We start from the raw sequence: 72089 nt of genomic DNA, 5'->3' as shown, positions 1-72089 counted from the left end.
TTTCCGTGGCCCCTAATATTTTGTCTTTAGGCAAATAAAAAAAATAGTGGTTTAGCATTTAAAATACAGTTAAAGTATATTAAATTACATGGCCTAAATATTAATAACTTGAATTACTATTTTGAGTCCAAGTGTACGTGAGATGGTTTTTGGAAAAGCTGTGATGAATAATGTTTCCGAAAAAAAAAGAGACGAGGACGCATCAATTTGTTTTCAAATGTCTGTATCAAACCATCTTTTCCATAAAACTCCATCTGAAATACAAAGGCAGCTGCGTAAATATGGTACTATTGAAAAAGACCACCGAGACAACAAACCCAGCATAGAGTTGTCTTGATTAAACTTTAAAATTTGAGTGTGTAACGCAGCCACGAAGGCTATCAAAATAAAATATTTCTTCTGTTATGCATGCGTTTGTCGCCAAATGGTTGACGTGAAGAACGATGGTCCCTCACTGACTGCTTTAAACTCAGATCGTGTCTCAACGAGAAATGATCAATTGACTTTTCTAGTTGAGACACGACCTGAGTTTTCATTACCAAGATGCTTTGAAACATTCAACCTTGCATCTGAAATCAGGATATGTTTTTATTACCAAGATGCTTTGAATCATTCAACCATGCATCTGAAATCAGGATATGTTTATTCCCAATCCTTACATTATCTGTAAATGTAAAATCTGTAAGTTGCAAACGATGGAGCTAAATGTTCAATATCGCAAAGTTTCGTTTGCGTATTTTGTGGCACTATGATGTACTTTTTAGCTCAGTCTCTTTTTTCGCCAATTTCTTTTCCCTTTCGTAAAATTCGCCATTCTCAACTTTTGTTCGGCTTTGAATCTAATGTGCAAAACGAATAAATATAATATAGTTTGTAACTATTGTATTTCAAGATGTTTAATAATGTCCCTATTTTTAAAATTCTTTTTAAAATTTTTAAAAAATGAAAAAAAGAATAACCATAAATCAACTTTCCATCAGCCCAATAGTCTCGGGATGATAATCGGATGTTTTGCAAGGCTCCATATGTCTAACTTCAACAAAAAATTTTCCACGAGTTACAAAACTTGTATCCTTGGTTACAAATCCTTGGTTAAGAAGTAGAATGTGGCAAGCCTAAAATACCGGACAAAAAATCTGAATACCGGACAAAAAACAAAACGTTGAATTCAATCTGCAATTGAATTAACCTCAGCTCTTTAGCCATGTATTTGATTGCTACTACAAAATATTTCTTTCCGTTCTAAGAAGGCGATGGTTTGTTGCTAGGATTATCACGTTGACATTCAGGGCAGAATCCAACAATTTGTCTATGCATTTTGAAATCGATTTCCATCAATACTTCTCAGTTGCATTTCTGATGGTCACTGTTTGCCCAAAGTAGCAAACTTAATAAAGAAAAATTTAAAAAGCCCGTCCATTTTTTTTTGTTATTATTAGAAGTTATGTTTTATTATTAAAAGTCATTTTTGATTTATTTATTTTTTTGCTATAAATATATACGGCCAGATTGAAAAAACTTAAAATGCATTAAGTTAAGAGGTGGATTTAAACACTCGCAAAACTACTCCGATGACAGTACATTAAACTCTGAGCTATCAAAGTTTTGCATGTGTTAAAAAAACAAACCATTTTATAAATCTATTATACCAATTGAAATTAATCAACACTTTTCAAGCGGGTTCTTTAAGTAGACTCAGCTTTATACAAACAATGGCCCTGGGCCAGTCATAAATTAGAAGCCCCAAGAGGACAATTTGCGCAAAGTTTGCTCGACGCAAGTTGGTGTAAAGCCATTAAAGTCTTCAGATATATTGGGACCACGAAAATTTGTAACTTTTAGAATAAATGCAATTAATTAGACAGACCATCACTCACAGATGTGGCGCTTTTTTTGCGTTTTTGCAACCCAACTAGCCAAAAAATATGCTATTCTGCTAATTACACATTTCTTAGGGAAGCCTGGCAATTGTGAGGGTACGACCGTGCGAGTGGCGTGTTACACTGTTACTTTATCGTAAATTCACAATAAAGTAACAGTGTAACACTGTTAAATCTGAGTAACAGTGTAACACTGTGAAATCTGAATTGTAACATTAATTTTACAATTGTAAATTTTGAAATCTGAATTGTAACATGATTTCACAATTGTATGATTTTTACATAATTAAATATACATTGATTTTTATTTATTGTTTTTTTTCAATAGTTAATTGTTTGCAAATTACTATAAATGATAAATTAAATTATGGTCACATTTTGAAAATGAAATTTAAAGAAATGCACTAAATGTATATAAAACAGAAAGTGATGCAATTGTAATGTTTGGAAGGACACCTAAAAACCAACTCCAAGAATTTCTTCGAGCAACGTTTTTGGTGTGCAATCTAGTTTAAAGTTAACACCATAGATTCTTTTAAGAAATAAAATCTCATTTTCAAGTTCTTGTGAAATTTTTTTGTCATATTTGTGCAAAAAATGTTGAGCAGCCAACACAAGATCTTCGTCATTCAAGTATTTAAACTGTAATAGAAATCCAAAAAGTTAGCAAATTTCTTCTAAAGACTGAAGACGTGGCGTGAGACTAGATTGAATTGAGTCAATGATAACAAAATAAACATTGATTTTAAAATACAGCTCGGCATCATCTCGACTTGGAAAATGACGGTAAGTTAAAAACTCACATGAAACACCAATGTTTGCAACAAATTTTGGCTCGGTTAAAATCTTATCAAATTCTTCACGCTGCCTTTTAAATAGATTTTCTTTGATAGATTTTCAATGTTATCCTTTTCAACATTAAGAGTAGCAAGGCGTGCTTCAATAATTAGATTTTTCCGATGAATCATTGTGAGTAGCTTTATCCAGATAGACGACATCAAAATACATTCAAACTTGGAAATACACTTTTGAATAGCAATAAGTTCCATTTTAGCCTGGGCTGTTAAATGTAGCACCCCATGTTTATTTTAAGCCTTTCTCTTTCAAATTCAAATGTTGTGCAACTAGTTTAAGACCATCAATTCGTACTGACCATCTTGTTTTGGACATTCCATGCAACGAAACAGGAAGATTTTGTTTTAGATTTTTCCACCTTTGAGGACTGCTACTGAATAAATTGCACATTTGCTGAATTGTTCCAAAATACGTTCTGCTTCTTTGCATTATTCAGCGCATCAACAATAACAGAATTTAATGTGTTAATTCTGCAGCTAGAAAATATAGTTTGGATTTTGTTCTAACAAAACCGCAATTTCTCTTCCAGTTTTTTTTTGAGAAATTTTCAAATAAAATAAACCTTTCTTTAACTGAAAAATTTGAATCTAAAATTTTAACATAACGAATAATCAGAGTAGTTTGCTCCTTATACGAGCAATCTAGAATAGCATCAACTATTATTGAAAAATATTTTGCTTTCACAATTTCATGGAGGGTCGCTGTTTGAACATGTAAACCACAAATATCAATAAATTCGAAGAATTTATTGATATTTGTGGTTCACATGTTCAAATTGATATTTGCAAAATATCAATTTAATATTTTGCAAAATCAATTTGAACATGTGAACATGTGCTCTGGTTCTGCAAATATCAAAAATTGATATTTGCAGAACCAGAGAAAAATGATTCATTTGCAGCATTTTTGTTCAAAAGAAAACAAGGTGCACAATACAAAGATTGTTTTCAATACTTCAGCACATCCGGTCTCTTTTGCATGTTTCTTCATTTGCGAAAGTTTCATTTACTAAACGATAGGAAAATGCATGATGATTAGAGTCTTGAATAATATTATTTGGAATTTCAATGCAAGTAATCTCAAGAAAAGAGTTCTCTAAACTAGAACTGTTCTTTTTGATAATCCAAATGTCAATAAAATTAACCGAATTACTTTGATGAGTCTGATCTCTTGTCTCTTGTTCCATATCTCGAATTTTATTTGCACTTGCATCTTCCTGATGTGAGATTTCGCGTTCATCTTGTTCCTAGTTTACAATATTTAAATTTCCTGCTGGTTTTTGTTCCAAAATTGGGTCTTCTGCAATTGGAACAACTTCATTTTTAATGTAACAACTGGCACTCACACTTTGAGATTGGTTTGCTAGTTCAATTTGAACTGCATTTTATGATTTTTTTAAAAGCGAATATATTTTCTTCGAGTTGGAGTATGCTTTGTCGGCCAACTCTTTTCTCCGCCTTTTACTTGCACCACTATCAAAATTTCTCTTCATTTCAATGGTATCTGAAAATAATATTGAAATTTGAAAACATAATAAATCAATTCATCAATCAAATTTATACAAATTTATATATTGAATTATGTTTAAAAACTTTAAAAATTGTTTACCATAACAAACAAATATTACTATTCTCGAAGTTACAAAACGTAAAAAGGTTAACGTACAACACGTAACGTACAAAGGCGCAATGTATCAAGTTGAACAAAGTGATAAGAAACAGTTCAAAACAAAGTGATTTAATCCTGTTTGATGAAGTTCAACTAAAAAAGAAGAAAAAAAATGAAGCTACTATAAAGCAGAACATTAAGTCATAACTCAATAGTTTGTACGAGATAAAAATGATTGACTTGTATTAATTTGATCACGCGCCCGACGGAGGGTTAACTGCGTAATTAAATGGCGTTATCTTTATAATGTCGGATTTAGGTTTGGAAATTTGTAATTATGATAAATAATTCAATTAACTTAAGTCAACTTTAACTTCAATTATTTTTCAAATTGAGTCAACTTATTTTGAGTTAAATTATTTAGAGTAATTAGAAATATAGAATTATTATTTTGATGTTTATTTTGGTGTTTAAAAAATGTATTTTGAAAATGTGAGGCCTTAACAAAATTGGAGGCCCTGGCCATACGGCCCTTTTGGCTCCCCCTCTGATAGGGCTTCTCTCTCTTTATATATATATATATATATATATATATATATATATATATATATATATATATATATATATATATATATATATATATATCAAAAGTTCATCTGATCTACACCTTTTCAAGATGTAATTGAGAACTTGAAAGTTGTAATTAAGAAACGTAAGATGTAATTTAGAACATGAAAGATTTAATTGAGAAACGTAAGATGTAATTTAGAAGATGAAAGTTGTAATTGAAAAACTTAAGATGTAATTTAGAACATAAAAGTTGTAAATAAGAAATCGTAAGATGTAATTGAGAAGATAAAAGTTGTAATTGAGAAAAGTATAAAGAATACAAAGTTCTTTGTATTTTTAATTTTTTTGTCCTAATATACTTTGTAATTTAAGACTGGAAATAATAATATAATATCAATAAAATATAAAATGTCATAAAAAAGGCATTTGAGGTTTAGACGGTAACTGGAAAAATCCTATCGGGTGTCAATTAAAACTTTCTTTTATTTTTGTTTGTGAAAAATTCAATTGAGATTTCAGATGATTAATAAAACACAAATAATTTATTTACATAAAAATTTAAAATTTGAATTTAAACAACGTCATTAAAAATCGTTGCAATATTCAGTTAAACACCAACTTGGACGTCTTCCATATTCAAAATTGTTGCGTAATCCGTGGTCGTATGTTGTACAGCGCGTGTATCACCTCCCATTATTGTATTTTTTGCTGCAGTAACAATTCTTTCTAAATACTGCATTTGTTGTTCCATAATCCCAGCACAGAATACAGGTGGAATGCGAAAAACATTTTTAACGTTTATTTTTATTTTGGACCAGATAGTTTCCACTGGGTTTAACATTGGGCTGTAGGATCCTAATCGTACCGGTGAATTTTTAAACGCCCTTTCCAAACGAGCGTGACATGAAGCATTGTCTTTTACGACGACCAAATCCTCTAAACGATTCCCGGATGTATCCCACTGGTTAAACAAAGCCAACATCCACTCGTTACAAAAATCTGCTTTAAATAATCCTCTGCGAGTTTCCATTATGACGACATTTGTTGTTGATATAGCTGCAATCAAATGTATGTTTGCATCTTTTGAAAAAGGTATTTTCATTATTGCTCTTTTCTTCTGTTTGGCACGTCCTTGCGTATTTCTACAAAAAAGATAATAATTTGTTTCATCCGACCAAACTATCTGATGACCATTTGTGATGTGTTCATTAACGTTCCTAACATATTCAGCTCTTTTTGTTTGTTTTCATTACTATTCATTGTAGTAGGCTTCTTGTGCACTTTTTTAAATGAAAATAGTCTGCCTTCGAGGTAATTGGCAATTATGGTTGTGCTGACGCTTAAATTGTCCTAATATCCTTGTTTTAATAGCCACCAATGTCAACTATCAGTCACTTTCAATCCATGTTAGTGTTACTTTGGTTTGATCCTCGGGTAATTTTTTTGGTTTAAAACCACCTCTTCCAATAAAATTTAAATTTCCGCTACGGACCCAATAGTATGCTGTCTAATATTTGACACCTAAAGTTTGCACTAGAGTCACCCAATCGTCGCTCAGTGACTCAAAACAACAAAAAAATGGTAATAAACCCCTCACAACTTTTCTATAAATTAAGTGCCCTTTTTTAAATAATATTAAATTGCAATAATTTTTTATTTCAAAAGTATAAATCACTTTTTAATAAAACTTTTATTTTGTATTTTATAGTAAAAAGAATGGAAAAAATTTGTTATTATTTTTAAAGAAATCTGAAAAATGTGAGATTTTTATTTAACTAAAACAGAGTACTTTTAATTTAAATAAAAGTGTATTTATTTTGAAGATAATCTTTTGGCTCTATATATTTCAAATCTACTAAAAAGGAAAAAAAAAGTTTGATTTTTTTGTTTAAGTTTAAAGACTTTTTTAAAAAAAAAGGCTGCAAGTTATTGTGTTTTTTTGGTTTATATATCAGTTAAAAAAACAATCCACCGAGTTCCAAAAAAATATATATATTTTCTAGTTAATTAACATTTCTACTTTTAAAATATAAAGGGGTTACTGCGGTCTCCTGCGGTATTGGAAGTTATTAAAGAAATACAAATGTTGTTAAACACTTAAAAACCTTGTTTTCCGCCATTTTTGAAAGTATTTTGTTATAATCAAAACAAATGAAAATGGCGGGAAACTTAAGTATTTTACATGTATTACTTGCTCTAATATAGTTTTTAAGTCATATATATTAAACATAGTTTTAAAAAACGTGCTTTTGTCATTATATACTATTTAAAAGTTTGTTAAAATATTTATTGACAATTTTAAAGAACGATTTATTATTCGATAAGTAAAACATGTTTGAAAAAGCTTAACTGAACAACTTTATTATTTCCTGTAATATAAAGTTAACTTAGTGATATAGTGTATTTACAGGATGTAACAATGTGACAATTGTTAATGCCATAACAAAATAAAACTTTAAACAGTGTAAAGTACAAAAGTAGATAATGTAATTTAAAATGTTTCTGATATATTAGTTTTATTATATCAATGGTTCTTAAAAATAATAACAATGAAAAGGTTAGATCTTATACGTGAATTAGGAGTTGATAAATTAAGATTATGGAAGGATTTACTTATTGAAATAAAAAATACTGAAGAAATTCGCAAAGAAAACTTAAATAAAGTAAAGGTTGCTTTAGTTATATTTATTTCAAAAGTGAAGAAAAAACTAAAACAATGTGGACGAAATTATGATTCATTTATTCAAAAAGAAAATCGTTGGCTTTAAAAAAATCTTATGAACAATAGAAATAGCCATTTTGGTTCTGGAAGGCCCCATAAACAATGGAGTGTTCTTGGAGAGCGCAGCAAAAGAAAAAAAAAAATGAAAAAACAAGCCACTGAACATCATGAAGCTCTATTTTTAGCTTCTGCAAAAAGTGCAAATGCTGCTGGAGAAAAAAAAAAGCCTCTATTTTAAAAAACAATATTTCTAATGTTTTAGAAATAGAAAAAGTTGATGAAACTTTGAATAAAACCTTTCCCATTAATATGAGTGTAGAGGAAGCTCTTGCGTTAAAAATGAACACTGATCTCAGCGATAAACAGTATCAAATGATCAAAAACTCAGCTCTAGTACACAATGTGCATATTTATCCTACTTTGCACGATATTTTGAGGAAAAATTTAAATGCTATCCTGAGAATATACACTTTTCTGAAATTTCTGCAAAATGTATATTCTCAGTGTAAATAATCTTCAAAGCATGTTAGATCACACTGTGAGTAGAATAACTGAAATGATTGATATGCCTAATTGTGGTCAAGATAACGAAATATTTGGAGTTTTAGATGGAAAGATTGGTTTTGATGGAGCATCAAGCCAAAGTATTTATAAACAGAAATACGAGATAAGCAACACAAGTATAGAACTTAAAAGTGAAGAAAATCTTTTTAGTACAGCTTTTGTGCCTCTATTGTTCAAAGTAGAAGATGGAGAAATTTGGAAAAATGGAAATCCTTCAAGTTGTCACTTTTGTAGACCTCTTCATCTGCAATATAAAAAAGAGAGTCCAATTTTATTCAGAGAAGAAGAATCAGATCTAAAAAATCATATAAATACCTTAAAGACGTTTTGCAAAGTTTTTGATATTGCAGGAAGAAAGTTGGCCTTTAATATCAGCTATAGAGTTGATCTTACAATATTTGATAATAAAGTAGTTAACGCACTTACAGAGACAAAATCCACTCAATCCTGCAATGTGTGCAATGCTTAACCCAACAAAATGAACAATATTGATTTATTAAAAGCAAAAACTGAGAATGAGTCAGCCTTAGAGTTCGGAATTTCAGCTTTGGATTGCTGGATAAAATGCTTGGAATTTATTCTTCATTTGAGTTATAAAATTGAAATTAGAAAGTATAAGCCAAAAACAATCCAGGAAAAATTATCTGTAGACTTAAAAAAAAAAAGAGATTCCGGTATTCTTCAGAGAATTTTAAGCTTATATGTTGACATGCCTAAAACTGGGTCTGGAAATACCAATGACGGCAATACTGCCAGAAGAGCATTTAAAAATAGTAAAGTTTTTTCTGAAATTACTAAAATTGATTGTAATATAATGGAAAGATTGCATAATATTCTCATAACCATATCTTGTGGATATCCTATAAATATCAATTAGATTTATACTGCACTGAAACAGCTAAATGTTTAGTGAGTTTGTACGACTGGTATGATATGTCTTCTACTGTTCATAAACTGCTACTGCATAGTTCTTCTATATCACATAAATTAACTTTGCCAATCGGGGTATATTCGGAAGATGCATTGGAGAGTTTAAATAATCAGATAAGAAATTCTAGACTTAAGCACACGGCAAAAATATTAAGATTAAACACAATGATGAATCAGATACACTACCTTCTAGTAAGATCAGATCCAAAAGTATCAAGCCTATTATTTAGAAAACATAAAAGCTATCGAGGAAAACCGGACGAAGTTATTAAATTAACTATAATGTCAATAAGAAAATAAATGTAACAAAACGTAGTTTTTTTTCTCTATGTATCAACATCCTTTAAAACCATTTTTATAAAAATATCAAGTAGAGTAATATACTAAGATGTATTTGTCTTGAAGATTCTAAAACTTAAAGAAAAATTTTTTTGTACGCGTATAGTCACCTTTAACACGCGCATACGCGCATTATACGCGTTGAAGCTGGGCGTAAAACAAAAATTTATCAACAAATTTAAAATCTTTGACCCAAAAAATATTAATTTGATATATAACAAATTGTGTCAAATTTGATTTAATTTTTGCCGTTTTTTGATTGTACTGAGTCACTGTGCGTCGTTTCGCTCAGCACATTCAATTACTCTTCTTCTATCATTCGATAAAGATAAAACATAATATTTTCTTTCAACTTGTTCAGCTGGTTGTATTTTATGTCTACAAATTGGACAAGGTTGTTCTGGTTGTTCCAAAAGTGGATGTAAACAATTTTAGTGAAATAAATGCACGGATTCAATTTAATAACAGACTTTCTATTCATAGTGTATTGACAAATAACACAACGATCTTTCAATTCCAATACTGTATTACTGTATTGCTAGTGCATACAAATGCTAAATTTAATATTATTAACTTTTTAATATGCATGTCCAAGATGATCTTTTATAATGACCTTTAAGCTTACATTGAATTCGCAATTATAAATAATGTTTTCTCATTTACATATTACGATTTCTTTATTACAACTTTTGTTTTTTAAATTACATATTGCGATTTCTTATTTACATGTTGGGTTTCTTAATTATATTTTAAAATTTCTTAACTACATGTTGTATTTCTCAATTACATCTTACTTTTCTTAATTACAACTTTCAAGTTCTCAATTACATCTTGAAAAGGTGTAGTACTAATCCAAAAAGATATCGATCTCTTACTACATTGGTCTAAACTATAAACTGGGGCATGGAATTTAATATAAATAAATGCAAAGTAATAAGCTTTTATGGTGGTTTCAATGATTTAGACTACTCTTTTGGTATGCTTAACTCATCAAAAACTCTTATTCCTTTTGAATTTGTTGATATTGATAAGTCACTAGGAATTTATTTCATCAATAAACTTAAGTGGTCTGATCAAATAAGTAACGCAGCATTAAAAGCTAACCAGAATCTTGGTATTCTTAAAAGAACTTTTATTAACTGGAATCCTATTATGCTTTTAAACACTATATACTACCTATGTTCGTCCGCTGCTTAAATTTTGCGCTCCAGTATAGAACCCCTATTTAAAAAAAAGATATTGAAAGACTCATTCCTCAATTAAGAAACATGAACAACAAATCTCGATTGGCAAATTTGGGATTAACAACACTCTCAGAAAGACGAATGAAAGGCGATTTGATTAAGTTTCAAAATCTACAAAAATTTTAATAAAGTCAAGTTCCTAAATCCAAATACAACACTTACTTGTTTTTCAAATTATCCTGCAGGAAACTTACGAAACAAAATCCACAACCATGCCATTTTCAGAGAAATTTCAAATAATTCGCATCGACATAACTTCTAACATAATAGAAATGCATCCCAATGGAATGCCTTCCCTTCTTCCGTTGTTTCCTCACATTCTGTCAAAGAATTTAAAAACAAATACAATAACTTTTGTTGCTCCACTAGAATAAAGTCTACTATAGCAGGGCGTTAGATACCCAGTTCATAGAAGCTAACTACGTCTATTGTAGATTATTTATAATAATAATATCCGTAATAATGAGCAACAGCATTAACAAAAAAAGACAATTTTAAGATGTTAAGAAACAAAAAAAGTAATAACGTAATTCGATATATATATTATATATATATATATATATATATATATATATATATATATATATATATATATATATATATATATATATATATATATATATATATATATATATATATATATATATATATATATATATATATATATATATATATATATATATATATATATATACATACATACATATAAATATATATTTTTTTGTTGTTGATATAATTCGAAATTAAAATGATAAAATTTTTGTCGCAATATCATAACATATATTAAGGAAAATTGTAGTTAACTTCAAAAGTAAATATTTTCAATGAAAGTCTGATAAAGACATTGAAATTCTTGATGTTGACTTTGCTCTTTAGTTAAATAATCTAGATTTTTCAATTTATGGTGCTAATTTAGTTTAATAACTTTTAAAAATGACAGAGAAAATCTACTATATTAAGAGTGAGAGAGAAAATCTTCTATATTAAAATCCGTAAGTACTAAATAACGTCTTAATCTAAATTGGAATTGCGGAAATGTTTTTTCTTTAATATTAACAATATGCTGAAAGTTTTTCCACAAAATTGGTCCCCGGTACTGAATAGAATAAGAACATAACTTTAGATTATATTTTTGAGTTACAAAGTTGTTTTCTAAAAACTTGGTGAGGTAATTATGGCTTACTTTTCTAAAATGAGGATAGAATATCGTTAGAGACTGCCCATGCTTTGTTTTATACCTGAACTATATGACTAAGACTATATGTTGATTTTATACACATTTAATGCATTGAGTTTACGTAGAAGTGACTCACAAGGCACAGCTCTTCTTGCTCCAAATACAATTCTACATGCATGTTTTTGTTTAGTATAAATATTTTTTTAACTTAGCGTAGCTGGTGCTTGCCAATACAATATTTCCTTAAGTTAAATAGCTATGTATAAAGGAAAAATATAAACTTTTTAAAGATCTTATATCTAAGAATGGTTTTGTTTTATACATCATTGAAATGTTTATTGAAATATTTCTTTCAAGAATGCTTTTATGTTTCCTCCATGATAAATTTTTATCTAAAATAAAACCTAAGAAAAACACTTATCTATTTTTTTCTTTCTTCTACACAGTGTTTCTCCATCAGTAGGGTCATCAGGAAGAATTTCTTCCTGATGAACCTACCGATGAAGAAACACTGTGTAGAAGAAAGAAAAAATTAGATAAGTGCTTTTACTAATTTATATATATATATATATATATATATATATATATATATATATATATATATATATATATATATATATATATATATATATATATAGGGGAGAGTGGTGTACCTTGAAGGTGAGTGTACCTTGGAGGCACGTAAATTGTGCTGCCATCTTGAGTGATAAATTCAAACTGAAATTTTAGTTGTATGTATTGGCCTCTAAAAGCTCGTAATAACTTGTTTTACCACAGCTTAACAAAATTGTTGTTGCAATAAAAATAAAAGTATGTTTCCTGTACCAAAAGTAATTTTTTTTAAAGCACTATTTTTTTCTACAACTGTAGGTATAAACTTTGTTTTAAAACTGATTATCAAAAATTGTAAAACTTGTTTTCAGCTGCATTTATGCATGCTTAAATTGCTTAACTCCTAACCTAAAAACATATGGTAGCGGTTTTGTAAAATCTGTGGTAGCGGTGTACCTTGGAGGTAGCTAATGTTGTGTACCTTGCTGATACCATCAAGGTACAAACTTGCATGATTTTGTAAATACTATTACAAGTAATATCTTTCATAAAAGTATTTTTTTAATGTCAATATATCAATATATTATCTGGTCTGCTTTTTTGAAAGCTAAAAAACCTCATTTTGAGCCATACTATCTTCTGCTTACCAATTATCCAATAAGTAAACATTAAATCAAACTTCTACCATGTTGAGTACTTAATCTATTCAAACAATAATACCTCCAAGATACAAAATACATTCCTCCAAGGTACATCACCGGTGGTGTACCACTCTCTCTCTATATATATGTATATATGTATATATGTACATATATATATATATACATATATATATATATATATATATATATATATATATATATATATATATATATATATATATATATATATATATATATATATATAAATTAGTAAAAACACTTGTCTGATTTATAGTTGTCTTTAACAGCATGTTTCACCATCAATAGGTTCATTAGGATGCTTCATGATAAACCTACTGATGGCGAAACATGCTGTTGAAGACAACTAAAAATTAGACAAGTGTTTTTACTAATTTATTATTGCTCTGTTTTTTAAGAAAATTGAGCACTCTATTTGTAGAATACACTTTATACTTAATTTGTACACTTTATATTTAATTTGTAGAATATAATTTATACATATATATATTTATATATATATATATATATATATATATATATATATATATATATATATATATATATATATATATATATATATATAAATGAGTAAAAACACAAATATTTCTTTTCTTCCTGATGATCATAATGATGTAGATACAAAGTGTTGAACAAAAAAATTAGAAAAGTGTTTTTACTTGTTAAATAAATAAATTAAACTAGTAAAAACACTTATCTAATTTCTGTCTTCAACAACTTGTTTCATATGAAAATGGTAAAACAAGCTGTTAAAGAAAAAAATTAGATTTAGACAGAAAGTATTTTTACTAGTATGTATATATATATATATATATATATATATATATATATATATATATATATATATATATATATATATATATATATATATATATATATATATATATATATATATATATATATATATATATATATATATATATATATATATATATATATATATATATATATATATATATATATATATACAGTATCGGACAAAACGAGTGCAACCAAATAATGCTAATTTAGTTTCTTTATATAAAAGTGCTGCATTTTTTCAATTTAGAGAAATAACTATGTAACTGTTTAAAAACAAAGTTCTTCAAGTTTTATTCATCACAAAGTTCATTATTTGTACACGAAAATTAATAAATTAATCAAAAGTATTAAAAAAAGTTGATTTCCTTCTGGAAAAAACAAGTGCAACTCGACAAAATGTTGACCAAGCTGTATTTCGCTATCAATATTTCGTGGCGAATCCTTGTCGATCACAGCCTTGCATCTTCGAGGCATAGATTCGATCAGGTGATCAATGAAACTTTGTGGAATCGCTGCCCAAGCCTTTTGGATTTGTTCAAACAGTTGATCCTTATTACGAACACCTTCACGATTAATTCTGCGGTTGACGATCTCCCACAGGTTCTCGATAGGGTTGAGATCCGGAGATTGAGGCGGCCAATCCATCACCGATAGATGGTTGTCTTGAAACCACTGCTTGACTACTTTTGCAATGTGTTTCGATTCGTTGTCTTGCTGAAAAACCCATTTTATTGGCATAATCCATTCAGCATGAGGTAACATAATATCTTTCAGGATATTTTTATACATGAAACGGTCCATTATTCCCATCGTTTTGATGTATTGGACCTAGACCGTTAGCAGAAAAACACCCCCAGACCATTACATTGCCTCCACCATGCTTCACGGTCTTATGGCAGTAACGTAAATCGAGGCGTTTTCCGGCCGGTCGACGTACACGGCAAATGCCATCGCTCCCAATGATGTTGAACTTCGATTCATCACTGAACAGGAAAGTTCGCCATTTCTGCACATTACAGTCAATATGAGATGTAGCATACAGGAGTCTTTTTTTTCTGGTTTTTAGTGAAATCAGCGGTTTCTTTGCAGGGCGTCGAGAAAACAATCCGGCTTCAACAACACGTCGTCTGATTGTTCGGTCCGATACAGGCAGCTCTAATTGCTTTTGTCTCTCGACTGATGATATCCAGGGATCCTTTTTGAAGGATCTGACGATCATGGAATCCTCTCTAGAAATGGTGGAACGCGGCCTTCCACCTTTGTTATTTGCTGCCAACTTCCCTGTAGAACGATATTTGGAACATAGTCTTGATGCGGTCCATTTTTTCACGCGATATTTATCACAAACACTTTTTTTTGACATTCCACTTACGTAATCGCCAATAGTTTTCTTTCTTAGTTCCAATCCAAGACCGTCGGGAGCCATTTTTGCACTTGAAGTCATAAAAATAATAAAAATAAATAATCCCGCTTCTCAAGGCTTACCGTGTTACATTTACCTTGTGATGATACAATAATGCTCTGTGGAACACAACGTCTTGGTTGGATGTGGACTGTATTGATGTAATGAAACACTTGTTGTATTTCACTTCTTGTATTGATGTTCTTCGATAAAACACTTTGATAAAACTCATTTCGATAAACTGTCTTGATAATACTGACTGATTGACTTCCATATACTGACTGAATTATATGTCGATTTACATGTCTCTTTTATAGTAAAATGAACCTGTGTGAACCTGATCTGGAAGATTCTAGATGCTTCTTTTCGATGCTTCTGGAAGCTTCTGGATGCGTCTGGATGCTTCTGAATGTTTCTGGATATTTCTGGATGCTACTAGATGCTTCTAGATGCTTCTTCTGGAAACTTCTGGAAGCTTCTGCATGCTTCTGGAAACTTCTGGAAACTTCTGGATACTTCCTTTAATTATTAAAAAACTTCCGTGACCAGAGTTAAGAAAATGAAACAAACCAAAAAAGTTGCACTTGTTTTTTCCTCTGCAAAATGGCACTTGTCAACGAAATTCTGCCTGTGTGCTATCACTTGTCAGCTTATCGCCTGTGCTGTCACCTGTCATGGCATGCTATGACTCTAAACTCCTGAACTGTTTGCTGTGGTAGTATAGTTCGTTTCGTTTTTAAGACATGTAAAATTAGAAACACTTTTTAGCATTGTTCGATGTTGGTTGCAAATGTTTTGTCCAATACTGTATATATATATATATATATATATATATATATATATATATATATATATGCAAAATATAGTTAACACATCGATTTAAATACGGAAAGTTTAAATAAAGAACACAAGCTGCTTCTTTAAAAATTTAATTCAAATTGCTCATATCTTAAATTATTTTGACAAACCAGCAAAATTTTGGTACTTTATAAGCTTTATTTTCTTTCATTTTATTTTGAGTGCATGAAAAAACCTGTTATTTAGATAATTTCAAATGGTATTTCTAAATTTACATAGTAGCGGAGTAGCGCTTTAATTTTGGTAGCAATCTTAGTCCTTCATCAAGTTTTCTTAGTGAGTACGCTTTGGAGAACTCCTCTACCCAACGGAGAGTCTGAACAATATTCAAATAATTAAAACAAAATTGCTTTCTAAATTAGTAATAAACATTAAGAATTAGGGTTTTACATAAAGAATGAGTGTTTTAAAATAGTGTTTAAGAATAAGTGTTTATAATATTAATTGTTTCTATTTTATTTAGTTTTTGATTTATCGGTGTTTTTTTCCTTTTATTGGAAGTGAACACATTATCAATCTGATACCAATGCTCCAATATCCCAATAGTATATATCTTCAGCTCAACAGCTTTCTTAAAAGTGACGATTCAAGATTATGGTTTATATATATATGGGTATCTGGGCCAGATGAGTATAGTCATACCTAACAAGTCGATAAAAAATTATAAATAAAAAATGCTGTAAAAGCATATTTAGATCGTGTCCTCTTAACAATTTTTTAAATAAATTTACATTTTTTTTAAAAATAAATTTATTCTTTTTAATATAATTTTCTTCCATGCTTCCATGTATAGGGTCGTTGCCGCCCGGTATTTTTAGATTACCACCGCATTAGACCCTCCTATTTTTACAGCCCCGGGCCTATGAAATGACTTTATCCGGCCTAAAATTAATCTTAATTTAAAAAAATTCTGAATTATTTAAAAATGCTTGCATCAATTAAAATTGTTACAACAGAATTATCATTTAACTTCCTTTCGGTATTACCTTTATCAAGACTACTAAATCTTTTTCCTACAAATTTTCTGACTTATTGTTCTTGGTTTCATTCTTCTTGCTTTAGTTATTTTTTTAAATCTCAAGAAAACTGGATAAGTGAAGAAATCATACCAAGTATTATACTGCAGTTACTTAAATATTATCTTTAATTTTATTGTTTTTTAACAAGGTGCTACATCTTTGCTAAGTACATTTTAAGAAAATACAAAAATTTATTGATTCGATTATAAAAGTTAATTAAAATTAATAAATTTTACTCATTTATGAGGGGGTTTCCGCGTAAAGACTCATGTCAAATTATGGAAATATAAAACTGTTTCCATGGTTAAATATATCAAAACATTAAAAACAGATTTTTCTGCCCTCGCGTAGTTAATCAAAGTCATTACATCGTATGAACACACTTACATCGTTAAAACACTTTTTTTATCATCTTAATAAAAACTTTACAAGCAATTTTAAACACAACTAAAAATAAAAAAAGTTAATAAATATTGTGCAACAAATAATTAAAATTAATACTATTTCCTATTTTCAAAAAAATGTTCGCTAAAAGAACATGTTTCATTTACAATTTTTTTTGATTTTGGATTAAAATATTGGTGTAGGATTTGACGAAGGTTTTAGATGAATGTTGTCATCTTTACGTTTTACGTTAAGTTTTGCTTTGAGTTTCTTGGCAAATTTTGGAAGAATGTCGTCACCTTGAGGTTTCGCTGTACGTGGTCCCATTGTTGTTATTGCAGGATTTCGCGGACCTTAGATACAAAAACAAATTTAAAAATTAAAATCGCAAATAAATTTATATTTGATTTAGATATGGAATTGTCCGTAAGCCTCGCTAGAGTTTTTACACAGAAAAAACGGTAAAAAAAATTGTGGACGTGTGTTCTTGTGTTACACGATTACGGGTGTATGCAAAATAAATTTGAGATGAATTGTGTTGCAAATGTGATGGTCTTTATTTTAACTTTCTTTTTTATATTATAGCATTTTTAAATGTGTACACACAAACACACGCAAACATCTAAAGTGTAAACACCTAAGTCACTATTCCCTCATCCTAAAAAAAAAAAATTTTTTTTTAGACTAGTTTTTTCAGTACTTTTTACCTTAGAGTAGGATATGCGATATAGCTTTAATAAGGTACAATTTCCTACCTTCTTAGGTAGAATATTATACTTTTAGGGTAGAAAAACCTCCAGGTGGAGGAAGGATTAATATTTGTTACTTTTACCTTTTCAATTCTCAATCTCAATCATATTTGATGTCGGTTTTGTACAATATATAAAAATATACAAATAAAAATTAATAGTTTTAACAAAAAATCAGTATTTTTTTGACAATATATAATTTTTTTAAAAATGTTGTTGTAGTAGCCCTCAATGGAAATTAATACACACTTTATATATATATTTTTAAAGACATTCATAAGACATTTTTTTGATACCAACTTGTAAGCATTAAGACATTTTAAAGACTTTTAAAGAATTTTATGTTTAGAAAAATTTTAACAAATCCATGTATCAAAAACTTGCTACTTAAAACGTCATAACTTTTTAAAGAACTGTATAGTATTGAAGCTCTTTCTAACTACGTATAACAATCTAGTATTGAACCCTTTTAAAAATTTCATGTCACAAACCTATATATAATACTTTTAAACCAAAATTCACCTATTTATTATACAGGAAACATATAATATACATATATTTTATTGAAATTTTAAACATACTTCCAAAACAAAGATGACAAGGAACTTTGACTGTTACAAAAATTAAATCTACTAAATAATGACCCTGCGAACTAGAATGAATAACCCAGCCAACATAAATTAAAAACTCTAGTTTGCTATATGGCTCAAGTTAAATGCCTTTAAAAATTTTGTGATTTTGTGAGAGGAATAAGTGCTACAAATAATTGCGCAAAATCGTGCAACTAATTGCACATCAATGAAAAACTTGATTTAAAAAATCAGTTCCTTAGCCTCATTGAAGAACTTTATTAGAATAATTAAATCAGCAGCATTATTAAAGAATTTCTTAATATATACCACAAAAATTGTCAAAAAAAAACAACAAAATGTCAAAAACAAATTAAAAATAATAACTAATTTAAATTAATTATTTTATTTTCACGTTTCTTAACTTGTTTATAAAGTATACAACTCAAAAAAAATTTAATTTTTATCTGTAATTTAAGAGATAAAAAGTGTTATTATAATTATATTAAAATATTAGTAATTACTAATTATTTTCAGAACCAAAAAAACTTATTTTTAGCTTAGAAGAAACAAACATAATACTACCATCAACATTCAACATGTAATTTACCTGTGCATTTTTCAACGCCATCACAACCAACAGTGCATGAAGAAACTAAAATACAGGAAAAAATTATTGGAAAAATTTTATAAAAACAACCACAAATAATAATTGAAGTTTTTTTTTAAAAGATAATCTAGTTGAACAGAATTGGTAATTTGTTGAAGGAAAAGAAGATGAAGTTTGAACCTAACAAATAATAATTAACAAAATGTACAAAAAAATAAAAGAATTGAGTCTCTCAAAAAAAATATATATATAAAGAATGCATTACTGGTGACTCCATAAATGCAAGTTATAGTGCAGTAGGCAGAAAAAATATTTTTTTATATTAAATATTCAATATTTTTTAAATCTGAATTCTAAATTTAAGCATGCAATTTTTGGAAAGGGTATTTTTCATATATTAATGGTAGCATACCGGGGGAAGTCCAAATAAATGAAACCTCTTGAATAAAAAAAACAACAACTGACAATTCTTAGATTTGATAACACTGAAGATCACTTTGAAAATAACCAATATTGTAGGAAAAGAGAAGCTAACCTTAAGAAAGGAAATGATTAAATGGAAACAATCAGAAAGTTTAAAAGATTTAAAAAAGCAGATAACACCCCTTATAGTTGTTTGTAGAGGTCGTTACTGAAAAATGTTGTAAAAGAGAGTAATGAAGTCAAATAAAGCCAATAACTTAGCTGTAAATAGTGACAATAATAAAGCCAACAAGCAAGATTTTCCACCAATTGACAAGCATGCAGTTCATGAAAAGCCTATCTCAATAATCAAGATTTGTTAATGAACTTTCGCAGGTCTGAAAATATTTTTGGTAGGGTGTTGGGTGTGGGAATTGTTAGAATGGCAAGTAACTAATTGAAATCAAGAAGAAAATTTGCAACAGTATTTTAAAATGGATAGTTTTTATGAGATAAATATAATCAAGATTTGTTAATGAACTTTTGCAGGTCTGAAAATATTTTTGGTAGGGTGTTGGGTGTGGGAATTGTTAGAATGGCAAGTAACTAATTGAAATCAAGAAGAAAATTTGCAACAGTATTTTAAAATGGATAGTTTTTATTATTCTTTTTTTTATTATTTATAATTTTTATATATGTAACTATAACAATAACACGTCAGAAAAAAAACAAACAATAACACGTCAGAAAAAAAAACAACAATAACATGTCAAGAAAAAAAAATAAAAATAACACGTCAGCAAAAAAAAAAAACAATAGCACGTCAGAAAAAAACAAAACAATAGCACGTCAGAAAATTTTTTTGGATTGTAATCTAAGAGGAGAAAAAAATCTTTTTCAAACACAAAAAAGCTCACAAAAAAAAATATATTAAAAATAAAAACACATAAAATATAACATATGTCAAAAATACACACCTAAGCATCCATACATGATATTAAGCTCATTTTTATCTGTATCACTTAAGTCTTCCCCATTCCCAACGTTCCACTCCTGCGCTTGTGTCAGAGATAAGAAAGTTGATTTTACTTTAATAGTTTTTCTTGACTCTGTAAAATCAGAATAATATCGGAATGGATAATTACCAAAAGACCACAAGTGGTATTGCATGATTGAATATATATCATATTTCTAAATAAACAAAAATTTTGAATAAATACAATAGAACCTTTGCACAATTTTTTAAAAAATATTTGTATTTCATTATTGCTATTATTATAATATATAATTTTGTTAAATAAATAATTTATATTAATATAATATTATTTTTTAAACCAATATGCTGGAGAAATTAAATTCTAAGAATAAAATATTGATTATTTTATTTTTTACTTCAAAAACTTCAGAAGCCTAGTAACTAGTAAAATATTTTTGAACTTATTTTTTCCTCATTATTTTTGTAATTATTTTTAACTGTAGATTTTGTTTTAAATAAATCCCGATGTATTTGATTATTATTTATGTCTACAATTATTAGTTTGTCTTATTAAATATGTAATTAAATTGATTTTGTTCTTTGCTTGATTATACAATTTATTATTCATTAACTTAATTTTACAATGAGTAGTTTTAATGTATGTTGGTTTTTTTTTCTTTTCTTGTAAAATTCTAGTACTTCATTGAATTTTTTTTTTCCTTCAAATTCTTTACTAAAGCTTTCATAAAACACAATTATTTGAAAAACTTTTTTTTAATTTTTAAACAAAGATTTCATTTACAATCATTTTTTTATCTTTATTGCTAAAACCACAGAGAATTTGGCAAAACCGATTTTTTATTTTAAAACTTAAGCATTTTTATTGTAGGTACAAGTATATTAATTGTAAACTTAACGCATTTCCAAAACTGTTAGACTTGAAATAAAACCGTTTTAAGTTATTTTAATAACTTGTACCAAGATAGTCTTTAGAAAAAAGCAACTTATCAATATTTCCATTGCCGCATAATGATGAAAACAATATTTTCTAAACTTATTTTTGACTGCATACAACTTAAATTTCTAGGTTATTTATTGTTTATATTTGCATTATAAGGTTGCTTTTTATTTTAATGTTTATTTTAGAAAATAAAAAGATGCTAGCTTTAAATTAAACAGTTAGTACACTAGGTAAGCACCCTAGTTTACCATTCTATTATATATAGCTATACTTTATTATTTTATATTATTGCAAAGTCAAAATACTTTAGTGTTTAGCAGTGTGGATGGAAGAGTTATTAGAAGATCTGACCTACATCGTTGGTATAAGAAGCTGCAAAAGAAAAACAACTTGCATAATGGCCTAATGGTAATAATATTTTATATGCATATAAACACCGGTTAATACAAAAGGATTAATTTTGCATTTGCAAGATTTCTTTATTGGTAAGTTAAAATTTAATGGAAGTATAGCAGATTTATAGAGAGATGATTCTAAGAACAGAATGTAGAGTCGTTCAGTAAGAATCTGAAAGGATAGAAGAGAAGCGAGACTCAAACTATTTTAAAAAAATCTCAATGGGAAAAATATAATAAGCACTATAAGCATTCTATGCAAGTCATGATAATATAGTGTAATTGTCCAGCTGGTGTAATGATAGCTAACCTAAAAAAAAAATATAAAAATGAGATAAAAAAATCGAATCTAAAGACAATGTGAACCTTGAATCACTTGCCTGAGACACAGCGCACTAAACCACTAAAAAGTTCACTTGTGTAACTGAATTTTTCCAATCACACTACTCTTTTAGATGCCTCTTTATATAAAATGTTACAATAAAAAATACAATAAAAAGTTACCTAGGTTAAGGTCAAATACGAATTTGTATTTGTACTTGGTAGTTATGGGCTAAACTGGCGTAATTGTATTTGCATAGTATTTGATAAAAAAGTTTATGAAAAATTTGATTTTGATTGAAATGTATTTGTAATTAACCAAATAATTTGTAACTTTTAACCTTTTAATCAACTTTTAAACTTTGTTTAAAATTAAAGTAAAAGGTATTTCCCAAAAAAACACCTGTTTGAAGCACCATAGAACCATTTAATTAGATTTGTTTTTCATTTTTGTATTTAACACTAAAATAATTTCAAAATTTGCTTATAAAAGGATATTTGTTAAGAGACCTTTTTTCATTCTTTTGCTTAGTATACCATATTATCAATATCGTATTGAAAAAATCTTTGCATTTTTTCCAGCAGCGTAGGAAGGGTGAAGCTGTGGGGGTGGGCTGCCCCGAACAACACTATTTTTGACACAGAATAAATTAACACAGTACTTGACATTTGCAAAAGCAGCAAACTATTAAAATGCATAATAAAATCATTAATTTATATTTTCAACTGCTACAACTTTGCGAATTGCACATGTCTTTTGTCTCTAAGGAAATTAGTCTATAAGAGGTCACCCAAAAGATTCTGGCAATAAAGATCAAGACAAAAAAAAGGAAATTGAGGAAACTTATTAAAACTAGTTCAGTTTTAATAAGTTTTCCTCTATTTTATTACTTCTCTTAATTTCTCAGCATAGATTAATTACTTCTCTTGCTAATTTTGTATAGATAGCCACCATTATGAGCATCCATATAACATAAACATTTACATAAATATATTTATTTGAATAACTAGAAGTATTTACTAGTTTGTTGTCAAAATATTACACCGTGCTACATGAACTTATTCTAAAAACCAAACAAGGAAAATTTTTTTTATCTTACTTATCACCTACGATTCAAAACGTGTTTGTTGAAATTTATGGAAAAAAAGTCAAAAGAAAAGTCATTATTGTAGAGGACAATGAGATGTCTGGTCAGCTAACAGCTGTTCAGATACGCATTAAGAGAATCAATGGCAAAGAATTTGTTGCATGTACAAACCATTTACTAAATAAAACATGCTGCTGTGTGAAAAGTAAAGATATTTTTGATTATATCGATTATCACAAATTGGATGAAATATAAATGAGCTGAAAAGGATATAAATGAACTAAAAAAGGGAAATGTTTTTGCCTCTTGACAGAGTGATCCAAGAAATGGTTAGATGATTTGAACAGCTTCATTTTCTTAATAAAAAATATGCTATACTTACTCCATTTAATCTTTTAAATGATAAATACGAATTCTAATGTCTGGGTCATGACCATGACCACATTAATAAAGAGGAGTTCTTTGTCGAAAGAAAAAGACTTAAATGTATTTAAACTGTACTTAAATGTACTTGAATGCCACATCACAAGATAAAACAAAAACATGTATAGATGTTGGTCCACTTTGACTTTTGCAGTTCATTCTAAATTACAGTTTTGAAAACTTTTGAAAACTAGTTCTTAATATCCTTATACTGCTACAAGTTTTTCTTACAATTGGTGTAAGTGTAAAAAAAAAAAAAAAAAGGAAAGATAAAGAAAATAGAATAAAATAAGAAAAATAAATGAAATAAAAATAAAGAGATTGAAGAAAAGAAAAAAAAGGAAATAAAAAAGCTGAAACTAAAAAAAAATTAAAAGCCAAATCAAACAAATTAACAAAAGAAAAAAATGAGATAAAAAAAAGGAAAGACAAAAAACCAAAGTTAAAAGAAAAAAAACATTCGAAAATGGAAAGTAATTAAAAAGAATTAAAAAGTATATATAAAAATTGTTCCATTTTTGAAGAAAGAAAAAAGAATATTTTTTAAATTTTATTATTTTTTAAAGACTATATTGTGTTTGCTTGATACGATTTACTTTTTAATTTTAATATTGTCATTTATTATGAAAACTCTATACTTTTTGTGACTAAATGTTTGTGTGTAAGTGGGTGACACGTTTTTATTTGTGAGTATTATTAAAAAATTTTTGTTCGTTTATTTCATGTTATTTTTTAATGAAATATTTATATTACTATTATTTATATGATTATTGATATTAAGATTATTATATTTGTTAAATCATTGTTACTTTTTTTTTGCAGTAATTGTTTTAGTTACATGGTAGGTTGTTACGTTTTGTCAGTACATAACTTTTTGTAACTTTTCTGTCTGTGCATTATATTCAATTGTTGTTTTAAAATTGATATTGATTTATTATCATATAATTTTCTTATTATTCTTATAATTTATCATCATTATTATTATCATTATTATTTGTATTATTAATGCTCTTTTATGGTATTTACTCAAGATTAGTTTTTAACTATTTGTAAATAACCTTGATTGTAAGATCTTTTATCGAAAAAAAAAAATATATATATATATATATATATATATATATATATATATATATATATATATATATATATATATATATATATATATATATATATATATTGATGTGGGTAATTGTGAAAGAAGTTTTTCAAAGCTAATTTATAAAAAGTTACCTTAAATCTACAATGAGTAGCTGCATTGATGACTTAGTTAACAGAAAAGTAACAAAGTTGATTTTTTGTAATTGTTAATGAAATTATAAATAATTCTGTATCTAGATAAGCTTTTTGATAAATGCAATTGTATTTCTTTTTATGAGGACAGTGCAAATCAAAGCCTATTCGCTTCGCGAAACTCCTGTTAATTGATAGAAATTGCATTCTGGGATGTCCTGCTGGACCTTTACCACAACTAACACAAATAGTTTTTTTTTTTAAATAAATAAAGTTTTTTGCTTAATATCTCAATTTTGTATTCAAGATATCTCAATTTTGTTAATATTAACATTAGAATGTTTCAATAAGAATGAAATAATGGGAAAAAACGTTTTGTAGAACAAAAAAAGTTTTGTAGAACATAAAGGTAGTGTAATTTTTTTAGAGCATAAAAGTATTTTATTGTACATAAAAGTTATTAACATTATACATTAATAAAAGTTATTAATTAAACATTATAACATAACAAAGTCTCATTACAAAGAATTAAATTGAAAAAATAATATCATAATATATCAAAGGGCAATACGTAGATTATTTTTGAAATTGCAATTTGACTTATTAGGTGGCATTATGTTCCTGTTTAAAAATTTTATGAAATAAAAAATTCTAGTAATAACAAAAAACATAACAACTTTTTTTAAAGTTATTAGCACATCTTATTACAAAAAAAAAATTGAAAAAAAGTATCATAATATATTATAAAGAATTTTTTTTGCATTTGACTTATTGTGTGGGTTTGTCTCTGTTTAAAAATTTTATGAAATAAAAAATTCTTATATTAACAAAAAACAGAACAATGTTTTTTTCCAAATAAAGCGCATGTTCTTCATGTTGATTGTGCAAAAACTCAAAATGACATTTTTTAAAATTTTTATTGATGAGAATCAGTTTTCGCCTCTTTTAAGATATTTATTAATAAATCTCATAAAAGTTGTTTCCATTTCACTAGTAACATAAAAGCTGATGAATTGTCAGCTGAACTAAGAAAGAGTACATCTGCACACCTTTGACATAACTTAACCTTTTGAATAAGCCATCCAGCCATGTGTAAAAGGGCTTGATCCTTTGGTTGCATTAAAATTTTTCCAGTAAACATATAAAATGATCCTGGACATAAATAAGATGTTCCTTTAGGTATGTTATTTTCTGTTTCATAAATTCCACAATTAGTGGTTGCTTGATTACTACACTTCATAAAATCATTTAGATTGAAAGCTGTCTCAAAATTTGAATCCTTTATACAGTTGCTATTGAATTTGCTTTTTTCTACAGATAAAAGTAATAAAGCGTTTCTATAGGCAGCTCGAAATTGTTTAACATTTGGATGGTTATTCTAACCACCTTAGCTTCAAATAATGGAAAAAAATTTCTCAATGCAGTCCTGATTAAAACGAGAAGTACAAACAAGCTGAAAACCTTCAGAAATAGCTCTCTACTTAAGGTTAGAACACTATTAATTGTGACACTTAAACCCCAATGATATGATATACTTGCTTGACTTCTAACATTACAAAATTTCCATTCCTCAATCCAGTACTTTAACTCTTCCAACTGAGAAATACTGGCTCCTTTTAAAGTTAGAGCACAACGAGCTGGTTCATCTGTTTCATGAATGAAGCAGATAAACCAACTCGTAATGAATTCAATATATCGAATAAAGTATCCATGCGTTCAACAAATCTTGCTGTTGGTAATACACTTAAAGGTAGTAAATTTGTATTAGAGCAGCAATATAATGCAGAAGCAACCTGATAACTAAAAACTTGCATGGCAAGTTTGATCTTCCTAGATAAAAGAGGACCAGGTTCTAAGTGTCTATCTGTTAGTTTTAGCACTAGACTCACAGAGTTTATTTTGTCAAAATTGTACAGAGACTGGATGTGTTGCAAAGAAATAATTTTACCATTAATGTCAATGTTATGTCTTCGTAAATTGTTTCTGATACTTTTTACTAAATGCGGAGGATCAAATAACATGAATATTTTTATCATTGAAAAGATTAGGAAAGTATGGTAAATTTTTGGAAAAACCAAGCAAACATAAGGCAGCTATATTAGTTGATCCTTGATCACAAACTACACATCTAATGTGTAAACCAGTTTCTTGAACCTTAGAAATGGTTTCACATAGTAAAGAAGCCAAGCCAGCTGTTGATACTGTTGAATTACAAAAATAAGCTACTGGTTGTTTCCATTTATTTGCCAAGCCTCTAACCATAATTACAAGAGCCTAATTTAAAAGTTTTCCATTTTTCATACAATAAACCCTGTCAGAATTTCTATCATACTCTAAAAGCTGCTTTAATGACATTTCATCCATAACAAGACTGACATTACGATCAAGCGGATTCATTGCATTAGCACATAACTTTAACAAAGAAAACAATCAAGTAGGAAACTCTTCTTGAAGATCTGAAAAAACATGGGACAAAAATATTAATAATCAGGTTTGACTTAGTAAACAGAACATTGTTCACAGGACATTAAAAGTTTGAGGACTATGAAACAGAATTTGCAAAGTCAAAACTTTGTCACAAACTGCCCAGCATTTTCCTTTTTGTGACTTGTTTACTCATCTCTAATTGACTTTAAAAAAAAACTAACTTGTATAGATAAGTATTTCCAGGATAAATTTAAAATATATTTTATAGACCCATCACAGTTTTTTTGGGTTTTTTGTTTGGATTTTAAATGTCGAACTTGTTTACGCAGTCTAGAATTTTTGACTTGCAATGTTAATAGTAACCTTTGAAGTTTGTTGAAATTTATCTTATTAGTAGACATTTTGTTTTCTAAATTACTATCTGAATTAACAGGTAAACAAACAACTTGCTTTTTCCATGGAACTGAATGACGTTGAACTGGTAGTTTCCTTTTGTAACCAAGAAGTGTAGGAGGATTTGGGATGTTAAAAATAGTAGGAATTGCTAATTTTAACAAACATTTTCCACCATTATTTGTAGAATAATATATTGTATTTTCAAAATGATTACTGCACAAATAAAAGTTTTTGTTTAAAAATACAAAACCTTTTTTGTCTAAATCTTTCCTACGACAGTTGATGACCCACTGTTTACGTTTACATTACAAAATTAAATAATAGAAGAATATGTTTTAAAATACTATAATAATAATTTTATAAACTTTTAATGAAAATAAAAGGTATTATAAATAATATATGAATTAGCTCGCCTTTTTTCGTCTTTAGGAAAATGAAAAAATGAAATATCTTTACAGTTTTTTCCACTCTTATTTCCACAGTTTATAGCAGCACAAAATGATGGCATTGTTACAACTAAGATCAAAATTCTTTTAGGTACATACAAAAATAACTTAATATCATAAAATTCTGAGGTCTGGCAGCATATCCCAGAGTGCTTTGCATAAAAATTACAAAGAGATTTATGAAATTATGCCTGACTGGATAGGCTTTGGTGCAAATCAGATTCTGCCCCAGGTGGCATAAACCCTTGCTACACTTCTGGTTTTTTCTAAACTTAAAATACAAATATTTGTATTTGCTTTTAGAAAATGCCGATTACAAATAATTGAAAAACCTAAAATTAATGTATTTGTATTTGATCAAATGTATATGACCATAACCCTTGAAGTTACAATAAAAAATGATATAAAAAAATATATTGTTAGTCATTTTATAAAAATTAAGTAAGCTAGTATAAAGTAACAGTATTAAATACCACAAGAGGGCTAGAATAATAAATGTGTCTAAAAATAATATAATATAATTAATAAAAATAATAATAATTAATAAATTAAATACTAATAAATAAATACAGTGACTAAATACAATACTAATAAATAAAATACAGTTACTAAATACAATAACTACAGATAATTAAAAACAAAAAAGTATTAAAAATTGGAGGAAGTTGAGACATTTCCCCATGATCAGGAATGAATTGTGATCACTCATAAGGTTTTATGAAGCCCAAGACATGCACAGAAACTTGTCAGAGGTGTGTCCACCTCAAACTTTGGTACAATGTCACCAAAGGAGATATTGTATGGCCAATATTTGTGAATCAAAACTATATTTTGTAAGAATTGTCTAACTCGACTTGAATCAAACTATTGTCTAACTCGAATCAAAGAATTGTCTAACTCGACTCGAATCAAAACTATATTTTGTAAGAATTGTCTAATTAGACTCAAACCTCTGTTATCATACCTTTCTGCTCGTAAACTAGTTGAAAGAGTGAGACTAGAACCTTTGTTTTTAGAATAGTTAGATATCAAATCTAAAGTTTCTCAAATTTCAATATTTAGACCATGATCTTTTTAATGATTTTTCTTAGACCAATTTTTTTAAAATGATTTCTTTTTATTTATTAGAAACTGCAGAATGGGCAACTTTGCTGACAACAGTACTCTCTGTTTTTGGCAGCAGCTTATAGAGTTGATAAGTGCAATAGAAACATCAAATACAATTATAGAAACATCAAATACTCTTTCATGATTTACAATAAACAAATCTTGATAATTCAATTTTTACAAATTGACATGATAAGTCAATTTTGATTAGTTGGTGTAAGTAATTGTCAATTTTTAATGGAAATAGAAAGTTTTGCTTCCACTAAAGTAAAAACTCATGGGACAATTAGTAAAAACTTAAAGTTTGATGATTATAATAAAAGTCTGTGTAGAAATACTTTTTGACATATAAGGTACTTTTTATCTCTTTTATATTGATAAATATCAATTGATTACAACACTTTTATATTGTTAAACTTATCCACAACAATGTCATTAATAAAATTTATAAAAAAAGACTTTGGATTGTCCACAATTGACTTTATCTCTTAGAAATTCTTCTTAGAAACAGTATTTGTAATTATGAAACCTTCGGTCAGATTGAAAAATTTGAATCTAAAGGAATCTCTAGTAATCTGTAAATACAAGTAACAACAGGAGCTTTTAGAAGTTTTAGAATTTACAGGATAATACTTTTCTATATCCAATTACAAAATTATCCTTTCAAAAGTATTATATATAATATATATAAAAGTATATAATTAAATACCATACATAAATCCTTATACATAATCACTAAGCATTAAAAGTTTTTTTATATCAGCCAATACTTTTTTCTCCTAAAACTAACATGTCTGAAAAATTCATAAGAAAGTACTTATTCTGATCTTTTGAGATGTCGCTGACTGCTTTATAAGAAGGATTTAAAACTTCTAAAGCTTGCAAAGCTAGTCAACAGTAGATGAATAGCTGCAGTAAGTATGTTTGCCTAGTGTTGTTTTAAAGATCAAGGTAAAAATAAGATACCTTTTTAGTCTAAAACACTGACACTTCTACCAAAATCAGATATTGAGCTTTAACAGATTTCTAATCTACTTAATTTCTTGTCAATTAGCATATTATCCACCCTCATAACCCATTTCATCCACTCTCATAATCCATATTAACTGTTTTTACAACAAAATGTAAAATAAAAAAAAAGTAAAACATACTGAAGAAAATTGCTTTATTGAAGTGTCTTTAAAAAACTGATTTGCCAAACCTTAAAAAAAGATAAAAGTTTTTTCTTTTAAATTTTTTATTATCAACAGTTATTTTAATATATTTAAACTAATAGTCATCATTACTTTGAATATATTAGTCATTATTAGTCATAAATTTTGTATATTGTGCACAAATATGCAGTGATAGGTTAGATATTAGGAAGGTTTTTATATAAAAATAGGTATAGTGAATGTAAAATGTTGTTTGTAATTTAGAATTATTATTTTTTACATTAGAAAAAAATAATAATAATTCTAATTACTTTAAAACTCTAAACATTTTTGAAGTCCTAATATGATTTCATTGCTTTTAAACTTTCATCTTCACCAAAGAAAGTATTAATATTAAGTTGATTGGTACCAGAAGTAAAATTTAATTTAAAGAAAATTAGGAAAAATTAAATATTGAAAATAAATTATTTATTATCATTATATAACTATTATTTAATAAATTTGTTAGTTATATTTATTTTAGATCTAAATAATATTCAAGAATCTCTCTGGATGTGGAAAAAAAGATTCATCAAGATATTTTAGTTCTAGTTTAGATCTTTAGTTCTAGATCTACTGAGATTTTTTGAGTACTTTTGAATAATTAAAAAAAATGCCAGTGGGTTTTTTTGCTTATAAAAAAGTGAAATTGTTTTTAAGAAAATGGCTGAAGGAACATTGACAGTAAAAGGAAGCAACAATGGTTAATAACAAGTCACATAATTATGTATTGGTAAGCGAAACAAGCGGAGATAGCTTAAGCAAACAAAATTTAAAAAAAAAATCAATAAATATGTCTTAGTAATCAAAATCTTTAAAAAAGGAGATTTTAAAATCAGGAAAGTCTGTTCAAAACAACCAAGAAAATGTATACCAAGAAAGGAGTATATAGCATTGTCACCATAAAATCCAATTATAAACATAAAATTGTTTTAAACATTAATATAGATACAAGACAATACCAACTCAAAAATAGAATCTTGAGATATATGAGACTAAACAAAAAGGAAGGAGAGTTTTGTCTGTCAAAAGATAACTTGTAAAGATAGGCATAGAATCCAACCCGCATAGAATTTCAGTAATTGCCAACATCATTGATCTATAACAATGCGTTAAACATCCATCTATGTGAACGTCCTTGGTATAATAAATAATAAAGAGTTAAAGCATACAAGCTTTATCTTGAGGCAGTGGTAGGAATACAAAAGAATTTCTCGTAAATAATTAATAAGTCTTAGGGAAACTTCTATTCCAATGCATCGCATTTAAAGCGTACGCTAGAAATCTTATTTCTTACCACTGCTTAAAAACATACGCTACATGAATAATTAATGAGTTTAAAACTTTTGTTTTGAATGATTTGCTTTTATATTTTTGAGGGTAACGTCTCTCTAATTCCCATTGTCATCTTTATAAGCCATAAACATGAATGCTGCTATAGACAAGCAGTAAACATGAACGCTGCTTTAGATAGCAGATTCAATTAGTTTATCATAAATGCAGAATTAATAGCAGCAGCAATTGCCATCCAAAAATTAGAACAATTAGGATCAAACACAACAAACAAAAAAGAATCAATCTGGAATTGCTCTAGAATAAGATTTAATAGCAACTGGCTAAAAATAGTACAAGTGCAAGTTTAGCATATGAAGCAGCAATGTCTGAAATTGAAGATAAACTCCTTTCGATTTAGATTGTCACATGACACTTGTAATGCTGCTGATAACATTATTTCAAAATGCACTAGTAGCACTAATTTATAACTTGATAACTTTCATTGCTCTTCACTGGTAAAGTATGTCTTTTTGTCTTTTTTGAACTGAATACTGCTTTGTCAGCAAGGGCTGCATTCAAATATTTATTTAGTGTTGCAGGGCAAGTGTTTATGCCAAACCATACTAGAATGACACATTAAAAAAACCTTACCCATCTCAACCTTACCCAAACTCTTAACAATCTTCATGTTTATCTTTTTTATACAACTTTTTAAGTCTTCAGTTAACCATTTCCTAGCTTTATAAACTAATCTCTATTTTAAAACAACTCATAACTTAATAGTGGTTGCTTACAACCTTGTTAGAAGTAAACTAGAGTTTAAAAATATATAAATGTAAGCCAGTATTTAATAAATAGTAAATCTATGTATAAAATTATAATATATCAAGTAATATAAATTTTTTTCTAACCCAGCCTATCAACCCATGCTAAATCTTACAACTTTTCTAGGGTCGGGTTTGCAAAAAGTCTCATTTTTAGCTGTGGTGGGGGCTGGGGCCCCAGTCTTTTCCTATATGATGGGAGATTATATATGGTCTCTAGTCAGAAAAGATGAATATATGCACTCAAGAAAATTTCAATCATTAAAGCACTTCTAATCTTAAGGAAAGAGTTATAAAAGCATTTAAAGTAAAGAACTTTTTTCATTTCCTTTTTCTCCTAACATTGTGCTTCCTAAATATCTTTCAATATATGAAAAAGTGTTAAAAGTGTTGTGTAATCATCCTTAAAATATTATAATAGACTGATACAACATATTGCCTAAGAGAAAATTAACTAAATACCTTTTTTTATGTTTGAGGATACAATTGTAACAGCTGCATCACGGTCACATCGATTTTGTTCATGTATAAAACCCATAGCATGAAGCATTTCGTGCAATACGATCCCTAAATAGAATAAAACAATTCATAAAATAAAAACAAAAAATATATATTGTTCTAACAATTTGACATATTCGCTAAACTTAAGATAAAAAAATAATTCAACTATACAACAATGTGCAACCATAAAAAAATTGAAAAATAATTCACATATTAAGATGTCAAAGGGCTGTCAGAAATTGTCAAAATGCCTGCCCAAGTACTTGTCAAACGAATAGGCGGATACACTGGTATCCTTACAAAAGTAAAAAAAAATTTTTTAATAAAAGTTCTACTTATAAATAGTCGATAAAAATTTTTCATTTAATGATTTATAATGATAATAATTTCATTATTTAAAGTTGTTCTTTTTCACTTATATTTAAATTTTAAATATGTTTTTATTGCAATTGTTTTGAAAGTAAAGTAACAAAAACTTTAAAAAACATTTATTTCTTACAAGTTGATGAACAGAATCCTTTCAAATCATTTTTTTTAAAACCAAATCTATATCTTTTTAAAAAAAGACTGAAAACAATAAAAAAAAATTACTTAAAACTGAAACTTGGATTTTTTTGCTTTAAAATAATTACAGTTTCATCTTCTAGGTTTTGAATAAGAGACAAACTAATAAATGAATTTAAGGAGTTCTGATTTATGCTAATCGTAAACATAGTAGATAACTTGAGGAATAATAACTACGTATTTTAAAATGTCTATCAATCTATCAGATTGTGTCCTACCTAGAATAAACGGAATGATAAGACAAAATGATTTGGCCAAACAATGGCACAATAAGATGTGAACTTCTGGAGATCAATAAGTTGGTAGTATTCTATCACAAACGATATGCTCAATATCATTTTCTATAAAATAAAAACCAGATATTTAGGATGTTTGTTTTTATTTTTTTTATTTTTGACAGGTATGCTTAAGCAATAAGGAACATTTGAAGTTTTGAAAAACCTTTGTTTGCGTGTTGTTGTCATGGAGTAAAGTTTCATAATGACTATGCCATTCACACTGTTCAGCACCCTACAAAAATGATGATTTGCTCAGTCATCAGCAGCTAAGGTAATACACCTATTTATGTGGTAAAAGGTACAATGAGGCGAGATCAATATAAAGAAGTCCTAGAAAATCAGTTGATTCCGCAGCTCAGAGAATGGTATCCTAATGGGAAACCATTTTGTTTTTATGCAAGATAAAGCTTCTTGCCACACAGCATGGAGTGTAAAAGCTTTTTTTGAAGATTAAAATATCTCTGTGTTGGATTAGCCGGGTAATAGCCCATAAACAAACCCTATTAAAAATATGTGGAAGCTGATGAAGAAGAAGTAGCTAAAGATCTACACATTTCTATTAAAAGATCATTTATTTGTGGAATAACTATATTAAACTGCAGGAAAGAATACATTTTTGTATTGAAGCAACATAATTAAAGGGGTAACTGTGGCTAAAGGTGGCTCAACAACATTTTAACATTTGATTGAAAATTTAATTTTTTTTAAGAGCTAATAAATACATTGTTTTTTAACTTTTATGTTCTATTTTGTCAAAAAACAAATAATTACATAGATAAAAAAATAAAAAATAAAAATATTGTATTATTTAAACAATCCATAGCCATATATTATAACCTGATAATTAAGACTTAACATCGAATTAAATCTATATATATATATATATATATATATATATATATATATATATATATATATATATATATATATATATATATATATATATATATATATATATATATATATATATATATATATATATATATATATATGTATATTAGGGTGTCCCAATTTTTCACTTTTTTTTTAATTTTAATGTGCACGCAGTTTTTCCCATTCTTTTATGTCCCCTGATAGTAAATATATATATAAAAAAACATTTTCGGAAATCAATTTTAGATAATATGTAAAATTCCATTTTTTGTTAAAAACCTAAATTTTACACATTTTCTTAATAAAATACAAAAATGTTTAAAAAAATATGTATTTTAGGAATAATAAACTATATATTTTTTAACTGGGATTTAGAAAGAACCTTTTTAAGCTTCTTTCTATTGCGCCTTGCCACCAGCATTAAATTTTGCTGCATAATGTCAGATTTGTATCCACCTACAAAGTCCTGAATAAGGCGTATGTTCCTTTCTGCACAATCGTTAACGCAAGTCAAACTTTTAACAAATTTTTTGAATAAATCTAATGACTTCAAAGCTTTTTCCTTCCTCCACAGTTCTACTTCACCATCAGGGACTTCAGAAATTTTCAACAGAAGCCAACTTTCCGGACCTACCAATTCCCAAAGCTCAGTGGACTCTGATATGACGGGTAGCTTAGGTTTTCCAGTTTTGAACTTGTCAGGAACATCATACTGAACTAATCTGTCCAACATCTTTTTCTTCACTTCCTGCTCTACATCTTTATCAGCCAAAGATAGCAGCACCAACTGCTCAATCAAGTACCAGTTGTGTCTTTGCATACTAACAACCAATGCTGGGATATTTACAACCAAGATTGGGATATTTATCTTAGATGCTAAATGCATTTTTGAAAGCCGCAAGATCATTTGAGGGTGATTTTGCAACCAAATACGACTTTAGAAACCAAGGTACATACCAGACAGATGTGAAGAATGCCGCTGTCTCTATCATATTTCTTTCCTTTTTGCTCATAATCATGGTGATCTTATCAGTTATTCTCAAGGTAAAAATGTATAAAGCATCAGCCATAAACCTAAAGAATAAAATTTTGTTACCATTAATATTTATCATATTTTTTATTTATATGTTATTTATAATACTTACAAAAATTTTATAATTTATCTATAAGGTTTTATTTTTTCAATATACTTTACCTGGCTTCATGGCAGGCTCCAGGTTGATGGAAACAAAATCCAGGTACTTCTCCCAAATAGAAAACAAAAAGCTCGCATAGTTTCCTGTAATCACTCCTAACAAATGTTTTTGAGGCAAGGGCTTCTTTTCCAAACTCCAGAGCTTTCTTAGCAATTTCATAAAAGGGTGACCCAGTCTGAAGCTGACTCCAATCAAACCTAACTAGGTCTAGCATCTTGTCCACCTCTTTCTTGACTGAATACCAATTTTTATGGAGTTTGACATACAGCCCTTTTCTTGGGCCTTTCGTCTTCTCTCCAGTCAAAGCCTCCATAAAGTGTGAGATGTGTATTTCTAGCATATGTCTTCTTCAGAGAAAACATAAAAGTGGAGTGTTAAGGATGGAGCTAAGGATAACAACAGCTCCAGAGTGTATTCCAGTATTAGATGCCGTAGTGTCGCAGCAACAGCAAATATTTGATCAACAATGTTGAAGTATTCTAGCAGATTCAAAATTGCTACAGCCTGGTCACTACCTTTGGAACTTGCTGTCTGAACAACACCTAGCAGTATGTCATCTGTGTCATCCATATCAGGGGATGTAACACTCACCGCTATTCTTTCTACAGAAACAGTTATTTTCAGATCTTCTTCAATATGTTTCACCCGTTTTCCATCAAAATGAACACATAGCTTTTTTCCTTAAGAGTAGTTATAATTTCTTGCCTGAGTTTATCTCCTACTGCCTCTATTTTTCGGAATCTCTTTCTATGAACTGTACTTCTTGATAGAATAATATCTTCTAGATTCACACCAGCTTTATTGCAAATAGCAGCTACTATGGAAGTTTGTGGTCGTATATCTACTCTGTATTGGGCGGAAACTGGTTCCGATTCAGATTCATTTTCAGATGAAAGCAACGAAACCTCAAGGTCATTGGATTTTACTGCATTCATTGTGATTCTACCTTGCCTCCTCCATCCTCTTGAGCCTAATATTTTTATTTTCAACTGAATTTTGTAATACTTCATCAATTTCTTCTGTAATATACATGTAATAATATTCAAAATTTGCTAATGAAGTATAAAAGAGTGTATTACTCTCCTCTAAAAACTCTGTCTGTATCTTAGAGAAGTTGCCATCACTAAAGTTCCAGTTCAATGATTTGAGATGATACAAATTTATGTACTTATTATGGCGCTTCAGTATCTTATCCCTGACACTGGATCCACTGATGATAAAATCTTGAAACCCTGCTTTGTTCCAAGTGTCTATTACAGCGGAGGCAACACATCTTTGTTCAGAATTCTTGCAGAAACTATCTTTACAGATCAGATCCCTGTTCTCATGTTTCTGAGGGCAGGCTACTATCAACTTAGTAGATTGAAATCTTATAGATCTAAAATAAAAATAGACAAGTATTAATCATTATGTTATTTTTTTTTTCTTACATAATTTTTTGCCTCATTGTGTCTCATTTTTAACACTTGTAGGGGAGGGGGTGATATTAGATTAAATCTGTATTGCATAAAATAGACCATTTAAAAATTTTATCATTGTTTTATAGTATATTTATATAACAATAACAAATATTTGTTTTACCTGGGAGATTTTAGAAACTGGATGTATCTAAGAATATTTCTAATGGTTGCCAGCTGGTTTATTGGAAGCCCATTGATTGTGTACTTTAAGAGAAAAAGTAGCCTCCTTGGATTTGTTGACAGGCTGTACTTTCTCTTCTCACTCTTCTTTTTTTTGTTTTTTTGAGTATGACCCATATAAGTTATTAATTTTATTATTAGTTAATCTTAAAACAATATTAAAAAAATTTAATTCTAATTTCCGCCTAAAAAAATTACATTTTATGATACAATTTTCAAGTAAATATATGTTTATTGAAGATATTCATAACTATTACATAATTATATATGAAAAAAGTTCTTATTTCAGTAAAATAAGTTTCTAGTTATTACTATAAGCTGTTAAAATCAAAATAATAAACAAAAACCAGTTAAAACAAAACAGTATATAGAAAACACAAAGTAGTCATGTTCAAGTAGTCATTATTATCAACATTTTCTGTGAATCAGGCTTCAATGAACCTTCTATTAAAAAAAATGTCAGATGGATTGATTCTTATAAAGTCTAAAATCATTGGTTTTCAAATCCTCTAGGGTAAGGGGCATTAAAAATGTAAAATTATTAAGTCCACATCTAAAATAGTGTTATAAAATGTCAAATTTTATCAAAAATGAAGAAATTCAGACTTTACGTATAGCTGAAATTGACCTCAAAAAAAAATTTTAGTCATACATATGAACTCAGTAGACAAAACGGAATGAGAAAAACATGCGTGCAAAAAAATATTTTTTTTGCGACACCCAAATTTATATATATATATATATATATATATATATATATACATATATATATATATATATACATATATATATATATATATACATATATATATATATATATATATATATATATATATATATATATATATATATATATATATATACATATATATATATATATATATATATATATATATATATATATATATACGTATATATATATATATATATATATATATATATATATATATATATATATATATATATATATATATATATATATATATATATATATATATATATATATATATATATATATATATATAAAGTACATATATAGGTATTATATAATTGAGACATTCAAAAACATCAGATTGCAAATAAATTCCAAACCAATTTAAGCAACATTAACTTTCTTGATATAACTCTTAATCTTCAAAAAAACTCCTACCAACTTTTAAAAAACAAAATAACTAACTGCTTTACATTCACACTGAATCAAACCACCCACTTCAAGTTCTTAAACAGATCCCTGTCTCCATTAATGATCGACTATTACAAAATTCTTTAGATGAAAAAAAATATTTACTCGTTTTTTTCATTTACTTATCAAAACTAAAGCACTTAAACAAAACGCTTTTAAAAACTTCAACTTCAATTACAACCCAAAAAACAAGACACCACTCCATCCTAAATAAATGGAATATAACTTGATTTGATTAACAATAAAATCAATAAGATTTAGCCAACATCTCTACTGTTACAACATCTCTATTGTTAGCCAAATCTTTTTGCAAATAATAGATAACCATTTCCCACCTTATTTCATAAAATATTGAAATCTAATTGAATACCACTAAGGTTAGCTAGAGCTGATCAAGCAACATTTCAAAATTATAAAAAACCAGAACAAAAAAAAGTATTTAAAAAGCACAACTGAAAATTTCCCTTGTAATTGTAAACCAAAAGAAATCTGCCAGTTGAATAAATATTGTAGAGCGACAAATATAATTTATAAATGCATAACATTTTCCCTAAACACACAACATAGATTGGTTTATCAGAGAGCGTGAAGAAAAAAAGAAAGGGAATCATAAGAAATCATTGAAAAATCAAAAAAAAAAGTTAACTTGGTCTATCCTAAAAAGAGCCCCTGCTTACAAACACACAACAACAAAATTTACTTTTTTCATATTTACTTTATAAAAAAAGCTGAAGAGCTGCTGAATAAAAAAACAATTTCCACATGTCAAAATAGTTAGTAAAAATAATAATTAGTAAAAACACTTATCCAACTTTTATCTTCAACATCATGTTTCTCCAAAAGTAGGTTCATCAGGAAAAAGTAGGTTCATCAGGAAGCTTCCTGATGGAGAAACATGATGTTGAAGATAAAAGTTAGATAAGTGTTTTTACTAATTTATTATTGCTCTGTTCTTTAAGAACATTGAGCACTCTTTTTGTAGAATACACTGACATAATTTATATATGTATATATATATATATATATATATATATATATATATATATATATATATATATATATATATATATATATATATATATATATATATATATAAATAAATATACATATATAATTATATATATATTAACTCTTGATCGTCTTTAATTTTGACCATAAAACTTTGTTTTTGAAAAAAAAATTTAATTGATAGATTGCATCCCTAAATCAAAACCTGCAGCCTATAAAGCGCCATACTTACATGTCCTACCTATTTGTCAGTTGATGTAGCTCCTCACATGTTTTACCTATTTCTCAGTCGATGTAGCAACACTTCTCTTAAATTCAACCTATTTGGGGGTTGTATAAAGTACGTTTGCTTTTATTCCAATCCTCCATAACCCCCCCCCCCTCCTTTTCTCGCATTTTGCTATACAGTTTTTTGAGTATCCTCAACCTCCTTATAAATACTTATGCTTTTAGCCTACCTACCCAACATTTTATGATATTTATTTTAATTTAGTGTCTTTTTACTATTATAACTGAACTCTGCCCCCTATCTCATATACTCCATTTCCAGACTCCCTCTCACCAATGTAAGCGTATATATTTTAAGGACGATCCTTTGTCAGTCTATGTAGCAGCACTCCTCGCATGTTCTACCTATTTGTCAGTCAATGAAGCAGCACTAATTGCATGCTCAACTTATTTTTTTAAAATAAAGCAAAAATTTTTATTTTTATTTTTTACAGTAAAACATGCACAAAGTGTTGCTACATCGACTATCTTACAACCTGCTGCTATAAGGAAATGCTCCTATATCGACTATCTTATAGCCTGCTGCTGCAAAAAAGTGCCGCTACATTGACTGAGGGTTTGGTTGAAGCAGGCAGTCTATCAAATAATAAAAAAAAACTTTTTAAATATTTTTTGGTCTTTGAAATAATTTTTTTCATAAAAAACCTAAAACTGACCTAACTGACTAAAATGAAGGAAAAATTAAAAACGACCAAGCAAAAGTATACATACATATATATATATATATATATATATATATATATATATATATATATATATATATATATATATATATATATATATATATATATATATATATATATATATATATATATATATATATATACATACATATTTAATCGATAAAAACTTCCTAAAATCTCATAAATTCCATAAGCTGTTTAATCGAAACAAACTGAAGGTTAGCTATAGGTGTCTTCCAAAAATTCGCAACATCATCACATCACATAACAATAAAACTTTATCAAATTCTTCAAATCTTAATGCTTTAACGTGCAATTGCTGACAGATTAATTTATGTCCACTTAATGGAAAATGTTTAACTAAAAATGTCATCTATTTATGTAATGTTAAGACAAATCCGCAAGATGAAGGCAGATATTATATTGGGCTTACAGAAAAAACTTTTAAAGATCGCCTTTACAAGCACAATAATTCCTTTCGTTATGAAAGTGGGTCAAACTCTACTGAACTTTCTAAATTTGTTTGGAGTGTTAAAAAGAAAGGTTTAAATCCTGTCCTTTCGTGGAAAATTCTAGACCAGGCTGAACCGTTTAAACCTGGTGGTAAGTCATGCAATTTATGCTTGATGGAAAAATATCATATAATTTCATCCCCATTGCCTTTACTAAATAAGCGAAACGAACTTGCGTCTAAGTGTCGCCATGAAAACAAATATATGATGAATAACTTTAATGTCATCAAAGAAGACACTCCACTGTATTTTTAATATATATTTTTTTTGTCGTTGTTTTTTTTGAGATTTGTAACATCTGATGATCGCTATTTGTATGAAACTCGGAGTAATGTTTTAAATAAATCTAGTGTTATAATTATTTAGTTTTTTACTATATATATATATATATATATATATTTATATATATATATATTATATATATATATATATATATATATATATATATATATATATATATATATATATATATAAAACAATTATATGTAACAATATTTTTAAAAACCTTTGCTTAATGAAGTTTTAACTTCAAAAGCATACTTAAGGTTGGTAATGACTTTTTTAAGGTAAAAAAAAATTATTTAAAATAAATACTAAAAAAGTTGCTAAAAAGCGTCTGAATATTTTTTTGGTTATAGTGTCATTACTAAGTTACATTTAAATGATCTCCTTAAACTTAATTTCATAATGAATCTCCCTAAACTTAATATATATTTCATGATTCTATTAAATCCAAACCTATTGTAACAAATTACATTGTCATATAAACCCCTTGTCATTTTAATTTTATTTTTTTAAGTATTTAAATTGTTTTAATAAAAATTCAAATTCAGAATTATAGAAATATCATCAATAATTAACAAAATACTATATAACATTATACCTGTATATTGACATCCATTTCCAATATTTATTTGTTGTTTTCCTCCAACTCTACCAAGATAACTCCAACATCTTGTAAATAATAACAAAAAGAATAAACTTTTTTTTCTTAAAACTTTTTTTATACCCTCTTTTAAATAATTTATTTAAAAGTTTTTCAATGGAAAATAGAACAGTACAGTACAGTACACAAGTAAAACATCAAAAAAAAGTACAACACCACAACAATAAGTACAATAGTACAACTACAAAGTAAAAACAGTATAACAAGTACAACAGTACAACAAAGACAATAGTACAACAAGGATAACAGTACAACAGCGCAACAAGTACAACAAGGACGACAATACATTGAGGGCAATAACATGTAAAAAAATACAACAAGCGCTAAATGGTGCTAAAAACATTTTTTCTTCCTGTGTAGGCATATACATATATTTTTAGAAAAAAATTTATTAAGATAAGATTAATTATTAGGATTTTGCTGCCTAAAGTTTATTTATAGTAAAATAAAATAGAAACTAAACAAGATATTGAACAAATTTACTATTTATTTGCGAGAAAAGTTTTTGTTAAACAAATCTTGTATCTAAGAAGACATACTAAAAGATACAACTGTATATAAAAACATTATCAACATAATAACATAGATTATTATAAATTTCATATATATTGATACAAATATATATATATATATATATATATATATATATATATATATATATATATATATATATATATATATATATATATATATTTCTTTATTTCCAAAATTTCTCTTCAGCACAAAATGTGTAAATATTCTAATAAGACAATTTTTTTAATTTTTGTTAAAATCATTTATTTTATAAAATACATGTTTTGACTATATCATAGCCATCATCAGTTAAAATAGATTATAATGCTTAAATCAAATTAGTAAATTTAAGCTGAATTAATAGAGACCTTATAATAAAAAATGCAATAAAAATGCAATTAAAAATTGTAACAAATGTTTTTAAAAAAGATAAACGAACCGGTAATTTTAAAAGGTACTAGATTGAAATTGTCATTTTTACATTGTTCATTTGTTTATTAATAGTAGGTTTTTCCCACTCTATGTACATACTTTTTTTGTGTTTTAATATAAATTTGTTGGAGGCCGAATCCAAAATTGAAAAATCAGCATAATTAAAACTATTAAAACATCTTTTATTTAAATGAATATGTTTATAAATGTGTGAGTTTTTATACCTTTTTTGGTGCTCAATTATTTATGTCCTTAAACAAGTAGTTTTGCCAATATAAGATGATTTACAGCCTGCGCATTCAAATTTATAGACAGCAAATGAATTAAAGTCTGTAGGAAAGAGATCTTTTGCGGAAAAAAATTTAGAAATTTTAAACGAAGTAAAAACCAATCTTACAGTGAATGATCTATGATGAATCTTTTAATGATTGTGTTTAGCCTTTGTTTTGTGATGAATCTTTTAATGATTGTGTTTAGCCTTTGTTTGGTTAAATCAGATATTTTTCCAATATAAGAAAGTTTAAAATTATGATAATTTTGAAGGTTTTCCGAACGCGATGAAATGTTGATATTGGTGTTGTTAATATGAGCTATGAATTTTCTTAATCAACCAAGAAGGGAAACGCAACTTGAAGTTGCGTTTGAGAACTTTAAAAAGATCATTAATATCATGACTAAGACCGAGACTAGTGTTGTTTCTTTTATAAACTCGATCGATTAAACATTTAACCAGACTAACTTTGTATGAAAATGAAGTAAAACTGAAAAAGTTTGTGTAGAGTCCCGAGAAAGTTTTCTTATGAAAAACAGTGGTAATTGTGGAGTTGTTTGTTTTATTTAGAGTTAGGTCCAAAAAAGATATTTTTGATTGAATTTCTTTTTCTATTGTAAAAGTAATAGAACTATGTTTATTATAGATATACTCCAAAACTAAATCGGCGTGATTTTCAGAAGTGAAAGCAGCAAAAATGTCATCTACATACCGCTTATAAAAAGTTGGTTTTTCTCCATTATATGATTTGAGCCATTTATCTTCAAAATATCCCATGAAAAGATTACCAAGATCAGGGAGAACCCATACCAACACCATCAATTTGGTCATAAATTTGTCCTTTGAAGAGAAAAGGAGTTTGAGATGTTGCAAAATTGAAGAGTTTTTTCAAGTCACTTATACTAATTTTAAGATTAACTTTACTATTTATAATGCTATTGACAGTAATATCTATTGTTTCTTGTAGTGGAATATTGGTGTATAAACTTGTAAAGTCGTAAGATACTATGAAATGTTTATGAAGGCTAGCTTGGTTGACTTCTTTAGAAAAAGTGAAAGAATCTTTAGTGCAAAACTACGAAGGTATTAGTGGAGATTCTTAAAGATTAGTTCTCTAAAAAATTTAGCTAATTGATAATTATAAGTACCAATGGATGATATGATAGGTCTGAAACTTATATTGTCGTCAGAAGAAATCATCTTATGTAATTTTGGAAGACCATAGATGCGGGCTAGATAAGAGCCTGTATTTAAAATATTGGATTTTTTTTTGTTGAAATATATGACAAGCTAATGTATACATTTGTTTTGATCAATTAGCATTTCTGCTAATGAAACTATGCAGTTCTTCAGCATCTCTGTAAAAGTGTGCTGGTTGATTTGACCTGTATAAATGTTACACAGGCTTACTAAGTTAAAATTAAACCAGCCCTAAATATCAACACTCCTATCTTGCAAACCATGCAACTCCCGTACACCACCACCTCACAACATCGGTTATACTTTTCAGCTTTAAATCATTTGACAAGAACATTTCTTTTTCCATTTATTACCTTAAAGTTAATGCATCAGTAGAAATTATGTTTCAACTCTTAAGTTCCTAACTGCTCCAAAAACTCTTATTTGCCTAGTTTTTCTCCTCAAACATCAGATCTTTTTTTCATCAGATCTAAAAAGCCCTGCCTGAATATGCACAAAGGGACAGCTTATCAATAGATGCTGCTACTTTTTATATAACAAAAATTGAGTGCAATTTCTTTGCAAACAAGCTGATAGTTTATATGCCCTCAAAAGACTTATTCAAACGTTTATCATCAAAAAATTTTCACCTTTTTTAAAATACGTCAAATTATTTAAATAATATTTAAATAATAAAATTATGATTTGAAGTTTTTCATTAATGGGGCACATAAAAGATATTTTTTCAGAAATTAATTCATAAAAACTACTTTTTCTCTGAAGTTTTAAATAAACACAAATATAAAAAATCACTAAAATCAAAATTTTCCTGAAAGTCACAATAAAACTTATTTAATAACTCATTTCCTACATTAATCCTTTCCATCCCTTACTAGTTAGTAAGAAAACAAAACCAGTTTAAACTTTTTCCTTTTTTCTTTTTAATTTTTTTTTTTAAAAACAAAAAAAAATTTGTATTTCTTGTTGGGGGAGATCCCCAAAAGTACATATGCAGTAAAAAGTACGCACTTACCTTAACACATAAATTTTTCAAAATAATAAAAACAAAAAAACTAGACTTTGAGATCAAACCGCATTTATAGTCACTAACTTTTACAATCTTTAAAAATATTTTCCATATCTTGTTCAAAACCATTTGTTTTTTGGTTAACCCCCTCCCCCTCCCCATGTACATACTTTAAGGAAGACCCTTAATTCTAATAAATAATATTAACATTAATGCAGTTATTAAAAACAAAATTTTTTTTCATAATAGTCAAAAAAAAATTTTCTAGACTATTTCAAAACATTTCAACATACCCTCCATTGGCTACAGATGTGAAATAAACATAATCTCGTTCATTAGTGCGAGGAACCCAAACAGCAGGATTCAATTTACATAAGTTACTGGTCATATAAGAGTTCAACATACCAATAGATTTTAGAATAATACTTCTAAAATCTAAAAAAAAAAAAGATTTCTTTTTTTCTTAAACTGGTTGATCAATTTAACTTCTAATTTATCAAATTCTAAAACAATAAAAAAAAACCAATTAAAAAAATCAATTAAAAAAAAAAAAAACGTTTATAAGTTTTATACTACATAACAATGAACAAAAATATTTCAAAATTATTATTTTACCATATCCAGGTGACATTTCAAAAGTGTAGGGAACTCGTGGTTGTCCTAAATTATTTTTCCATAATGTTGGCATTGCACGTTTATTGCCTTTAAAAGTAAAAAAAAACATATAAAAATATATATAAAAAAAAAATAATGTAAAAATAACAATATTAAAAGTAACAAAAACAAATTATACATTACTTTTTTTTTAAAATTTATATTGTATTTTTTACACAGTACTTTATATTTATCCCCAATATTAAAGATAACAACATGATTAAAAGTGATATAATAATAAAAGTAACATAATATTTAAAGAACCTAAAGCAATTAATATAAATTTATAAGTAAAACTTGTAAAGTGTGTACACGAAACTTGTAAACTTGTAAAGCGTGTACACGAAATAAATGTGATAGTAGAAAAACAACTAAAAAAAAGTTCTCCTCAATTTTTATTTCGAACCAAGTAATAACTTTAATACAATTTATAAGAAGATCAAACATTAAAAAAAAAATTAATTATTCCTGTGGGAATCTAATAAAATTTCGAGCTTTCGCTTTAGTGGTACCCATAGGCTTGTGCACAGAATAAGAATCAAAACTATTTGATGCTTTTTTAAATGATATTTTAATATCTTTAATGTTTCTGCAAAGCTTTTTTGTTTTTTTCATTTTTCTTTTAATAATAGCCCAGTAATTTTCAATAACTCTCAATTCTGGGCAGTTTGGAGGATTTTCTGTTTTAGGCACAAATTTCACATTATTCTTTTTATACCATTCCATAGCTAGTTTATAATAATGAATTGAAGCTAAATCAGGCCAGAACACAGGTCTGTCATGGTGTGATTTAATGAGAGGTAAAAGGTGTTTTTGTAAAGATTCTTTAACATATATTTAACCCGAAAGTGTGGACTGAGAAATATAAGGTGCTAATTTTTTGCCACAACTGCAAACAGCTTGCCAAATCGAAAAGTTTTTAGCGAACTCGTCATGTTTTGTGTATTTAAACTTCTTATCTGCTTTTTCTCTATATTTGGCAATATAATAAACAGCACCAGAAATTTGTTGATGATCGTACTTGATATAAGTTTCATCGTCTTTAATAATACAGAAATTTTTAGAAATAAAATTGTCATACAACTTTCTGCCGCAGGTTCTTGCACTTTTTGTTGAATTTCAGAACGATTGGGCACTTTTTGTGCTTTGAAAGAATGAAAACCATGTTTGTTTCTAACTTTTGCAACAAAACTATGAGATCCATATATTCATAATCCATATATTTTTGCGCGTTCCCTTAGTGAAAGGCTTGGGTTATTCTTAAAACTGTTAACCAGTTTTATTACTAGTTTTATATCTTTAAAACCTTCCTTTCTTCCACAACCAGATTTGTGTTTGATCAATTTTGTTTGAGAAAAACGTTGAATAACACGACTAACGGTTTATGGATGTATTTGCAACAATTTTGCTATCAAATTGTAGCTACTATTAGGATTTTGTAAATATTTGTGCATAATTTTTTCTCTTAGGTCTTCTTCTTTTGTCATTTTTAAAACTAATTTCAAGTTAAATCCAAAAACTAACATATTTTTTTGAAACCACAACACGTTGTAAACAAGATACAAAACAATTAAAAAGATTTTAATACAACCACTGAAAAAAAAACGACGTGCTTATTCTTTCACATTTATTTCGTGTACACACTTTACATCAATAAAAATTTTTGAAAAATTATACAAAAACATATTATTGCACCTCTTATTAACAACAACTTACTAAGTCCATGCCAACATGGATTCTGCCCAGATCATTCATGCTTAATTAATCTTCTAACTATAATCGATTCTTGGACACAATCACTTAATAATATTATTCCTTTAGACAATATTTACCTCAGTTTTGAAAAAGCTTTTGACAAGGTATCTATATTATTTTTATTTGCTTTATTTGATATTTTATTAAGGTGTCACTCTAATGACAAGTTTTTAACGATACAAGTGACAACGAACTTAGTTTTGTAAAATTATAAATAAATTTTTTTAAATTTATGGATAAATAAATGAATAATAAAAAAAAAAAAGTTCCTCACACAAATTTTCAATTTCTAAATTTGCAACTTATGGCATAAATGAATCAATTCTACATTAGACAAAAAACTTTCTTGAAAATCAAAAGGTTATTATAAATCGTACTTACTCAAACAGGGTAACCCTGAAAGTGGAGTTCCCATTAGGAACCATCCTATCAGCGCTACTTTTTTTTTATCTCTGATTTTAACCCTATACTTATACTATGTCAAAACAAACTCTGTACTTATACTATGAATGATTCAGAACTAAATGTAAGAGTAAATAACAAATCTACAAACTGCAAACAAGATTTATGTGTTCACAAAGACTTAAATTTTCAAAACACACTTCTATTCAAGTCAACAAATAATAGGCTTAATAAAATAAAATTATTTATATTCTTTAAAAAAGTATTCTTAGCTCTAGTCCATTCTCATGTGGAGTATTGTAGATAAGTTTGCGACTTGAAGCATTTTAAGGGAGATTCTATTCAAAATGTGGGTATTATTAAAAAGTTAATATTTCAAAAGTAGACTTAACTCAAATTTATCATGGAAACTACTGATGATATTTTTTCAAAGGGTAAAATAACTAATTAGTTTCGCCCTTTTATATTCGGCGCCCTGGGCAATCGCCCAACCAGGCCCTACCCTAACGCCGCCACTGTGTGCATGTACAAAATTTATATATATGATTTAATTTAAGTTTGTATATATGTATGTATATAAATATATATACTGGGGTGTTGACTTTTTGGTAAATTTTTGGTATCTCCAGTTTCCAATATAAAAAACAGATGAACTTTGGTTTGAAAGTAACTCAAAAGGTTTTTATTTATTTTATTTAATTTAATTAATACCAGTTATCAAAATGTCATAAAGTTTTTTTATAAAGCGTTTATATTATTCATACTCAATAAGTATGCATATTATATATGTGTGATAAAATGATTTATGTGATGAAATTGTGGTTAATTTTTTGACCTTGTAGTAGATATTTTATCTTAGATATTACTTGAATTAATTTTGTTAAATAGTCTAAATACATGTTGCTTTTGTTAAGGAAAGATATATTCAAAATGAAGAAACGAAAAAAGCAGAATTTTATTCAGTACATATCCGAGACTTTAAATTTTATTTATATACTAGTTTATATACTAGAAAGGTTTTTTAATAAAAAAGATTCAAATACGTTTTAATAATGTGGTAGTGGTGTAGTGGTAGTGCTCTCACCTTATAAGCGAGAGGTTCAGAGTTCGATCCTCACCACGTTCTACGAATGTAGAAAACATAATTTTGATACAAAAGAACTAAGCAGAGAGCTTGCTAAACTGGTGACAGCTCAATGGTTGAAAGCAAATAGTCAGTTTAAACCACCAGTAACAATTTCGGAAAAATCACTCGCGGAAAAAATAGAGAGAATATGGAATAAAATATCCAAGTTTTTGAAAAACGCAAAACCATCCAAAGAAGCAACCAATAAAATAATTAATGACCTCGATAGCCTCTTTGATATCATAGCATGTACTCATACAATCAATATATGCACAGAGGCATCATCATTATGCAATGATCCTAAAAACTGCAAGATAGATGCACGTGTTTATTGTTCATGTCCTCTATTACAAAAAGTTCCTTTACTTGATCTTCTTTGGCTTTGTAATCAGAGGCTTAAAAAGAAAGAGATTTCTACTATGCAAATTGGTTTACTCTTTGGTGCCTAATAGAAGGAGGGGAGGGGGGGGTTTGGAATAAGCGGGGGGGGGGTTGGAAATATAACTAAAACTTAATAAGCAGGGGGGCTGGAATAAGCGAGGGGTTGGAAAATTTTTAAAAATTCTTTTTGTAGTCGCCATTTCGTTCTTACACTCTGATATTACAACGTATACAAGTAAATAAGTACTGTAAATGATATGACGTGCGATAAAAAGTAGAAAATTTATTTTTTAATGAATAATGAAGTAACGATAGAAAGAAGAAAATAGAACGTTCTTTTTTTTACAACAAAGTTTTTTGAATGAATGATATTACATAACGTAAGTAAGTAGTGAAAAAGAAAATTTTTATAAAAAATTGTCTTGTCTTGGATGGAATTTTTTATAAAATTTAATAGCCGAGGGGGTTGGAATAAGAATGTCCTGGGTGGAAAATTTCTGAAAAATTAATTAGAGAGGGGGGGGGGACGTCTATTAGGCACCAAAAAGTGTGTGATTATAAAGAATCGATTCGTTTACAGAGTAATGAAAAAAGAAAAAGCATTCACGAAGAAGCTGAAAGAAAAAGGAAAAAGTAAGAAAATGAAAAAGTAAGAAAAGGAAAAAAAAGAAAATGAGTTTGATATATTTCAGGTCAGCTAAATTACAATAAATGAATGGAATTCTTTAATTGTATTAAAACATTTCTTACTACAATTTAAAATAGACTTTAAAACTAACTTTTTAATGTTTGATATATATGTTAAACTTTTTTGAATTTAAAAGTATATATATTCTATTATATATATTGATACTTACCAATATTGGTAAGTAATAATATTTTAGAAACTGCATTTTTAAACAATTTAGAATCCTGAATTAGTTTTCAATTTGTTGGAAGAAAACAACAACGATGTTGACCAAAATTTTTTTTCGTTCTTTAGTGTTTATTTATACTGTACATACAGTATAAATACTGCTCGACTAAAGAACGAAACAAAAATTTTGGTCGACAAGTTGCTTGAAGAAAAGCTTGGAAAATTGGCATCACTGGTTACAAGATACTTAGAAAAACGAAGTCTATAGCAAAACAAAATGACTATAACACATGCAGCATCAGCTGCAATAAGATTTCTAATGTTGGTGCAGCAGCTATAGTTACTGGTAAAATAAAAGATTTTACAGCTGCAGGTAATCTTTCTCCTGATATGTCATACCTTTCTGTTGACCCAAACAAAATGCGAAAAGCTAAGAGTAATGTAATACAAGTACAATAATTGAAGCTAATAAATGTAGTAACGAAAATATAGTTGGAATTGCTTATGATGGAAGAAAAGACTGTACCAAAACGTTAATTATAGATAAATATGGAAAACTTCACCCTAGAGTCATACAAGAGGAGCATATAAGTGTAACTTGGGGGCCAACTGGATGTTATCTTGCTCACATCATGCCAGAACTTGCTATTCATCTGGAAAAACCTCCAAAAAAGATAGCTGAGGTGCTTCAAAAAAACGATGCTACTGAATAATGCATGGTAATAGGTGGATATTCAACTAATACTAACACAGGATGGTCAAGGGGAACTAATGCGCATCTTGAGAAATTGTTAGGATATAAATGCTATTGGGCAATTTGGATGAAACATACAAATGATCTAGCTAAGACATATAAGTATATCACTTGATGGTCCGACAAAAAACAAGGATGGATTTACAGGATCGGTTTGCAAAAATCTTAAATATGTAAATGATATGGCTACAAATTATAATTTTGCACCCCTGCCAGATGGAGAAGTACTTCCAAAACTTGATGAGAAAGGCATAAAAAGTTTATTTACTGATGCTTATATTAGTTATAGATATATAAATGTTCCCTGGAACACGCAAATCTTAAATGTGGTTCACTGTTTCATTCTCGCTGGCTTACAACAGATATGGCTTTGATATTTTTGTGGACAAGAAATCATAACCTTAAATACAGCAAGCTTAAGATCTTGAAGATACTAGTTGAGTTTAGTGTCAAAATGTATTTTAAACTTTTTTTTTTTTTTTTTTACTTCTTTATTTACTTTAAATTTCTACCAAACATCTGCTGGAGGACGGACCAAGAAACACTTTGCTTGAACTTAAAATTATTAAGACACTTCCAGTTAATGTGGTAAATATTATCACACCATATATACGAACTGGGGCTTGGTACAGCCATAGTGAGTGTATTCTGGTTTCACTCCTGACTAGCTCTAACGAAATTGAAAGAAAGTTTGGTTTTAATATGATTTTACAAATTAGAGGAAATAATGAGCTTGACTCTGCTGCTCGAAAAAGAATATCTCCAAGATTAACCTTGACTTGATTAACCTTAATCTTCAAGAATTAATTTCTTGGAATTTAAAAGATTGTTATGAACCAATATTTACATGTAATCTTTCTAAAGCGGAGATCTCCAAGCTCTTCGAAAATCCATTGAAAATTCCTAAATTCAGCATTCACACTCAAGCAACAGAACCCTGCGTCAAAAGCGTGATGGAAGCATCATCTGTTGATTATGGCCAAAAAAGAAGAGATGGATTTGTTAGAACAAGAATGATGCAAAGTGAAGAACTTCCCACCTTTAAATCAAAGAAAGATGTTCTTGAAATAATGTAATTAAGAAACAAAAGAAAATTGTATATTTTGTATTTTATTTAATTTTTATTCAAAATTTAAACCTGTAAAACTTAAAACTGCTTCAAATGAGAAGTATATTTTTAATAAAATATTTTGCAAAAAATCTTTTTTTAAATAGTTATAAATCTTTTAGAAAATTAAAAAGTATGAGGTCGTGTAACTTTTTGATTAAAAAACCATTCCCTTTCATTAAGGACGATAACATAAAGTCATTTGTTCAGAGGTGAGCAAGGGGGTTAGGGAGGGGGAAGGTGTTCCTAGGCTCTAATCATTAAGAAAGTTTAATCAGTTTCTGAAAAAACAATGTTATTTTACATAAGTATGAATATAAAATGATTTGGAGTTTACACTTTTCTAAAAAAAATAAAAATGTTATAACTAATAATATATTGCTTATCTAAATGTGTCAATTTTACTACCAAAACGTTTTCAAATTTAAAAACACTAAAAGAAAACTCAAATTAAAATTTAATTTTACATCAGAATATGACTACGCACTTTGAAAAATAGTGATTTTTATAAATTATGGTACTAACCGATGCACCCTAATGACCCTTGATTACACACTAGCTCCCATATATCAGTGAATTTTTTTTTCTTCAAAAGTATATCAACCTGGGTATCAAAAGAATCAGAATTTTATAGTGATTTCAAAATTCAAATTCTTTTCCACTGAAACTTTAAAAAATATATATATTGCAAACAAAATGTCATAAACAATGACCTTTTAATTTTTAGTCAACAATTGTTGTTTTTTGTATATAAAATATAAGCGATTCATTTTTACTTGAAACCATTATTATTTCTGAAATCTCATTTTCAATATATATATATATATATATATATATATATATATATATATATATATATATATATATATATATATATATATATATATATATATATATATATATGTATATATATTTATACACACAATACAAATAAAAATGTAAAAATCATCTACTAAATTTCTATACAAACAATGAAAAAGTAGAAAGTATTAAATTAGAGTAGATTATTCAACATCTTATAGTAGCCAACATTTTTAAATTGACTTAAAGTTACAATTAAAGGTAACAGTACAACAAACAGTTTCTAATAAGAAGTTAAATGAGCCAAAGGTTAAAGTAGTTAATGATTGTTGTAGAAAAAACATTACAGGGAACCAAATAGTTGATAGAACATTGTTAGCTGAGGTTTTTAAATTTCTTTGTGTCTAGAGTTTAGACTAGAGCACATAGTTCAGTAAACAGCTTTTAAACTTAAGTTTAAATGTACAATATGTTGTTTAAATGCACAATTGTTGGTTTAAATTGTTCTGCACTTCAAAAAAATGTCTCACCATTAATAATAATAGTTGAATATTTTACAGTATGTATAGAATAGAAGAGGGTTATCAATCTATAAAACTTTTCCTTAGATTACTAAAACATCCTCCCCTTATGACAGAAAAATGAATATTGCTTCAAATAATCAAGTTGTAATCAAAGAAGGTTCAAAAAATGTAATGTTTCAAGCTGCAAATATCAATTTTTACTTCATTCAGTCAAACAGATAAAATGTGATGCAGGCTAATTGATTATAGCACTTGGCAGCAATGTGGATTTAGTTCTAGTAATGGTGTCATTGCAGCAATTGACACAGGTTGGATATTCAATATTGAGGTCATTAGTAAATTTTGTCTGGCTTGTATCAACGCCAGTATATGGAAACATTCAAAACCAGAGAAATATACAAATTTAGCCCATAAAATATACAAACTAACCCATAATTGTTACTCATAATAATTACTCAGCTACTGCAGCAAAGATGTTTCAAAAACAGTTTGACCAAAATTTTTTGGATACCTAGTGGGCACAAGATGTAAAAAAGACGTCTTTTGAACTTCTTTTGAACGTTTTGGACGTCTTTTGAACGTTCAAAAGACGTCTTATTTAGGTCCTGTGCCCACTGGGTAGTTTGCTGATTATGTATCAAGTTGTGCCATAAACATCAAAATTATATGAATATATGCGTAAAAAACAAAATATAAAGTTTTTTCATGTAAAATAAAACTAGCATTGTATTTATATCATTAAAAGAAATATGACCACCTGTTGACCCACGTGTGGCCAACATATTATTTGTGTATTCACAGTATAGCAGTGTCCCAAGTATTAAGTTAGTTTTTAATTTTATGGCATACCTCTATCATGAAACTTTATGCAAAATTTTATTATAAGTGGTCTCATTTTCACTTTGAAATATTTTTGCCACAAAATTAGCTAATTAAACTAATTACTTTTTAATAAATTAATAAACTCTTATGTTTAAACCATTAAAAAAATGCAATGAAATAAAAATGCAATCAAAATGAAATAAAATTTAAATTGAGAGATAAAAATAATTTTTTTTTGGTAAGAAATTAATTTGATAAATGTTAATTATTAAAAAAATGAAAGAAAAGTAAACAATTAAGTTTAAAAACAAACTAAAAACAAAACAAATAAGAAAAATTTTTCACCATCTTTGAACTTCAAATCAGAGAGAATTCCTAAATTTAAAAAAAATATATATCAGTTATATCAGTCTTAAATAGTGAATATTAATCATTCTTCATTCTTAGGTAATGCTAAATAGATTTTAATTAGCAATAAAATTACTTTATATTACTTTAAATAAAAAAATACCTTTTGGTTAATTCAAAATGCAAGTTTAGAAAAAAAATTTTACATTAATTTTCTATAATTACAAAAGAAGTATAAAATTAAATTTTAAATATAAAATGTACCATATCTCATATTGATAGTGCTAATATCTTCTCTTTTAGGATTTTCATAGGCATTTTCATTCTTATCTAAAAAATTTCATAAAGTTTGAACAAAAAAAATTATATACATATATATATATACATATATATATATATATATATATATATATATATATATATATATATATATATATATATATATATATATATATATATATATATATATATATATATGTATATGTATATAATTTATGTATATATATATATATATAATATATATAAATATATATATATATATATATATATATATATATATATATATATATATATATATATATATATATATATATATAAATATATATATATATATATATATATATATATATATATATATATATATATATATATATATATATATATCAAAACATAAAACTTTTTTCTAAAAAAATTTTAAAATTTATTAACTTTACTTTTGCTTCAAAGAATTATAAAATTTTGCTTTGTATATTTGTATATTTGTAATTTTACTTTTGCTTAATTTGAATTTAAAAAAGTAATTTATAGTATAATGAAAGTGTATCAAGGTTATGGGATTTAATAAGTTTTAAATAATGTTATTTTATGAACCTATTACCAGATAAGTTACTTTATGAACTTATCAAGTAGAAATTATTGATAACATACTTTTAATGTATATTATTAAATATTTCAAGTAGCAATTTTTTTTCTCATGTACATTCAAGAAATTTTTTTTAATTATTGTAAGTGGATGTGATTAGTGGTTGTGATTAGTGGTTGTGGTTAGTGGTTGTGATAAGTGGTTGTGATTAGTGGTTGTGATTAGTGGTTGAGATTAGTGGTTGTGATTAGTGGTTGTGATTAGTGGTTGTGATTAGTGGTTGTGATTAGTAGCTGACCTAAGTAAATGATTACAGCTATTTTATTTAGTAAATCATAAAGAATAGATGTTTATTTGAGGCCAAAAGTTATTTAGCTTGTAACTTTGCATTGCCTGCTCCATTAAACATTGAATGTAAGAATGGACATGTGCTGTATATATTTACAATCAACAGCGAATCGTTTAAAAAACTGAAGAACTAGTCAATAAGCTTTTTTACCTCAAAATTTGTCAAAATCAGGTAGTGCATCAAGTGAATACATCCAAGTTATATGCACGCAACTTTTTGAGAAATTCAAATCTTTTCGTCGATACATGCAACAAGGTTTTTGCAGGCCAAATAACAACAATAACACTATTATTGGCAATATAACTAATACAATGAGTGACAGAGTTGCAACAAACCATGCAACAATCACAAAACTAAACCTTATTTGGCAGAAATTTTTTTTTTTTTAATATCTTTGCTTCCAACAAGGCTGCAAGCAACCACTAATTAGAGTTGGAAGTTACTGGAAGAGAAAAGATAAAGATTGTAGAGCAAGATAACGATTGACAGACAACTTAAAGGATTATAAATTGCATGAATCAGGAAAGCAAGAAGAAGTTAGTGAATTCCAAAGAACTGATGTTCGAGGGAAAAAACTAGATGAATAAGAGTTTTTGGAGCACTAAGGAACAGTCACAGAAAAAGGATGACACTTAATTGAATGACGAGTAACACGAAAATGAATTTTAATAGATGGCACAAGAGACGCTCGCTCTTAAGAGCAGTGCCCATTATAGTATTTGTAGAAAAGAGAAAGAGAAGAAACATTACGACAATGTGATGTTTGGAAGTTGGCTGCAAAAGCAGGTCCAGCTATGTTTACAATGCGTTTTTGCACCTTGTCTAAAAGAGAAAGAACATCATTAGAAGACCCAGATATGGCAACAGTATTCCATACAAGGCCGGATTTCCAGCAGGCTGGAAAACTAGACTCTGATAAGCACTTGTTAAATAGTTTTGAGAAAGTCTGGAAGGCAAGTTAGAAAAGATGACTATTTGAGTCAGGGATTGAGAAAGGAAAAAGTTGTGGGCTTTAATGCCTGCAGAATCACTGACACTAGAGCCAAGCCATTCAGAGTGGTGAGCATTAAAGTCACCGACAACAGCTATATTAGCTGATGGATAAAGAGAGAGGGCTTGGTCAATATGATCAGAAACAACATCAAAGGAGAGCGATATAGAACAAAGTGAAAAGCGATAGAGTGAAGTGGTGCTAAATGAAAGCACATGAAAGAATAGTCTGTGGATTCAAACCTAGTTTCACAACAAATGGGTGAATTCTTATGAATATGAAATGCCCAGGCCAAGCATGTGACGATTGGATTACGAATAAAAGGAAGATAATCATCAACACTAAGATCGCAAGATGAGACAGCTGAACTCAAATTAGTTTCATAAAGAGCAATAAGGTCTGGTGAACATTGCAAGAAATGAGACTTAACAGAAGAAAAGTTACTTCGAAGATCACAAGTATTAGTGAATGATAAGTTTAGAGAACTTGGCAATGATGATGGTTTTTTGTGTTTTATAGTTTTTGGTACTTTATTTATTTTTAAATTTGTTGAAGAACTTGACTCAAAGCATAGATAGTACTCAATACACTGTTTAATAGCCCAAGCAATTGTCTCATTACTATTAATAAACCCTAAGCCGTAACAAAGAACTCTAAATGTGGCCTCCGCAATGCACACCGAAAGTACAAGCAAGGACATCATCCATGCGCAACATAGCACTGTTAATACTTTGATATTTTTGAGCTGTTGATGGAATCAACCATAAAACTGAGTTTTAGAGCTGTACCCTCATTAAGAGATAATAGAATGAGTTGCCTAGTCATAAAAACAGAGACACAAGCAAAACCCATGCATTGAGTCAGGAAGATCCAGCATTCAACATCCTAAACTGGAAACAATGTATTAAAAATACACCTGCGCCAGCCTAATAAATGAAGCTACGCTATGCTAATTTTGCAACTGATTTGATATATGGTTTCCAAGAAAGATCGGAAGTAAGAGTTAATTTATTATTAAATGAACTAAACTGTCATCTTTTCCCCTTGGACGCAATGACCAGTGCTTGCAAGACTTCACTTAAAGCATCAGAGACTTCAAAAGGAAAGCTTTTTGTAAAAGACTGCATTGTAGCAAGTATTGTTTTACAGCTGAACAAACTTTGCTACACAGATGCATGATGGGTACATGTAAAATCTTGATCTTGCTCTTAACGATTAACTAATTATATAATCGTAATAATTAGTTAATCGTAATAATTAGTTAATCGTAATAATTATATAATCGTAATAATTATATAATCGTAATAATTATATAATTGTAATAATTAGTTAAATTGTAGTTTTGTGAATTATGAGTTTTAAATCAAAAACAGATTTTACATGTATCATAAAAATGTTTTTTATTTTACATGCTTCTTGCTGTCTTTAAAACAATATACTTTATGTTATTTAAAGGTGACCCAAAGGAATTTCGTAGCCTTTTTGAACCAACACAAGCTGCCCAGAGGATTGCTACCACGCTACAGAGAGAACAGACTACACATTCTTTTTCACACATGCGGTATTTTGATTCATCACTATGCAATATTTAAGATACTTTTGTTTTCTGGCTTGGCGTTATGCGGAGGTTTGAGAAATAATTTCTAGCAAGACTTTACATCTGAAACAGGTGAATCTTATATATGATTGTTTTGTACACGTCCAGTTCTCGTATTAATAGGGAAGCTTGCAATAATAAAGCTTATGTATAAAGTTTTTAAAACCAATAGTTATCACACTTGCAGGAATAGATAGGGGATTGTAGACTATTAGAGGCTGATATTGTGGTTTATTATTTACTGACTTTTTTATTTTAGGTATCCATGAGTTGTGTGCCCTAGCTTTAATTGGAAAGCTTCTGACTAGTCCTTGAATGAAAAAATTTTATGTTGCACCTGGTCAGGGACTTGACTACATATCTGACATTCAGGTAGTCAAAGATGTTCGAAATGCTCTCATCAAGAGCAGCAAGAACCCTCTACATCTAATTAAACAAAAAATTAAAGATCCAGTCTTTGATTCAATAATCAGTAACTGATGGCATGAGTAAAACACTAGCTGACTGTCTGAATGCTGTTGTTAGTGTTATTGACAGACAGTACAAGTGGCAGTTCGACATAATTTCTTATGATCAACTTATCAACCAGACTAAATCACCAAGGCTTCATAAAATTGATTCAGAGGAACTTATGAGCATGCTTAGCGCCGCAAAGCAGAAAGCTCCCAACGTCACGCTCAGAATAATAAACCTTCGCCTTCATAAGTAATTTAAATCAATCAGTGTACCCTGAAATTGGTATTTCTTTTTTCATTATTTTTATTATATATCACATCTATTCTATTTCAGGTAACATACATTGAAGGGTTCGATTGGTGTTTGTTTTAAATGTGTTATACATCAGAAGTTAAGTTATTTAGGTTTGTTTTTAACTTAAACTTCGTTTTCCATTATTTTTATTTAGTTTTTTTAATAATTTTAAAAATCCAATACATTTTATCTATAATTTTAAGGTTTTAACTCATAGCATGAAAGCTGAAAAATAGACTTATGCTTCCATGAAAGTTTATCTTTAACAAGTAAACATTATACTTATAGATTAGATTATGAAGTAATAACAATTAAATTTATTTTCCAGGACATATGGCTTCCCTATTTAAAATGATTGTGCTATGGTAACGTGTATTTATTCAGAGATCCATTTTTTTTTTTGTAGATGTCATTGCACTGTGTTACCTCTGTTGCAGAAGAATCGATTTTTTCTAACTTTGGATGTGCTTCAAAACTAGACTATTTTTAAAGCCACTAATATGTTAACATTACTAAGCAAATGGGAGAATAATTCAATTAGTTTTAATTTTTTATTTACGAAGGATATTTTAAAAGAAGTAAACTTTTCTTTTTTGACGGGGTGCGAGTCTCAATCGATTTAAATTAAGGCGGTATACAAAGGATACATTAAAACGCTTTTCCTAATACGTGTCTTTATATCTTTCTGAAGATTTGGCTCCAAATGGAAAAATTGTGTGGCCTAATAATAATAGCACGTTGATTGAAAACAAATCTTGTTTTCCACAAAAACTATTGCAATTGCATCATCCCTAAGTCATTAACGTTACGAAAAATAAGTATAAATATAGAAAATATACTTAAATATACGGACTATTAAATTTTTTAATAGTTCGTATATTTAAGTTCACTTTTCAGTTTATCGAAAGCTATATACTTATATAATAACAAAGCAAGTAGAATACGGCCTTTGATATAAAAGCCTATATTTATAAAAGAATGTTTATAATAAACAGCGCGTGTTTATGCGCAAATTTTGTAATATATATATATAATAAGTTATAAATTTTTGTTATAAAATTTTTCATTCGTCATTAAAAATAATTCTTTTATTTAAATAAACAATATTTATTTTTTGTTAAAGTTGTGTTGAATTAAAATTCAAACAAAACAAAATAATGCGTAGTTATTTCAAAAGTACCGTTAGCCGGACGCGAGTTTCTCATGTTGGTTGCGGTTTTCTAAAGCAATCCATATAAAGAAATTTTGTTAATTAAATGTACATAACTTTTTATAAAATTATTCGTTGTTTATTAAATTTTCACCATTGTAATACTAATTTAAAGCTCTTTCTAATGATATATAATATTTATGTATAAAAATAATTTGCAATTTTTTTTTTTTAAACAATACTTTTAAAACGGAGTGACGTCACGCCAAATGGATGGCATCCATCAAATATAGAAAGTTAACCATTTTGAACACAAAAAATCTAAATTCCACTTGTTAAAACGCCAAAATCTGGCTCGGACAAAATTAAAATATTTTAAAAGCATCTTTAAATGTACTCATAAGGTCTATTTAATGATTCCATAAAAGGATTATTTTGATCTTTTTAAACGTGATTATTCAGAAAATTAAATGCGGTAATATTTTGAGGGTGTTAATCTTAGTTCAAAATACTACTTCTTTAGAAGTATGCAAGTTTTATTTAGGGTTGTCATTTTTTGGTTATTTATGGAGAAGAGTGCAGTATAAAATGTATTTTTAATTAATATTGCTTTTGCGGTAGCGGTACCAATTTAAATAGGTACCGCTCTCTCCTACATCATAACGGGATATTGACAACTATAGTTTGATTGACAACCCTTGTTTGATTGACAAATTCTACATCATTTTTTATCTAGAATGGGATACATAATTTAGGTTTGATGTGTAAGTATGCAAATATTAAAAAGAAGCTTGTACATCTACCAAATGCTTTTAAGGTGGGTAAAAAATAGAAATAAACATTTAAGCTTTTATAAACAGAATTTAAAGTGTTAAAAGAAAACATTTTAGACGGTAGGCAAAGAATTTGTTAAATGTTGCTCAATTTCACATAAAACTTATAATTATATTTTGAAATTTTACCTGCAGCTTATGAAAAAGTTGCAAATTGCAAAGAGAAAGTACCCAAAAGGCCATTAATTGGATTAAAGAAATCTGGTTTGGTAAGCCTAATTAACCATATTAATTAGGTTTTGTTTCAAACAATGTAAATGGCAAAAACGTGGGTTTAATTATATAAAATAAATAGTCACAGCCAGGGCCAGGGCTGTGACTAGTTGTTCAATGTATTTAATGTTCGTTGCATTTAAAGTTTTATCATGCTAACAAAAGTGTTACTTGTTACTTTTTACTTTCATTTTTTTTTAAATATTTTTGTTCTTAATAGTAAACAGTAAGGGTTTATTTTAGTTACAGTTCTTATTCTCAAGAAAAAGTTCACTGCCATTTATTTATTATTTATATCAAAATTCACTGTTATTTCAACATTTATGTTGTGCTCATTAACTTTTTTTATTTGAATTAGTTGGTTTGCAATTATTTTTATATTAAATATTATAAAAAAATGGCATTATGAGAGGACCCGTCATTAAAAGTTATATATAATCAGTTAAGTTTATCTGATCAAAAAACCTCACGCTCAAAATAACTTTAAATATATTTTTTACTAGTTTTTTTTTGAAACCATTTCCAATTAAAATTAGAGTTGCCAATAACTTATTGCCAATAATATTACTGAAAGGGTGAACATTAGGAACGTTTACTTTTATTGCGCCCGTAGCTGTGCAGGATCATAAGTAAAAAAATAAATAAATAGATTTTATCCAGCTTGTTTCCAGGTGACTTGCATAATAGTTAACGTATAAACGTATGTAGCATAATTGTATCCATCCAGTCGGAATTCCGTGACTATACGCGAAATCAAAAGTAACCCTATTGAATTGGGTGAAAACAAACTATTCTTTCTTATACGCGAAGTCAAGAAAACGTTATTTAACAATAACTTTATGACCTACAATTACTTTAAAAGTTAATCAAAAGAAACAGCGGAAAGATGTTTACAAAACGTAAGTGTTTTAGGTGGTTTTACTTTATTTTTAGATACATTTAAATCTCTGCTTAAATAAAATAAGCTTTTCATTGCTGTCTACATACTATTTTGGTTATTTTAGGGTATAAAAAGTACTGATATTTCGATGTTTGTTTATAAATACTAAATTAAGATGTAAATTAAAAGTAACCCACCAGTAATAAAGTGTGCCAAACAAACATAAGCATTAGAAGGTTTGGGAGACCATTGATTGTTAAATGCACTTCTATCTACAGCACGATTTATCGTACTAAACCACTTTCTTTGAAGTACTCCATCTTAAGGAAGACTTAAGTTCTAGATTTTTTTAAATTTTGTTAGTGCAACCTACTGTACAATTACCTTTTAGCGTTTTTTTTAAAAAAAATTAACTCAACAAACCGCTACAGATTTTTTAGTTTGTTTTCTCCCAATTCAAGATGGTTAATTTTAAAACAATGCTTTTGAATATGGGGTGACGTTACACCGATTGAATGAACAAACGCATACACAACGTATAAACGTGTTCAGCGTACTCACACAAGAATAGCTTAAAACAGAGTTTCTGAATGCCTTGCTGATGTTTGGAATCTTTTAAAACTTAATTTTTTTTTCCAGGGTTAAGATAGATGACACAAGTAAGGTGGTAAATAAAAATTGATGCTTTCTTTCTAACTACCGGCTTTTATTATATCTTTTTTTTTATATATATCAGCTTTACTGCTTATGAAGGCGTAAATTTATCATAATTACTCCGTCTAAACACAGAAGCCCTTGATGATTGGAGATAATCTTTAGGTGAAGTAAACAGCAACTCGGGTTTTTTTGCTTTTTTTTTTTTCTTACAATCAATTTTTTTTAAATTTATTTTAGGTGCCTCAAGAAGTCCTTACAGCTTTACCATAGAGCACCGTGGAAGAGCATTTGAAAGGAAGTTTACGCCTCCTTCCTTCCAATGTTATAAAACTTGCCCAGAGGTGGCATTGAATCACGATTCTCTAGCTTCTGAGGCAAACGCGTTAACCACTGCGTTTGGGCTGCTAATTTCTTTTCATTTACAGTACTTAATGTTCAAAATCCTTTATGTGTTTGCCGTCAAAGTGTAGTTTTTTCTTACCCAGATGAAGCGTACTTACCAAGTGCCTTTTCAACCAAGCAATTTATTTGTAAATAGTCTTGATAAATATTGACTGACGTAGGTTTTAAATTTCAAAATTAAACTTGACATGATAACTATGATTCAGTCCAAGATAACGTGATCCGAGTTGATTATGATGCAATTCAAAATAACTATGATGATGTCCAAAAAATTTTTTTCAATAATCTATGTAGTTTCAAGTATCGATGGTAAAATTTGGCATTGCTGCTACAATTTTCATGAGAACTTGTATTTTATTTTTATATACGACTATTAATTTGAAATAGTATATTTATGTAATTAGAGTCATATGCACTTTACATTTATAGTATAATAAAAATCCACAAGGACGTTTTGTATGGTATGAAATCATAATTATCATTTAATGTTTCAAATACCACAACTTTAGTTCAATTAATTGTGCGGTATCCGTAATACTGTTTCTCATCAAATATTGTTATTTTAATTAAATCTTGCGTAGTATTGTTGTTCTTGCCTGGTATTCTGGTAAATAAATTCATTATGTGTTCAAGATTCATTAACTAAAGTAAATTAATCATCATTCATTATGCCTCCTACGACATCTTTAATCTGGAATTATTTCAACAAAAATATCGGTGTATATCTTTATTAAGTATCATTTATATTTTACATTTTGTATCTGTTCATCCATTTAATACCTTTTCTTAATAATACCTGTGTTAATAACTTTTACTTTTAATATCTATATGTAAATAAAACCTATATAAATAGCTTCTCTCATCCCTTTTGCTTTTATCAATTTAATAAAAATACATTGCGTCTTGGTTAAAACCGTGTAGTTTCTTTTGTTTCATATTAAAATGTAATTTACATTTCCAGAAAAACCTGCTCTGAGTAAAACTTTTGGAAACAAGTCTGCCACAAAGTAATCAAATACAACTGTTCACCGATTTTTATACAACTGGCTTGCGAAAACACTATCAAACGCAACATTGAAAGTTGTTTATCAAACTTTTAAAGAAAGATAAGCGAACTATATTTGATTATATAAAATTGATTGTTTGCAAAAGTTAAAAAAAAACAATTTATTATCAACACAATAATCTGTATAGACAACACATACAAACATGATTATCATAAAAAATTTTTAAACCATTAACAATAAACGTAATCTTGAATAAATATTGTAAAAGGCAAAAAAATTCATTGGAGCACCTTAATAATAATAAGCACCTTCACAATAATAAGGAGCACCTTCAAAATAATAATAATAATAATAATAATAATAATAATAATAAAAAAAAAAAAAGCAAGACTAATCGACCAATTGATACTATACTGTTCTTTTTATTATCTGTATCATTTGATATTGAACCGATTCTGATAGTATCAACATTAGTATATAAGCGATACTGCACGATAGGAAGCTCTAGGTGTTTATTTACAACATACCGATTGATTAATGCATACTACACGATACCGATTAACTTGTGCTTACTACATTGATCAAAGTAGTTTTTTTTGTTAAGCTTTTTTTTTTATCTTTTGTAAACTTTTTTTTTTTGTTTTTTTATCTTTTGTTGAAGTTTTATTTTATTTTGTGAAAAAAACTTTTATTAAAGACCATTGTAATTTATTTCAAGTTTTTGTATATTAGTTTATAAAGTTTTCATGCAGGCTTTAAGCGTAAAAGTGACGTTGGGAGATAAAGAGCGCGAGATCTTCTTTGTTAAATGGTTTCCGGTTGAGTTCTGTTACAAGAACTTCTTTTTATAGCATCCAACTGACCCAACGTAAATAAATAAAGCATTGAACAGAGGAGCAAAGGACTAGGAGAGGGATTTAGGACCAAATAGTCAGTAAAGATTAAATATCAATAAATTATATTAAATAATAAACTTAATCTTTGTTTTAATTTAAAAAAATATCATTCTGCATTATCAGAAGGTTGTGTCAACCATCTACTTTATAAATTATCGTTACTATCTCATTAACTTATAAAATATTAAAACGGGTAAAAATAACCTTACCTTCAGTTACATTTCTATGCCATGGAATGACGATGCCATATACGGACATTAGCATCGGCAATAATAGCAAGCATGAATTCATTGTTGGTTAGTAAACTTGTGTCTACTTTTTATTTTTTGCAATAAAAATACTAATTGCAAGGTTTTATAAAAATATCTAACTAATAAATATTATAAAAATATGTTATAAAAATGCCAAGTTAATAAATGAAGAGAATTATGCTCACAAAAATAAACCTTAAAATAAGCTTTTATAGACAACTGTGCAAAAAAAGGATAAAACCGGATTTACCCAGATGAATTAGTCTTCAAAATGCGTGGTATTTTGCACCTCATGCTAAGTTATTTTCAGAGTTTGGAACTAAGTTACCAACTAATCCAATTAAAAATTAATAGGTTTTGGTTGACTAAAAATCCATTTTTAACCATCCCAAAAGAAATAGCTGGATTTTTACCTAAATACCGGTATTAGTCATCAATTTAAAGGAAGTTTAAATTTTTTTACTTATTTCACCAACGAGTGAATATTCAATTTTTTATGTTAATTGTTCTGCAGTAGATTGGATGTTATTTACAATAAAAAAAAAGTTTTAATTTATTATTGCATAATATCTATATTATATTTAAATATACGGCAATGATACTTGATGCGCAACAGCTTTTTAAATAAAAAAAGAAGCGTTAAAAAAATAAAAAAATAAAGTGTAAAAATGACAAATAAGTGATAAACAAAAATGTTTTCAGGTTGAGTTCTGTAACAAGAAAGTCTTCTTATAGCATCCAATTAACCCAAAATAAATAAATAAAGGATTAAACAGAGGAACAAAGGGCTAGGAGCGCTTTGTTTCTCACTTCAATCTAAAGATTAGAAGACAATCAAACACATCAGCTTTAACGGCAACTTAATGCATCGGCCATAAAATTTAATCTTATATTCAATAGGGAAATGCTTTTTTAGCACCGTTAAATCTGTAATGATTTAACGATGACGTTAAATCAGTACAGATTTAACGTCACAGCTTAACGCTGACGGGATCTCAGGACCTAACCTGCTCTATGGTTCATACGTTTCCAGTTTTCTTTGCGTTCGTTAATACTACAAGAACTATTCATAAAGATTTAAGTCATGTTTTTATGAACAATGAAACTCTTTGCTTTTCAAAAAAATCACCATTGGGTGTCTATAGCGTAAAAAATATCATTGGGTGTCTTTAGCGTAGTGTCCTCAAACAAAAGAATTTAAATCGTATTCTTTTACTGAATCTAAAAAGTGCTTAGTTTTTAAATAAAATAATTGTTAAAATTCTCAAAGAAATCTGATACTTAAAAGATAAGAACTTAATTCATTTTTTTGAACTTATATAAACATAGCCCTAAACTCCGTAAAAATCTATCAAGCCTTTAGACTACACTCAAACCTCTTTTTATGCAGTCCTTTTTTATGCGATACTTTATTTGTGCGTTTTGTTTTATACGATTTTTTTGAGCGATCTTATATAATTTAATTTTTGAACGCGCTATAATTTCAATCTCAACGATTTAAATGTGTAATACGTACGTAATATAAGAGTTGAATTGAATTTTTGTGTAGCAATGCAAAGAGTTCTTTTATGCGGTCCGTATCTAACCGCATAAAAGAAATGTTTTTAATATTATTTCAAAACTTTTTTTTATAAGTACTCCTGAAGTTTAATGTGATTTTTATATTTTTATAAGTTTTATGTGATTTTAATATTGTTTCGAAAACTCTTTATTATAGGTACTCCTGAAGTTTTATGTGATTTTTTTTTATGCGTATATATGTATAAATATATTATATATATATATATATATATATATATATATATATATATATATATATATCTCAAAAATATATCTCAAAAATAATTTTTTGTTACTCTAAATCAATCTTGAATTATAATTTTATATATATATAAAATTTGAGATATATTTTTGAGATATATATATATATATATATATATATATATATATATATATATATATATATATATATATATATATATATATATATATATATCTCAAAAATATATCTCAAAAATAATTTTTTGTTACTCTAAATCAATCTTGAATTATAATTTTATAATATAAACTAAACACAATTGTATTAACATAACACTGCTACATAGCAAAAATTAAAACATGAGTTCAGTGACGCAACGCGGAAAAAAGTGTTTTTTTATCAGCATACTTTTAAATGAAGTTTTCGCTGAAATTTTAATTCTTGCTTGACTTATTAGATTTTTTTTGCTGTAATTTATTCATTTGGCAATAAGGTAGTCATAAAAAAAGCCACAAACAATAAAGTTTTCATATCGTTTTATTTTACAGAAAAAAAACTATCAGTTCAGTGACGCAACGTTCAGTGACGTAACAAAAAGACGAAATTAAAATCATTTTAAAAAGTTTTGTTATTTTGTAATAAATTTTAATTATACTCAGGTGAAAATAGCATCGGAACAACGTTATCATTCTGAACATAAAAATAATGTGATTTTGATATACCTTTGATTTTTCTTGAATAACTTCAAATTGAACTGAATCCAAGTTCATTTTTTTGTTGTCTTGTATCGTTTTCTGACTTGTGAATTACAGATATTTGCAAATCTTGTAATGCTAACGCAAAATCTGCTGCTGACCTGATTTCGTATTGACTAGTTTTAACTCTCAGGGCTGCGATTCGCTTAAAAGTAGCTCCTATTCCGTCAACCACTCCTTTCCCGTGCATCGCTGCAAAGAAATGCCAGAAGAATATTTTATGAAAACGTTTTTCAAACACAACCATTGCAGCCATAATGCTTTTGTTTTTGAACTGAGAAGTGGCATTATCGCTGAACATGTGTACTTCTTTGAATTGATCAGGAATAAAGTGAAGGATTTTGTCAATGTACGGTATAACGGAAGACTTAGTATGATCAGTTGAATCTGAAACTATGGCAAATGTTTTTAACTCGATGTTCCAGACTGCTAGGGTCATAATAGAAACTTAATTTTGACCAAAATGAGCCGCTTGTGGCTCATTTTGATAGAAACACCTAGCGTTTTCAGCCCAGTCAACTTGGATTACCGCAATTTCAGAATTAACACTCATCGAAACCAGTTTATTAAAAATTGTTGATTGGTTTTTCTTTACAAATGCGTGTTTAACGAACTTATCACGCATCGCTGATATGTGTTGGATGAGTTCTGTTACAGTAGACTTTTTTGAAATTTTTTCAATGTTTGCATATGTTTTAGTTTCAGGCTTTCTCCACTCGTCCCAGGATACTTCGAAACCAAATGTATTAACAGTTTGCAAGTGTTTATCGAACTGTTTCATACCTTTGCATGCAACGCATTTGTCATAGGCGCAATCGTATGTGTACGGTTCACAAACAAAGTTATTTATCATTTCAGATCCAACTTTGATTGAAGGCGCTTGAATTGATTTTGTTAATGCATTTAAGGCAAATCGCATATTTTCATGCAAACTACAAACACAAACATTATGCGGAAATTTTGTAACTGATTTTACATTGCGTGGACGAAGGTCGCAAAATTTGTCCAATTTTATGTGCAGATGCTTTTCCTTGAATAACTCAAAAGCTTCTTTTAGCGTATAATATAAATGGACGTATCTGAATATTGTTTGCTTTTCCGTCAGATAATTGAATTCGAGTGACATCTTTCTTGTTTGGTGATATTTAGAAAACTTCATCTTCATTATAAAAGTTTACAACTGCTAAAACATCGCTTTCAGAAAGACCATACAGCTTTGAACATGCTGGAGGTAGACCCGAATTAAACATTTCTTTCTTTTTATCAGCATTCCGAGAAACATAATTAGCTTGGTATTCTGCATAACGTTTTTTTTTTACTTCTAATTTGATTCCATTTCTTAAAAATTTACAACTTTATAAGAAAATGTTAACATAAATCCAAAAGTTTACTAATATTTACTAATAACCCTTCACAATACTAAAATGCAAAAATTTATTCGAATTTGAAAAATTTGAAAACCCATAACGAAATCTGAACTTTAGGATGATATTTTGACTTCCTTACCGCGCTATTTTATAAAACGCTAATTATCCCGTTGATGGGTTCAGTGACGCAACAGCTTTTAAACTATAACTATATGTTAATACAATGCTTTTTGACCAATTTTTTTTAGTAATGATTAAAAGTTTACATTTAAATATATAACTTCTAAAAAAACCTCGCCATAAAGCATAATTTCATTGCGATAATTAAACTTTTTTAGCTTTTAGTTCAGTGACGCAACGTAATTTTTGCAGATGTGTATGTGACAAAAAACACTTGAATTATTTTTAAAGAGTAAAAGTTTTTTTACTCAAGACATATATGTAATCTGAAAGTTTCTTTCTAAACAAAAATATGGATATGTTTTGTTTAAAATATTGCAATAACTCGCCCTCAAATTTTACTCACTTTTTCGAATAATAAAAAGAACAAACAATTGCTAACATTCATCAAATTTATCTACTCGGTTCAAACATTTTCTACTCAAAATTTATTTTAACAATAATTTTAAGGTGTTTAAACTATAATTAAAGAAATAAAACCTTTTGAAAAAAGATATTTTTAAACACGAAGTTTATCTCTTCCATAGTGGAAATAGCCATATATATATGTATATATATATGCATAAATATATATATATATATTTATATATATATATATATATATATATATATATATATATATATATATATATATATATATATATATATATATAGCATAACTTTTGAATTAAATATATAATTTGTTTTTAAACGTTTAATTTTGTTTTAAGTTTATCATCAAATTCAAAATCTAGTTTTAAAAAACATACATTTAAGATATTTAAGGTAACAACTGTTAGCAGTAGTTTGCTTAAATATCTTGAATTAAATTTTGAATTTGATGATAAACTTATGATGAAAACTTATGATGAAAACTTATGATGAAAACTTATGATGAAAACTTATGATATAGTTCCAAAATGCAAAAGAATAATCATTAAATTTTTAATTAAAATTTTTTCATCATATTTCCCCCAATTTAATTAAATAGGCTGGAGGTCCGAATTTTTGGGTTATCTTTACTCCCAGACTACAATTATTATCGAAAATTCATTTAATTTTTTCTAAAGATTCTTATTTTTTATTAGTGTGAACATACTAAATTTTATATTCATGCTGTTCCTAAAACAGATTTCCGTCCGTGTATCATTCATGAGATTTTTTAGCGGTTATATCCGTTTTTAATTATTCTATACAAATGCTTTTAAAATTTTGCATATACACATCAATGAGTTGTATAAATATTTATATTAAAAGAATTATATGACAAATTATAAAGCATTTTAAAAAGATTAGGCCACAAAAATTAATGTTTCTGTATTTGTAGTCACGTGTCACAAATGATCTTTTTGCTGTTATTTATATTTTTTATAAACTTATTAACAAGTTTATATAAGGATTATTTATATATTATTTATACATTTTAAGTATAAATTGATATTAAATAATGATCATCAAACCATGACTACATTAAATCATGACGTGCAAAAGGGACTAAGATTTTAAAAGAAAACTTTGCATATTCATAAAAGATAATAAGAAAAAGGCTTGGTATTGTATTGCAATGTATGATATATGCTTACATACATAAACAAAACTTTTAAATTCT

The 72089-nt window shown here is 27.7% G+C and overlaps 1 protein-coding gene and 2 long non-coding RNA genes across 3 annotated transcripts; 2 read left to right on the top strand and 1 right to left on the bottom strand.

Annotated features, from left to right (window-relative positions):
* Positions 1–17589: 17589 nt before the first annotated feature.
* On the bottom strand, positions 17590–66643 carry LOC100207091 (hatching enzyme 1.2). The gene is made up of 11 exons (XM_065800786.1): positions 66399–66643; positions 55867–55932; positions 55600–55629; positions 46687–46773; positions 46365–46506; positions 42587–42657; positions 33440–33544; positions 30837–30886; positions 20893–21106; positions 19514–19558; positions 17590–17938 (listed from the first exon to the last, which is right to left on the bottom strand). The coding sequence occupies exons 1-11, from the start codon at positions 66478–66480 to the stop codon at positions 17772–17774; spliced, it is 1059 nt and encodes a 352-aa protein (XP_065656858.1). The 5' UTR covers positions 66481–66643; the 3' UTR covers positions 17590–17771.
* Positions 22026–59397, top strand: LOC136082226 (uncharacterized). The gene is made up of 3 exons (XR_010639504.1): positions 22026–22082; positions 22163–22260; positions 59260–59397. It is a non-coding gene; the product is annotated as an uncharacterized LOC136082226 (long non-coding RNA).
* LOC136082227 (uncharacterized) lies at positions 59980–60687 on the top strand. Its single transcript, XR_010639505.1, has 4 exons — positions 59980–60106; positions 60191–60261; positions 60355–60420; positions 60558–60687. It is a non-coding gene; the product is annotated as an uncharacterized LOC136082227 (long non-coding RNA).
* Positions 66644–72089: the final 5446 nt, after the last annotated feature.

This window comes from Hydra vulgaris, chromosome 07 (assembly GCF_038396675.1).
Source record: "Hydra vulgaris chromosome 07, alternate assembly HydraT2T_AEP".
Taxonomy (NCBI): Eukaryota; Metazoa; Cnidaria; class Hydrozoa; order Anthoathecata; family Hydridae; genus Hydra; species Hydra vulgaris.
The sequence above is the reverse complement of the archived record's forward strand: the minus strand, read 5'-3'. Positions and strand labels throughout refer to the sequence as shown.

Excerpts from the sequence above, each read along its gene's own strand:
- LOC100207091 (XM_065800786.1), bottom strand. The coding sequence starts at position 66,480 with ATGAATTCATGCTTGCTATTATTGCCGATGCTAATGTCCGTATATGGC. Across the intron at positions 30,887-33,439 it reads ATCCTCAAACATAAAAAAAG|GTTTGGCAAATCAGTTTTTT; the intron begins GTATTTAGTTAA and ends TCTTTTTTTAAG. Across the intron at positions 19,559-20,892 it reads TATCATGTATGGATGCTTAG|TTTCTTCATGCACTGTTGGT; the intron begins GTGTGTATTTTT and ends CCTGTATTTTAG.